This window comes from Emys orbicularis, chromosome 9 (assembly GCF_028017835.1).
Source record: "Emys orbicularis isolate rEmyOrb1 chromosome 9, rEmyOrb1.hap1, whole genome shotgun sequence".
NCBI classification, from domain to species: domain Eukaryota; kingdom Metazoa; phylum Chordata; order Testudines; family Emydidae; genus Emys; species Emys orbicularis.
This window is the reverse complement of record NC_088691.1, coordinates 89,224,099-89,296,187: the sequence shown is the minus strand read 5'-3', so window position 1 is coordinate 89,296,187 and position 72,089 is coordinate 89,224,099. Positions and strand designations below refer to the sequence as shown.

General features: G+C 41.1%; 1 protein-coding gene across 1 annotated transcript; it reads left to right on the top strand.

Moving 5' to 3' along the window:
* Positions 1-13,056: 13,056 nt before the first annotated feature.
* ZBBX (zinc finger B-box domain containing) lies at positions 13,057-56,747 on the top strand. The gene is made up of 19 exons (XM_065411286.1): positions 13,057-13,139; positions 14,396-14,512; positions 16,662-16,755; positions 18,039-18,087; positions 18,482-18,591; positions 18,872-18,967; positions 31,626-31,793; positions 32,570-32,744; positions 35,524-35,644; positions 36,231-36,370; positions 36,615-36,718; positions 37,122-37,201; positions 38,717-38,883; positions 40,384-40,700; positions 41,826-41,985; positions 42,668-42,832; positions 51,933-52,181; positions 54,344-54,482; positions 56,672-56,747. Exons 1-19 carry the CDS (start codon positions 13,072-13,074, stop codon positions 56,745-56,747), a joined length of 2,595 nt encoding a protein of 864 aa, XP_065267358.1. The 5' UTR covers positions 13,057-13,071.
* Positions 56,748-72,089: the final 15,342 nt, after the last annotated feature.

Genomic DNA, 72,089 nt, shown 5'->3' with positions numbered 1-72,089 from the left:
AAGCTAAATCCTGGAGCGGCTGAGGTTAAAGAACACTGAAAATTAAAGAAAAATATGAACCATTTCAGACCTCAGAAAAGCTCAACTCAGTTTAGGTGAAGTCTGCAGCAGTAAACTCAGGGTCCTAAAATGACTCAGATCCTTTCTTTCGGGCTGAATCCAGAAGATAGTTATAGGCAGTTGTGCTTCTGTCTCCAAAGCCCTCAGCTGAGAGTCCACCAGAACCAATCCTCTCCCCTATATTATTCAACATGGATATGAAGTCATTGGAAAAAGCTGATGAAAGAGCAAGGACAGAGATGCCACCAAGACATGGATGACATCCAGCTCTACATCTCCTTTATATCAATCATAGATAACAACATCTCCCAGCTTCCTCAATGTCTGAATAAAGACCAGCAAGTGAAAGCTGAACACAAGCAACACTGAGATGCTGATTGGAAGAAGAAGATGCCTTGAAGAAACTTGTCATAATTCTCAGTCTGGCACATGCTGTTGTAGACATCTGTCATGAGATTTAATTGGTCCATAGCATTTTTAGACTCCTCAGTGCCACAGGATGCTTAAATAGCTGTGTCAGGAAAAAAAAAAAAAGGGCTGGTGTGGTGGTGGAGGGAAGCACAACCATCCAACAAACAAACAAACAAACCATACCATATGCAACTGGCAAGAAGACTGTGTCCCATCTTACTGAATACAGTGCAGACCATGGTGAGCCCTATGTTTGTGACCCTCAGGCTTGACTATTGCATCTCATTGTATCTAAGAATTAATCCATACGCCCAGAAAAAAGCTCCAAATGGTACAAAACACAGCAGGCCCTCTGCTTAACAGTATAGGTCACCATGGGCACATCTTGCAGCTCTGCTCTTTGCACTGGTTTTCCACTCAAGAGAGTTCAATTCAAGGTGCCTCTCCTCATATTCAAAGACCTACCAAGATTTGGGACTGAGAGAGTGCCTTTCCTTCTGCGACCATGACTGTCAATGACAGCTACGTTCCACTAGAACCATAAACCTGTCAACCAGGAGGAGGAGACAGAACTTTCACAGGAGCTGGATCTTGACTATGGAAATCTCTCCAGCAAGAAATAAGAATGACTACGGGGTCTTATTGTGTGTTCAGCGTTCATCTCTTTGACTTGGCTTCCCCCCCACAGTTATTTTCCTACAGGCTGGAATGGAAAAAAGAGTGACATTGTTGTTTCTATTATTAAATACTTGGAGTCTACTACACAATAGTGATGAGGGCTTAGACAAATTGATGGATAGACAGGCAGAAGACAGCAGCTGCATTCTGTTTGGACATCACAATCAAGCAGCAATTAAGTGGTTAAAACAAATATTTCTTGAGTCGTTTTGTTATATTTATATCTTAATTTGTCTTTTTAAGAAATCTACTGTTGTTTTTAGTCTTCAGATCTTTTATTTTCTTAAGTCTTTGTCACTAAAGCTCTCTTAATCTTTGTAGATAAAGCTTCCGGTTTGTGGTATTTTTCCTTAAGGCTTCAGTTGTCTTCAGTCTTTTCATTTAATCATATTTAAATATTTCAGACAGTTTCAAGACATTCATAAATGGATATGATTAAGATTAGGTCCTAATAAGTGGTAGGGAAAAAAAAAATCTTGTCTTCCAACCAAGACAATGAAAGCCCATCACAAGCCTCAATGGATTAAGACAAGTTTTTTTTTCTTATCCTTACAAAATGAACACATTAAACACTATCCCAGCAGCTGTATTCACTAGAAGCACTAAAGATAATCCCTTCCATTTGTTATTGGAAAGTGCTTTCCTTTGTAAGTATCACTCTGCTTTACTGGCAGCCGTGTAGGCCATAGATTAGAAAGCTGAGCAACCCACTTGGTAATGAAATCTGAAACTCACCTGGTTTTACCACAAAGCCAAAGCTTGACTCAGATTTGTGATCCTTTGGTGTAAATGAGAGTAGTAGTAAAATTTTATCTTCTAAGCTATTTGCAATCAATAATTAATTACATAGTCCTCACAACATCCTTCTAAGACACGAGTTTGTCTCTATATTTTCCAGAGAAACTGAGTCACAGAAGTGAAGCACTCATTGCTGCATCAGGTGTCAAGGGATGTGCACACATGCTGAGCTGCATGCATATGTTTAGCAGGCAGGGCCGGCTCCAGGGTTTTGGCCGCCCCAAGCAGCCAAAAAAAAAAAAAAGCCGCGATCGCGATCTGCGGCGGCAATTCGGCGGGAGGTCCTTCGCTCCCAGCTGGAGTGAGGGACCGTCCGCCGAATTGCCGCCGAATAGCTGGACGTGCCGCCCCTCTCCGGAGCGGCCGCCCCAAGCACCTGCTTGCCAGGCTGGTGCCTGGAGCCGGCCCTGTTAGCAGGGAACAAGTCCTGCCCATGCCCCAAGGACTTCCAATGGGAGTTTCCCCAGAGTACAGGCTATTGAAACTAATGCATATCAGGATTTAGCTTTGAGATATGCAGGCAGCTACTGGATGGTGTTTTTACAGGACAGTTTTTACAATGCTGCTAAACCTGTAAATGGGGCATGGATGATGGGGAGGTGCCCTTCAGTGACAAATTTGTGTAGTATTTTAGTGCCTATGGTATGGAGTGTGAGCAGCTGCCTATTGACCACGATGGTAACTTCAGCCCCATAGGCAAGCACAATGGTTTATTACAACCCTGACTGGGGCTCTTTGCAAGTTCTCACCTCCTCCTAGCTAAGAAGATACCTCTGTCTAATGTTCCTCGGACTCCTTCATTAAACATAAAGCTTCAAGACAGTTTCCCTGTGACCTTGAACACTCCTCTCCTAACACATAAAGGAGGCTGGAACAAAATCAAATTGCACATTTAATTTTAGAGAGAGAACGTGGGTGAGGTAATATCTTCTCTCTCACCAACAGAAGTTGGTCCAATAAAAGATATTACTTCACCCACCTTGTCTCTTTAATATCCTGGGACCAACGTGGCTACAACAACACTGCATAATTTTAATTTTACTCTGTTTAGGGGTTTGCAAGGCCTCAGACTTTCTTGAACTGTAGTGGTGTGATTAAAAGCGCAATGTGCTCAGAATGTTGGTACCTGGTGGATTACAGGAGATTGATTGCAAAAATTCTCTGTGTCTCTGCTCAAACTGTGTTGATTAGTTGTGGGTACTCAGATAAGTAGAGTGGTATTGTTTCTATTCCCTGACTGGATAATTATACAAGGTTTTCCAGAGCAAATTTAAAGTTCATTTCCCATAAATTGTGTGGGAGATTTTGAAATTTCCTTTCTGTGAATAGTTATGCCAGTAGAATTCAATTGCATGAATGTTTTGCAGAAAGTAAACAAAAGAGGCATGAGAATGGCTGAAATAATATTTGCAGATTTATTTATTTACTCTGAGGTATTAACCCAGGTCTGAGACCTCGTACTTAGTATGGAAATGGTGTTGGTCTTGCTTTGAGCAGGGGATTGGACTAGATGACCTCCTGACAGGGCCGGCTCCAGGCACCAGCTTAACAAGCAGGTGCTTGGAGCGGCCAAGGGAGAGGGGCGGCACCTGCGGCAATTCGGGGGCGGCAGGTCCCTCACTCCCTCTAGGAGCGAAGGACCTGCCGCTGAACTGCCACCACCGATCGCGGCTTTTTTTTTTTTTTTTTCCCAATTGCCGCCGCCGATCACGATCGCGGCTTTTTTTTTTTTTTGCTTGGGGCGGCAGAAATGCTTGAGCCGGCCCTGCCTCCTGAGGTCTCTTCCAACCCTAATATTCTGTTTGATGAAATGTACATGAATCAGGAAAATGACTAAGAGGGCAAAACCATTCCATCACTGATCTTGGTGAAGGATGGTGCGTCACCTAACTGAACTGAGCAGACCTCCTCACTTCCCTGTGGGTCTCTTAATGCTTCCTGTGTGTACAATGGAGGGTCAAATCCTAAGTAATTTACCCAAAGGTACAAAAGGGGTCAATTTCAAAATTTGATTAGAACTTGGGAGTTCCTCACAGGCCAGTGGGATCTGCACCCACTTATTCCACAGGTGAATTTGGCCTTTTATGTAATTTGAAACTAAAATGCTAAGCAAAACTCAGTTATTCCAGAATAGAACTAGAACAAAAGTTGGCACAAACCCTTGCAAACCAATCCTGCTAAGGCTCAATGAGCTGTATGTGATAGATATGGCAAATTCCTGCAATATGCTTGCAAAATCTTATGGTATTAAATGCAAACTTTATGTATCATTATGGGCTGGGATTTTATGTAAGGGGGAGGCCTGGGAGTTCAAAGGATTATATTGAAATTGTGCCAAATGAGAATGGACTTTTGGGACAATAAGTGTGAAATGGATTTCCTGGGAAATATCTAGGGAAAGTTTAATACAAATTCCCTACCTACAGTTATACAAAAACTCGGCCTTTTGAAGCTATGTCCTGAGGACAGAGTGATTGCTGAATACCTGTTCCCAGAGGTTGGAGATCAAAGGCCCAAGCTGTAAAAAGAAACAGCTGATCCAGCCAGTCTGGGTTCTGGTTCTGAATCTGAGACCGTTATCAACTTATAACCATGGGGAAACAACAGTTGTGGGTTTTGAAGGACTGACATCTACTGGTGCCTGACATTTCTCTGTAATGCTTTCACCTAAAGAATAAATGTGCTTACTTACAAAGAGCTGTGCGGTAACATAAGTGTGGGTAATTACTGCTGTTCACGGCCTTTGAAGAGAAAGCAAAGTCCAGACGCTTGCCTGTTTTGGCAGTGTGTCTTGCTGGGAATATCATAGTGTAGGTAGGGAACTGTGCAACCTTAACAGCCTGGTCAAGAGGGAGAAGGATGCAGGTCTCTGTCCAAGAGAGGTGACAGCTGAGGCATGAGGAGCATAGAGTGCCTCATCGTGAGGGACCATGGAGGAGTAATACAAGTGCAGTTGCCCCAAACTGTAAAACTGTACTCCTGAGTCCTTTCTAACTACAGGTTACAGTTTTAAAAAGATTATTCCAAAATATTTTCAGTATAGATTGAATATAAAAAAGCATCAGGATAACAAACCTGGTTTTACCTATCACAAACAGATTAAAAACAAAGATAGATAATGGCATTTTAAGAGCCTAGAAAAACAAGGAGGGTTTATAACTTATAGCACAACTCCACCAGATGGATTTTAGCTGAATTTCAGTTTTGTCCTTCTGAACTTTGACTATATTTACTTTCAAGTAAAGTAAACCTGGAGGAAATAATGCATTTATCTATTTTATGTAATCTGCATTTTTGAAATGTGCCAAAAGTGAAAAATAACATTTGATCGTAAAAATCAGATTTAAACAAATAAAACAAAAATGAGAATTGAGCAGCAGAGGAAAGGCGTAAAATGTTGTGAATGGAACATAAATGATCTAAACATATTTATGGTGAAATTTGCTGAAGTTCAAAATACCAGCTCTAAATTCACTGCACTACTGACTGCCCCATGTATTCAGATCTAGTGGTCCGAATCCTCTACATAAAGGAGTGAGAGGCTCTGGATGATCTTCCAGCTTGGGGCCTGATCCAAATCCCATTGAAGTCAATGGGAATCTTTACAATTTATGGAGACTGATTTCAACTTTTATCCAGAAAGCAGTGTTGTGTGGATTCCTCTCTTAGAATACAATTTGAAAGAGAGGTTTCACAGCCTTCCCAGTTTTTGAAATAAAGGTATTCTTGAGCATTCTTTCAATCAGGGGCGGCTCTATGTATTTTGCTGCCCCAAGCACGGCAGTCAGGCGGCTTTCGGTGGCAGGCCTGCGGGAGGTCCGCTGGTAACACGGATTTGGCAGCATGCCTGCGGGAGGTCTGCCGGTCCCGCGCCTTCGGCGTACCCGCCGCCGAATTGCCGCCAAAACCGTGGGACCGGCAGACCTCCCGCAGGCATGCCGCCGAAGGCAGCCTGACTGCTGCCCTCACGGCAACCGTCACGCTGCCCCCCGTGGCTTGCCGCCCCAGGCACGCACTTGCTGTGCTGGTGCCTGGAGCCGCCCCTGCTTTCAATTATATTGAAATGTGAAGTATGTCTTTCACATGCATTAACAATAACAAACAGGTTAGCTATATATATGTCACTGAAAGTCAATATCACACAACACCTGAAAACGAGTTAACAATTGTATTTACCTAATTATTGGTAACATGGTTTCCATAATGTGTGTGGACAAAGACTTTTTTATTTATAACAGTGTTAGACAATTATGCCATGCCTGAGGTATGGTCTGGAATACAATTTGGCTAGCATAGTTTTCAGAATATACCCCTTGTCCAACTATAATGTAAACAGTGCTACAGGGGCTAGAAACAGAAGGATTAGGAGGCTATTGCTTTCCGCAGCTAATATTTCACTATGTATGTATTTACACTTTTTTTAAAGATGTTTGTTTTGGGCACAGCATCTCCAAAACAAATTTTTTTTTGATACCAGTGACACACATTGATCACCTTCTTATACAAGTAATAGAGCACTAATTTCTTAGGTGTAGTCAGTGTGTTTCTATTACCCTTGGAAACATTTTTTCAGTGTAAAAGAAGTTAAAAGTAATGATCTAGTGTGCCTTTTCACCCATACTTATTGTGAAACAGAAAACAATCCAATATGAGTTTGAGAGAAGAGAGTATTAATAGTTTTAGCTTCACACATATTATGCAGAACCGGGTCCCTGTTTAAGATTAAGTAATCACATGGGTTTCCACAGACTCTCATCACAAAATTGCCTGTTGGTGCAAAATTTTTAAAATTGTACTGTAACCAAGCTGATGAAGGAAAAATACTGCCAGACATATTATGAAGTCAAGAAAAACTGTGTAACTTATTTTGTGCCTCCCAGCTTGAATACATAAGGGACAAATGCAAATTTTCCAAATGAAGTACAGCTCACAGTGCATAAATCTCCAACAGACAGTAGTTTGCACTTATTAACGCTTGGCTTGGATCATAAATGAAGCACTTTTTCCTGAAATGCCAGCTTTTCTGTAAAGACTGGCTTTTCCCTAAAGGAACATCAATTATAAATAATGGTCTGCTAGCAAAATTGGCAGGGGTAGGCTTGAAGCAAATAAACTGGGAAATACGATTGATTTAAAAATGAGTGTGTTGCCATGCATTTTAGCCATCATTTGAGGAAATGGTTTGGGGGTCATTATTCATTGGCAGGCATATAAATTCTATTGCTGGAATTTTTAAAAGCTTGTGCTGGCACAAGTGGCTTGCTGCACAACCCAAATGGGGCTCACCACAGCAGGGGATTTCCAGAAAAGCTTGCTTATCATGATCAAGTTCCCTGAGCTCTGGGAGGGCTGAACACTCCAAAAGCATGGTGCTGCGAGCAGTCAAGGGGCTGACAGCTCATTTGAGACTTTGAAAAGCACTTTGATGCCTCTATGTCCTCAGCCAGGTAGGTTTGGAGTTAGGTGTCAGAAGGGGCATGCAGATGCAGATTAAGCCACTCAGCCATCAGCTATTTATCGGCTTCTCTAGCCACAGTGGACCCAGAGATGCTTCTTCTAAATAATAGGTTTCAGAGTAGCAGCCGTGTTAGTCTGTATCCGCAAAAAGAACAGGAGTACTTGTGACTAACAAATTTATATGCATCCGAAGAAGTGGGCTGTAGCCCACGAAAGCTTATGCTTAAATAAATTTGTTAGTCTCTAAGGTGCCACAAGTACTCCTGTTCTTTCTTCTAAATAGATTTTTTTTAAAAGACCTAAGAGGCATGGGTGAGAGAGAGACATAAATCTTTGCAATGAGCCCCGGTGTTAGGACTGGGTTCAAGGGGGATGAGAGAACAGATAAAGTAGACAGAGAACATGGATGGGGAGGAAGGGTAGTTGGAAGGAGGGTATTTCCAGTATTTTCCTATACAGATTGGGGGCTACAGCAGCTACTGGATGCATCATGTTGCCAGGCTCCTTAGGGAAGTGAGGGAAAGTAGGAGGTGGGCTAGGCTAATCTTGGCTCAGATGGAAGAAACACAATTATTCAATATAGGATTTGTCAGCCAAGGAGGATCTTCCTTGACCTAACTGAATCACACAAATGACACAAGCATATCCCAGAAGCCATCATGAACTGGAAAGAAAGACATACAGAATGCCTCTCAGTTCCCAGCTGGGTCAACACTCTAAACATAATTGTTAATAGGGCTGTCAGAGACACAACTGGAAACTGCCAAGCTACTGCCTGACCCTGGTGAACAGCACAGGTCAATACATACTCTTCTCCAGGGCCTAAATTAGGGTGACCAGACAGAAAGTGTGAAAAATCAGAACGGGGGTGGGAGGTAATAGGCGCCTATATAAGAAAAAGACCCCAAAATTGGGACTGTCCCTATAAAATCGGAACATCTGGTCAACCTAGCTAAATCCATTTCCTTGACTGTAGGAATTCACCCAGGTAAGTCCTGATATTTGGGGCTTTTTCTTGTATAGGTTCCTATTACCCCCCACCCCTTGTCCTGGTTTTTCACACTTGCTGTCTGGTCACCTTATTTGCAAGCCCTGCCTGAGAACTAACAACTCCTCTAGGTAAAGTCACCAGCAAGCCATGGCCTGGACCAATGGGCACCAACGGAGCCTCCCCTGCAGGGCCACGCAGAGAGCACGCCCCCTCCCTTCACCATGGTGTAACTTGGATTCGCTTCTACCTCCCCCCCCTGCTGCCCAGAATGGACTTTCCCCCAGCCAACTCCGCACTACCCTCCCTGTTTCCTCCCTCCCCGGCAGTCTCAGTGGTACATTCCGCGTCGCAGTTGTCTTGGGAACAGCGTACGCCGGTCGCTATGCGCACGGCAGTGCTGCAGCGCCAGCAGGTGTGGGTGAAGGGAGCCCGCGCGAGCCGCTCCTCCAGCCCGCAACCACTGCTGCCGGAGCGGGAGACGCCCCTTCCCCGCCACTCAGCTCGGGGACAGGGAGGCAGCGGCGGCAGGAGCCCAGGCCGTGGGGGAGCAGGTGCCTGGCTCCCGGGCGCGGGCAGGGCCCCTGGGAGGGGAATGGAGATGGGGAGTCAACGGACCCCAGCAGATCTCTGGGGCGGGGGAGCATTGGAGCAGATCGGGGATGGGGGGTGGGCGCATTGGCACAGGCCCCGGGAGGGGAACGGAGATGGGGTAGGCAATGGGCTCCAGCAGATGCCTGTGTGGGAGCATGGGAGCAGGTAGTGGGGGAGGGGGAATATGGATGGTTGGTTTCCAGCAGCCCGCCCCCCCCCCCCGGGGGGGGAATTGGTGCAAGGTCCTGGGAGGGGAATGGAGATGGGGTAGGCAATGGGCTCCAGCAGATCCCTGTGTGGGAGCATGGGAGCAGGTAGTGGGGGAGGGGAATATGGATGGTTGGTTTCCAGCAGCCCCCTGGGGAGCGGGGGGGGGGGGGGAATGGAGATGGGGTGGGCATTAGAGTCCCTAGGGATGTACCCTAGAGACAGTCCTACACGTATATATGGAAACACACCCTTTATGGAGGTACAGCTGCACACTATTTATAGTATTTTTCCTTGTTGCTGTGTAAATCACCTACAGTGCTGTATGCATTATGGATAGAGAAACATGAGACTTTTAATAAGTCTAACTCATGATTCAGGTTACGTTGCAGCTCTGTAAAAGTTCATTGAAATTCTCCCTCCTGTCTCTCTATAGCTAATCCGAGGAGCAATCAAACCGGTGAACCTTACTTAGCTGAGAGAAGAGTTAGTTTTAATGAAATTGCTAAAGGCAAGAGTTTAATTTGCTTGAGGTTTTGAATTTCTAAGAAATAGGCAGAGGAAGTTCAAGGGCCCTCTCTCGGGAAGTCTTTAGAGCAAGTGCAGGTGCCTGAAAGCGTCTTAATGTTAGAAATACAGTAGAACACCAGCGTTACAAACGAACCAGTCAACCACACACCTCATCTGGAACCGGAAGTATGCAGTCAGAGATTGGGGGGGAGAGTAGCAAATACTATACAATACAGTATTGTGTTAAGCATAAACTACTAAGAAAAAAGGAAAGTCTTAAAAGAGTAAGGAAACTGTTTTTGTGTTTGTTTAATTTAAATTAAGATGGTTAAAAGCAGCATTTGTGCATAGTAAAGTTTCAAAGCTGTATTAAGTCAATGTTCATTTGTAAACTTTTGAAAGAACAACCATAACATTTTGTTCAGAATTATGAAGAACCTCCATTCCTGTGGTGTTTGTAACTCTGAGGTTCTACTGTACGGGGAATCCTGCATCCTTGTTAGAGCCCATACTTTCCCTGATTTATACCCCAACTCCACTCAAGGTCAAAAGATCAAAACTTGACATCTAATCCAGGTCTCTGTATGGTATACTCAAGCATTAGTTCTGACTCATTTAGAATTGCCATCTGTTCTGGTTTTGATAGAACAGTCTTGTAGCAGACATGAAAAGAATAACAAAGTAAATAATTGTAAAGTGAAATCATATTTCCCCCCCAAAATAAGTTAAATGTTGTGTGTCTGATTATCTTTTTGAACAACCTGACAGCAACAGGTCATTCGTGTCTTGTTCTAAGGTCACTTGCTAAAGGTAAAGAGAATTGTTTTGAAAATTCTACTTTTACATAAAGTGCTTCAGATTATGTACTTTTGTAAACATTTACTTTGAATGGCTAAGAATTTGCTTTTTGCCTTCCATTGTTGTACTGTGATATAATGACCTATGTACAGACAGAAAGCATAATAATTTATTACAGGCTTTCATCAAAGAAAATGGTCAAAGCAGTATGACTCATGTATACCATCTTTCTCTCTTTCTAATGTATGAAAATGACTGATATGCTATGGCTTGACAAACAGTCTTATTAAGAGGAAACTTTGCTAATTGTAGTCAGTGACATGAAAATGGCTGATAAATAAAATTTATTGATTTAATTTGCACATAATGTAATTGTTATAAGTCTGAGACTGCTCCATATGGGTAACAGGAAAAAAATCTGAAAATTTCTTTGTTTATTTATGTGAAAAAACAAATGCTAGTGCTTGTAAAAGCTACTAATTTTGATTCAGAGTCACTGAACTGCACGTATAAGGCATTGCCTATTACACACAAAGTTGCACTGTTTTAACTAAAGGTGTGATTTTTAAACTGATTTAATTAAGTCAGTGCACCTTAGTGCATGGATACTCTTACATTGATTTATACCAGCCTTGTATTTAGCTTGCTCCTGTAAATGTACATTGGCAATGGGGCAAGTGAAACTGATCTAACCAATTCTAAACCAATATAAGTGTGTCCACACACAGGCAAGTTTGTGTTTAGACAAGCTTACAGTCGTCACAGTTCAGGGCAACTGCACCTGTATTCCTGCTCTGTGGTCCCTTGAAGGCACCCAGTGTAGGCTCCTGGCTCCTCAGCCATCATATTTCTTGAGTCAAGACCCTTGTCTCTCTCCCTGCTGAATGATTTTTTTCCAGGCTGCAAAGTTCCTTGCCTACACTGTAATATTCCCAGCAAGCCAGACTGCCTGCACTTTGCTTGCTCTCCAGAGGCTGTAAACAGTGTAATTGGCAACAGTTATAAGTTACTACACAACTTTTCCTAAACAAGCACATTTATTCTTAAGGTGAAAGCATTACACACAAAACATTAAACAAACAAACAAAAAATAAAAGAACCTTTGTGCATGCTAAAAAGCTTACCAGAAGTCACCCCAACTCCAACCTCTGGTAGGTATCAGCCTTCAAGATCCACAACTGGATTTTCTCAGCGGTTCCAAATTCATAACTGTCTGAGACTCAGAACTAGAATATCCATGAATAGGTTAGTTTTTCCTTTATACATCTTAGACCTTTGCTTTTGAGACTCTAGGAAGTAATCAGCAGATAAGTTTTTTTCAGGAATATTGTAGACAATTGCCATATCTGTCACAACAGCGTTACAGGCATTAAATCTAAACAATGGCTTAGAAATATAGTTTTAAAAAATACTACTTGAGGCCAATAACCTGGCCTCAGTCCTTTGTTGTATGGGTTTTTAATTTTTCATAAGTCTTCAGAGTCTGAATCAAAACTAGAATAGCTGTGCCAGCTTGTTTAACTGCCTCACTGCTGCTAGACCACATGTACTCTGACAGCAGATTCATTTTTTTATTATTGAACATCCATTGAGATGAATGGAGCATCAAGTCTTGCCAAGGGCATTCAGTCACATTAGATAAATGCACTTGGTGCATGTTTCTGACACTTCTTTCAGCATTAAAATGGTCACCATTTTCAGTCCTCCTGTGCTAGGACTTTTCACCAAGTTTTTAACCAGTTAGCAACATGATTGGCTCTAAAGATGGTTTGTGTTCACACCAGAAATGTTTAGTGTGCATTAAGAAACTGTGACTGCTAATCATCAGGGCCGGCTCTAGGCACCAGCAAAACAAGCTGGTGCTTGGGGCGGCACATTTTTAGGGGCGGCATGGCCGGCGCCAGAATGCTGCCCCTAAAAATGTGCCCCGGCCGCCCTAGCTCACCTCCGCTGCTGCTGCCGCTCGCGCGCCGCTACTCGCCCTCCCTCCCAGGCTCTCAAACCTGGGAGGGAGGGGGAGATCCCGAGCGGCTGCGGCGCGGGCGCCGCTTCTCCCCTTCCCTCCTAGGCTTGAGAGCCTGGGGGGAGGAGGCAGGGCTGGGGATTTGGGGAAGGGGCGGAGTTGAGGCGGGGCCGGGGGTGGGGTAATTAAAAAACGGGGGCGGCCAAAATTGTTTTTGCTTTGGGCGGCAAAAATCCTAGAGCCGGCCCTGCTAATCATGAGTCATCCTTGCCAGTCTGGCTCCTGGTTGTATTCCTGTGATCAGGCTGTAACAATGTCATTCTGCTATATAGCTGGAACTCTCTAAACCATGTATGCACAACATGATCTTCAGCCATTCCAGAAATCTGGGTAGTAGGCCATGCCACAGTGCATTGTCTCTCAGGCCATATTATATAATGAATTTCTGCTTTCCAACTCTTTTTCCTGTACATTAAAAATTGCAAAAACTATTACAATGCTCCAACATATTAATTTCAATCCAGTTGTTCCATTTGAACAGGTTACTAACCACAAAGAATTTCACAAATCATTCTGATTTTTTTAAGAAGAGTTCACATTGGGAATCATGAACATCAATGACTTTGTAATACTGCCAGGTTCAAAAACTGGAACTTCCGTAAAATTAAAAGTGAAGTAAGTGCATTTCCTCTGACTATGACAGAGATGTTGACTCTACGCTTTTAATAACTTTATATGCAACATTAAGTATGAGATTATGTTTGCACAAAAGTAAGAATCATAGATATGTCTCTCTACTGCTGTTTTTCCAGGCTTTTATTCTTCTCTGTCTCCTCTTCCATAGGTTTTTTTACTTACTGAATTCATTCATGGGAATTATTGCTATGCAGATAATCTAATATATACTGTCTTTATTAAGGCCTTGTCTACCCTAAAGAGGGCTTTCCAGCATAGTAACCAGTAAAACCTTCTGAGTATGGATGCAGTTATACCGCATAGGGTCTTATATCAGCATAGCTATGTCGGTAAAAAATAATCACACCTCTAACCCACATAACATTACCATTATAACTTTTCAAAATAGGCAAGTCCTAAATCTATCCTGTCCTCACTTTCTTGATGATGATAATTCATTTCCCCCCTGCCCCACTGATATCTTCCAAAGTTTATTCTGTTCAAAATAGAGTGGCTTATCCCCCTGACTGAACATGGAACATGTTGTTCCAAGCCTCAGAAATCTCCAGGGTCCATTTTTCTGTCCACTTCAGAATGTAGAGCAAAATCTACTTCCTGGTCTTCAAAATTCTTTGTGGATTAAGGGATTTATCTATGCTTAAAACTTTTACCAGAATAGCTATGTTGGGGTATGTTTTGTTTTGCTTGTTTTACTGACATGGCTATACCAGTATTAAGTGCTGGTATGGACACAGTTTAATTACTATACTGTGTCCATACTAGGAAGGCTTTGCTGGTTGGTTAGACTGATCCTAGGTTGGAGGAAGGGCATGCCTATTCCCCTTTATTTTCCCCTCCTACATGCCTGAATCCACTCAGGTCATGCGGGTGCTGAGGAGAGTGGAGTGGAGTAGATCTCCATCTCTCCTGGTCACTCATCCAGAAGTTCAGGGGAGCGATGGAGCTGACAAGTTCCAGCAAACTCCTCTTCTGTGGTTAAGCATTCCTGGGCACGCACAGCTGTTTTAGCCCTGAAAACAGCCCTGTCTGAAAAATGGTGTAGTTGTCAGAGCTGGAGTTTTAGGCTTGCTATGGGGGTTGTGGGTTACACACCTTCAATACTAAAAGTTATTAAAACAGCCTTGCTGCTTAAAATCTATTCAGATATCTGTTTTCATTCTCCTTCATGTTCTGATTAATGTCTTTATAATTTTCCTGCTAATACACATTTAAATGTTTCAATTTAATTTCTCCAGAAATATACGAGAGCTGAAGTTGGAGAAAGTACAGTTAGAACTAGAAAACAAGGAGCTGGAGAAGAAACTACAGCAACTACAATCTAATATGAGCAGAGAAAAAGAAGAGAGGAGGGAGTAGGTGAAATTTCTGTGGAATTTTTAACTGTAAAATCAAGGAATCCCAATGAGATGTGTGTTCTTTTGAAAAATCACTTGTGGATAACCCATCTAAAGACTAGAATTTTTGGTAGTGTTCTGCACTATTCCCTCTGAGCTCTTTCCTTTGCCTGCTTTTCTTCTTTGTTTACCCTATTCTGTCTTTTATCTCCTCTTTTCTTTTCCTTTCCTCTCCACAGCCTCCTGCTGTCCTGTGATAAGCATGTTTTTTGCTTGGTGTTTTTTTTTTTAAGTCTCTCCTGTGAGATTGGTTGATTTACCTCTGATGTCACAATCATTTCTCTTTCTCCTCCCCAGTGGACTATGATATCAGAACTGCCAGCCAGTTTCCTTTCCCCCCCCCCGACATTCTTTTTCTTTTTTCCCAGTGAGATTGTAACATTGGAGTTAAATCAGCCAATGAGTACCCTGTATCTCCTAGTGTATCTCACTTTGTCACTGTTTCAGTGAGTTAAATGCATGTACATAACATCACAGAAAGACTAGAACATTGTAATAGTTTTATATATGGTAGAAAGAACCCATTTAGGAAGTGAGCATTGTCTGGTGAAGTGAGCCGTAGACTAATCTTGGCTCTGCTAGTGACTCACTGTGTGACATTAGCAAATAACTGTAACTTCTGTGTCTGCTTCCCTATCTGTAAAATGTGGATAATACTTCTTTTCCTACCTCACAGTGGTGTTATAAGGATGAATTCATTAATGTTTGTACAGCACTTTAAAAGGTATATAATGCTATTTGAGCACTAAGTGCCATTAATTGCATTGGATCATAGTAATTAATTTCTAAATTCCTTTTTCTCAGAGCAATTAAAGCTGGGTTCTAGTTGCCTTTATGCTCTGACAAAATTTCAATAAGTAGCTAAAACCTTTAAAATATGATAGTTCTTTAGCTTCCAGTTTAGGTTTTCAGTGATTTTATGCCATCTCTTCTTTGCTAAAAATAATGTAGTGGTTTTGAAAGGTGCAAGACTAATGTTGAGACTGAGACCACCAGCTTGGCTGCACCTCAAAACTAATCAATTCAAGATAGGCTATCAGAGAGATGCTGCTACTGTTCTTAATTATTTAATTTGTGTAGCACTGATAATGTACTAAACACTTTTCAGACAAAAACAAAGACACAGTATCTTACATCAGAGGGGTAGCCGCATCTGAAGAAGTGAGGTTCTTACCCACGAAAGCTTATGCTCCCAATACTTCTGTTAGTCTTAAAGGTGCCACAGGACCCTCAGTATCTTACATTTATTCCTACTTAAAGAGAGAGCAGGTAGAGGACAGAAGGGATGGGGAGAAAGCAAGAGAAATAGACGATTGAGAATTGACATTAGGCACACATGTTAGTTCCACAATTTTTAAAATTCTAATCTCTCTTGCACTTTGTCTTACTCCATCTCTCTCTCTCTGAGTGGAGGGCTAGGATTTATGGATCTTGTGGAAGAAGCGTGTTTTGAGAGAAGAGAGTATAGAATCATAGCAGACTAGGTCCAGGAGGAAACTTCCAGGCTTAGGAGTTGCATGGAAGAAGGCAAGGAGATGGATAGTAAGGAAGCACTGAGTTGTGTGTCTTGGTTGAGGTGAAAGAGAGCTAAAAGACAAGGCAAAAAGTACTAAATTGTGCAGGACCTTGAAGGTAACAACAAGCATAAATCTGCTGTGGAAATTGGCGTGGGAGACAATGAAGGGATTAAAAAAGCTGATGGATATTGTCAGAGCAGCTGTCTGGGTAGATAGTTTTCACAGTGGAATGATATCTACTTCTGGGGGCATGTCATTAGAGCAAACTACTTGTAAACATCCAGGAAACTAATGTAATGTGCAGGTTTATATGTGACAGTAAAAAATACTTAGTTTGCTAAATTATCCAACAAGAGTTACTTTGTCAATATTTCAGGTTTGCAATCATGACATGAAAGCAATCAAAATTAAAGGGGAGTTATGTTTCAGGAATCAGTGCTACTACAGAGAAGATTTTTTCCCTAATTTTTCTGGTATCCTGTTTGTTGATATTAACTAAAAATCTGCATATTGGGAAAATGATTCATCCACCCCAATTTACAGGAGAAATATGCTTAGTAATTAAGTTTTGGGTGCTGTTTTTTTCCTAGACGATCAAGTGGATATCGTTGGCAATCTGGACAGGCAGGACCATTGGGAATTCAACCTCAAGTGTGGTCACAAAATAAAGAAAATGTTGTTAAGGTACAAACATTTCATTGTATTTGCAGATAGTCTCATAAAATACAAGATTTAGAAGAGATTTTTGTTGGTAATAGTCATTCACTATTTTGGTGTAATGTGACTGAATTAATAAGACAGTTTTAAATATTGTATTAAGATGAGAAATGGAGCATTTTATGAGTAACATTTCAAAGGTATTTGTTTTTCTGCACAAAGCATATATTATCCCACTGAGCTAGAGGAAGATTCAGTTCTGGAGTACAGTATTTGAAATAATTGTTTGGTGTTACGTTGTATTACATAAATTAGGTTAGTTAAGGGGTAAGGTTGTGCTACTTGTACAAGAACAGATTATTAAGAGCCTGATCCAGTGCCCACTGCAGGAATTTGGGAATCTTCTCATTAATTTCAGTGGGCATTAGATAAGGCCCAAGTACAAATCTATTTGAATGATCAAACTGCACTATGCTGTATTAGCTAAATTTATCATATTTACAGTCCAAAGTATTTTCGTGTGTGTGTAGAAAACTTTTACCAGGAAACATTTTCAGACTTTTCTTCTATAAAAAATTTGGAATCCTCAATTTTCTTTAGAAAGATACTAAAAATTTAGCTTAAGGGAAATTCAAGATAAACAGGTATATTCTGCAAAGTGAAATATACATACAAGTACATACAAAATAACCACATTAAAAGAATGGTATGGTTGCAAAGTCAAGCACTCAGAAGTTAAGGAACGCTAGAATTAAGGTTGCCTGTGAAATCTTAATTTAGTTGTCTTGTTTTCTTGAGCACCTGCATTATGATAGTCTTTTTAATTACAATAATCACCTATGCTTTTTACCACAGGATTCAAGCGTCATTCAGTGTCTTCTTCTCCCCTACCCCAGGCTGCTTTTTGGAATCTACTCCCTCTGCTACCTGCCCCCAACCTGGCTCTTGTTATGTCTATATTCAAATCAGTTTGCTTCCTCTTCCATGCTGCCTGGGTGCCAGCAAAGCGGGCATTATTGAGAGCACAGGAGAGACATTGTCTTTGTTCTCAGTTCTGGTGTCCAGTGCTGCAGCAATTGCAGGCAAAATCCTGCTCAGCCCCTGCTAAAAGCTCTGGCAAGTCTCTATAAAATGTGTGCAAATTCAGATTTTTCCAACATGGGCATTTTTTCCCTCAAGAACAGTAAAAGACATATCCCTGGTACTAAAAGCAATACCCATGCCAAATTTCAAGTCCATTCTCCAAAGTATGATTATTGATAATTCTTTTACTTTTCTCTGTATATACATGTTTAAATGTTTCAATATAGGTTTCTTCAGGAAAAGTGAAGTTGAAGATACTCAAAGAACAGATTCATGGTAAAGTGATGTTTGTATTCACCAAGTAAAATAAAATGTTATATGTTAATATTTTATGTGTTCCTTAGAGGTTGTTAATTAAACAGTTTGGAAGATGCTTTTCATAGTTTAAGAAAAAAAGAACCTCACTGTTGTTTATAGTTACCACTAAGAAGCGTAAAATTAAAATTAATAGCCTTACTGAATTTTATTTTCCTATGTGCTGCATGATGATATTTTTTTCTTAAGAACATTTAAATAGCTGTATTGAAGACATTAACATATTGAATTATAAAGGTGTTAAACAGAAGTATATGGAACCAAAATACCCACTCCCATTAGTCAGAATACATGCTTAATGTCTTATAAAATATTGATCTTTATATTTTTTTTGCCTTCCATTGTATTTTCCCAGAGCCAATGAAACAGCCATTTATACATAAAATGGCAAATGTTGCAATCCCTGAAAAACCTAAAATGAAGGGGAAGGCATGTGGACAGTGTGAGACCAAAAATGCTTTACTGGTGAGTAGATGACAGCAAAAGGTATTAATATTTGAGTATAGAAAGCTAGCCAATGGGCTTTGGATTGGATTAGTTTAAAATAATCCTCCTTTAAAATGTCTAATTATGACCAAATTGAGATGAGGTGTGTACATTAATTAGTGGAACACCCTAAAAAAAATCTAATTTTATTTCCTCAAGTTTTATTTGTAACATTTTGGAAAATATGAACAAGGGAAAAAATCCTCAACAGTAATTGTATATTATAACCCATTTTTGCTGTTATTACTTTTTGTTCAAGGTATGCTTAGAATGTGGGGAAGATTACTGTGGTAGTTGCTTTGCCAGAGTCCACCAGAAGGGGGCGCTGAAGCTCCATAGAATGATTCCTTTACAGGTACAGACTTTTTTGTAGTCCTGTATTTATAATAAAAATTGTCTCTGTAAATGGTTCCAAACTTAATTTTTTAAATAATTGCATTTCTTAAATGTTTTCATTCATCAGAAGCCTTTTTTGTCACAGAAGGACATATTTTCTGTGTTTATTTGTAGCAGATGTATTTATTATTACATCTTTACTATACTTTTCAACTTCATTCATCAGTAAGTTAGAGATTATTTTGTTTTATAATAAGGTCACCAACTTTGTTTTAATACATCACAATTGTTATTTATTCCAAACTGTTTTTCTGAGGCCCTGATCCTAGAAACACGGATGCACGTGATTAGTATTTATACTTCATAAGTAAGAAATAGGGCTAAATTATAAGATCAGTTGGGTTAAAAATAAGATGACTGTTGTACCATGCAGTAGTGTGTTTTTTTTTTTTTTACAATTTATAAAAAGTGAGATTTTTAAATTTTACCTAAGAAAAATAAAGACAGATTTTAATCAAAAGGAGCTTTAGTGTTTATACAGAAACTTCCTGTAAAACACAGCAATTGTGTATTATACTGATTCTAATGTTCTGTTGAAAAAAATGTACAGTTCTTACTTTATGCACTAATGGGTTTTACAGTCTTTTGATTCCTCATGGAAAAAAATATTACTTAGGCTGAAATAACTGTCATGCCACAAGGTTCTAAAAAGTAGCTGGCAGGTTGTTAAAGAGACTTTGCATACATAAACTTCCACATATTGGGGGAGGGGTGGTTTTATGCTATATGGCCTATAAATCTGTCATTCAAATTGTTTGGTGTCAAGCAGTTTTCATATCACATGTGCAGATATGTTTGAGTCAGGTCTAAAAGCAGCAAATTAATCTGGATGTCGTAAAAGTAGCCAAATACAATGGTAAATGCCTGCTAGGGTAATTAACATACTACTCTATTCTGTTTGCTGCTTTAATACGTTTTAATTGTAGAGAATTCTCACATACAATTAGCTCTTGTCTGACAAATGAACAGTCACATATTGGTGAAAATGATAGTGATATAATTGGAAAGGTTTTTTTTTTTTTCCAGAACAACAAATAATTTAACGATGGTGAAATCTGAAGAGTGTAATGTTCTTTGTAAAGTATTATAGTTCATTGCCAATTGGGCCTGAGTTAACAGAATTAAAAAATTCATCTTTAAAGTACAGTTTTATTTGTACAATATATTCTTTTGATGTAATGATAACATTTTAATGACCACTGTAATAAGGATTTCTGCGTAAAATTATAATAGCACACTTATTTAAAACTACTTTATTTCTCATCCATCACATTTTGCTATATTGCATAAATTGGTCATAGTAATAACTTTTGTCCAATTTTTATACCACTGTTTCTTCCATTTTACACATCAAACAGTATTTGATTTTTGTTAAATGAGGTGGTGTGTTTATGTAGTTCAATTTGTAGAAGTTATATATAATTATCCTATTTTTCATTTTGTTTCGTTGTTACATTAATTATGGTTGCACTGTTTTATGGGCTGGTTTAATGAACCAAAGAGAAAACATGTCAGGAGTTCTGTATGTAGAAGTGTTTAGACTTTCTTCCATGGAGAGAAACAAAATTACTTTAAGATAAATATGCAAATTATTATAAATATAGGGAATATGTTTAAAAGCATCTTGACTGAATCTTAGGAAACTTAAATATTTCCTTTCCATTTAATTTGTGTTTATTATCAAGTCAAACTGTACTTTTGGACAAGCCAATGTTTGAGTGTCAAGATGTGCCCTGTCACTATCTTATGGTACTTTCTCTCACTGAAATTTATTTGCAGATGTCAGACCTTCTTCCCCAAAACATGTAATCTTTTTAGTAATGCTTTAAATGATCAAAGTTGTTGCTCTGATTAATGTATTTTTGTCAGAGTGATGCACACTCATAGTGTATTACTTGAAAGATTACATTAAGAGGAAAACATTTAAGACAGTTACAGGATGACCCAGCACATTGAGGGATGGTAGTCAATAGTGTAGAAAAGCAGGTAGTAAATCATCTTCTTGGACCCCTATTACTAGCCCACCTTAAACAGCAAGATATATGTGTTCTGTCAGCTACCTTGGCTGGATTTAAAAGCATTTTCACCACATTGAACAGTCACGAACAGTGATTTATCAAATCTATGTGATCTATCAGTTCTCACAATTTGTACATTCAGAACATAAGGTTGGAGTATTAGTAAGTAATAATAAGTCTTAGTGCTTGCAGTGATTTCATTCATAGGTCTCAAAATGCTTTATAAAGGAGGACAAATTGTTTGTCATTTTTATTTATAAAGGGGGAAGTTGAGACACACAGAGATTAAGGGATTTATACCAGATCATACAGTGAATCAGGGGCAGATTGTCCTGGTCTTCAGGGGTGCAGTCCAGACCAGTTGAGGGGTTGTGACACCACTTGCCATGCAACCCTAGGTACCTTACGATGCTTTGTTGCTGTAGCTCCCAGCGTGGGATGTTCACAATCAACCTACATGCATGCCGGTCAAACCCTGAAGTGTTTGTGTGGTAGACAGCCCTGGTTCAGCAGCCTGTCTACCGCCCCACAGCCCCACTCTGGCTTCCACCAGCCTTCGTTACAACCAGCAAGGTGACCCCAACATACTCCCAGTCCTGAATTTCCCCAGACCTGTGTGCTCTGCAAGGTCCAGCCCTCTGCTGGGAAGTTCAGAAAAATGATGTTTGTTTGCCGATCCCTGCTTTAGAGAAACAACCTTTGGCACACGGCCAGCCAGGGTAAGCCCCCTGGCTGGCCGGGCCGGTTTGTTTACCTGCCGCATCTGCAGGGTCAGCCGATCGCGGCTCCCACTGGCCGCGCTTTGCTGCTCCAAGCCAATGGGGGCTGCGGGAAGCGGCGGCCAGCACATCCCTCGCCCCATACATCTAGAGCTACTGAACCTCCAGGAGAGTTGAGGGAGAAACAGGAGGTGGACCTCGACGAAGAGGTCACACTTCTGACCAACATTTTGTCCCCTTCACCAGATGAGGCAAGACTTAGCTAAGAGGGTGGCAGACGCTCTGCAATTACCTCTAGAGGAGGTGAAACTGATAGACATTTTACACTCCTCTTCTTCATCCAGAGTAGCCCTCCCCATCAATGAGGCTCACTTGGATCCAGCCAAACTTTTATGGCAGGCCCCTGCATCCGTTGTGCCAACCTGTAATTGAGCTGATAAGAAATACTACATCCCAGCCAAAGATACAGAATTTCTTTCTGCCTTTCGACCACCTAATTCGATTGCCATAGATGCTATCAATTCCAGAGGTCCTCAACATCAGGTGAAGTCCACCCCATATGATAGGGATTGGAAAACCTCTGTCTGTTTGGAAGAACGGCTTATTCATCAGCCACACTACAATTCCTCATCGCAAATTATCAAGCGCTGACAGCAAAATACGACTACTTCGATTATTCCAAATTCAATTTATTTATTGATCAGTTTCCAGAATCTTACAGAGATCAGTTCAGGGCCATTATCAATGAAATACAACTGGTGGCCAAGATGGCACTCTAATCAGTGCTCGACGTGACTGATACCGTGACAAGATCCATCTCCAGAGCAGTAGTGATGCAATGAGCCTCTTTGCTACATTTATCTGACTTCCCCAAGGAACTACAGACAACTGTGGAGGACCTTCCCTTTGAAGGCACCAAATTGTTCACAGAAAAGATGGACTAATCCCTCTACAAACTCAAAGATTCCAGGGCTATCCTTCAGTCATTGGGAATTTATGTACCTGGACAGAAGAGAAAATACAGTTCTTAACCCTCACTTAAATCGCATATCAATCTCAATGCTTTTATGAACCACAAAAGAAAGAGTCCAGATTCTCAAAGTGCAAATCATTGGACCCTCAACCTTTGTCTTTCCTACTATCAACTTCAAAACATCAATTTTGATGGATAAGTTGGGGCGCCGACAGATCACTCCTTTCAGAGCTACCTGACGCTGACCAACCCTTTGCATCCCTTTGGACGATGCCTAGTTCTGTTCCACTGCACCTGGGAATGGGATAACATTTGACAAATGAGTGCTAGAAATCATCTGCAATGGTTATCCCATTCATTTCACCACCCTCCCCCTCCCCCCCGCAACACTCTTCGCATCCCGCTTCAGGGACACTTCTCATGAGAGTTTATTGTGACAACAGATAGATCGCCTCCTCTGCGTAGAAGCCATAGAACCAGTACCTTAGCAAGTATGAAGGAAAGGTTTTTACTCTTGCTACTTCCGAATACCAAGAAAAGGGGGGTTGGAGACCCCAGTGGACATCAGAGCACTCAACAAGTTTGTCAAGGCTCAAAAATTCAAGATGGTCACTCTAGCAGTGATTATTCCAGCTTTGGAACAGGGAGAATGGTTTTCGGCCCTTGAGCTTCAGGTTGCTTATTTCCATATTTCCATATTGCCTTCTGTGACGGTCCACGCCCCTAAGGTTGCAAGCGGCGTGGACTATCCGCCACCGTCTGTCAAATAGCCCGTCGGTCCAGGGCAGTATGGCCTAGCGGCCGGAGTCTATGATGTCCCCTTTTCCTCAAGGAGACGCGGCCTAACGGCAGGAGTCTGTAACACAGCCCTCGGTTACAGGGCGGTAGGGCCTATTGGCCAGAGTCCCGGAAGCAACCCTCGGGTGGAGGGTAGCGTGGCCTAGCGGCCAGAGTCCCAAAAGCAACCCTCGGGTGAAGGGTAGCGTGGCCTAGCGGCCGGAGTCCCAAAAGCAACCCTTGGGTGGAGGGTACCGTGGCCTAGCGGCCGGAGTCACAAAAGCAACCCTTGGGTGGAGGGTAGCGTGGCCTAGCGGCCAGAGTCCATGTCATTGGGGTGCGACAGCCCCAGTAGGGGGGCCTTGACCCGGGGCCCTAACCGTAGCGTAGGGCTTTTTCACCAACTCAGCGGGGGGGGTTCCGACCGAAACACGCTGAGTTTCCCTGGGGGGGTGGGGGGGAGGTACCACTCTGTCACCCTCCTGGGGTCCCTTCCTACCAGAGTCTCCGTTGGGGTCTCCCAGGAGTCGACGGGTCCTTGGTACTCGGCGGGTTCGGTCGTCCCCTGGGTCTCCTCCAACCGCCGGGGCACTGGCAGGCCGTGGACGGCGTCTCTTCCCGGCGCAGCCAATGGCTGTGGCTGGTCCGCCGCAGGAGCTTCCCCGGCAGGTCCTTCACCTACGGGCTCCAGCCCAGAATGAGCTGGTCTCCCTCCCTTTATACTCCTATAGCACTTGGAGCATGCCCAGTCCACCCAGGGAGGCGGGACTTCCGCTGTCAGTCCCTGGGGCTTAACTCCTTCCGGGTTAAGGCGGGGTAGCCTGGCCCCGCCACCCAGTCCCTGGGGTTTAACTCCTTCCGGGCTAAGGCGGGGTAGCCTGGCCCCGCCACACCTTCCCACAGACAGTTCCTCAGATTTACCCTAGGACAGGATCACTACCAATACAGAGTACTCCCCTTCAGACTATCATTGGCACCCAGAGTATTCTCCAAGGTCCTCTCCATAATGGCATCTCACCTTCGTTCCCAGGGGATCATGATCTATCCCCATCTGGACGTCTGCCTCCTCAGGGCTCATTCCTTCAAAGCCCTACGGGTTACCCATGTGACTGTGGACTTATTCAGAAGCTTGGCCTACAAATCAATGTCCAAAAATGGATGTTAACCCCTAGAGTTCATAGGAGCTGGTCTCAACTCTCTTCGAGCGAGAGTGCTCCTCCCACAACATAGATTCCTCAATCTGTCCACAGAGACAGTGCAGACCAGCCCTCAAATATTAGCCAAACACTGCCTTCAACTTCTGGGGCACATGGCTGCGGGCACGTTTGTGATAGCTCAGGCCAGACTACACATGAAGTAGTCTCCAGTTGTGGTTCAGCTCTGTATACAGGACAGCCTAAAAAAATCCCTATTGTTACCCACCAAGGTCAAACAATCCTTGAACTGGTGGAAGTACCCACCAAATATCTGCATGGGGATCCCGTTTGCACAGCCCTCCCCGTCACTGCTCCTCACCACCGATGCATCCCTCTTAGGATGGGGAGCACATCTTAACAACCTCACGAGACAAGGCAAATGGTCACCCATGGAGGCGTGTCCATGTCGACTTCCTCGAATTCAGAGCAGTGAGGAACACTTGCTCACTTCCTTCCGCTGATCAGAGGTGTACACACAAAGAGCATTATAGATAACATAGCATTCATTTACTAGACAAATCGTCATGGGCGCGCCAGATAGCCTTTCCTTTGTACAGAAGCACTAAAGCTATGGAACTGGTGCGTTTCCCACAATGTGAAAATTTCGACAGCCTACCTACCAGAAGTGCAGAACACAACTGTGGACAGTTTTAGCTGCAAGTTCCCACGTGACCACGAGTGGGAGATGAACTCAGTAGTACTCCACAACATATTCAGACAGTGTGGGACACTGACAGTAGACTTGTTTGCCACTTACCTGGACAGGAAATGCCCACACTACTGCTCCTGGCAGACTTCGGACAGAACTCCTTAGGGGACGTTCTCCTCCTCTCATGGGACAATGGCCTTCTGTATGCTTTTTCCACATTTCCTCTATTGCTAAAAATCCTGTTAAAATAAAAAGAGAGAGAGAGAGAGAGAGAGAGCAAATGTTATACTGATTGTTCCCACCTGGCCAAGACAGACCTGGTACCCTTACCTGTCATAGTTGGTGAAGTGTCTGCCGATCCCTTTTCATCCCACTCCATGCCTCCTTTCACAGAACGAAGGATGCACTCTCCACCCTAACCCGCGGATACTCCGACTCAAAGCTTGGCTCCTTCATGGTTCCAATACACAAAAAGATCCTGCTCTGAGGAGGTACAGGAAGTGTTACTACAGAATAGAAAATTGGCTACTTGTCATACTTACCTGCAAAAGTGGACCAGGTTTCATGTTTGGTGTAATTCCAAGCAAAGTTACTCTGACTGTACCCGAAGCTCATCCTCAAGGTGACTTCGTCTGTTCACATAAACCAGCTGATTCACCTCCCGACCTTTTACCCTGTTATCACAGTGAGGCTATACTGCACACACTAGACATTAGGAGCGCTCTGGCCTTTTACCTGGACAGGATGAAGGTCTTTAGGAAATCTCCTAAGTTTTTCCTCTCCATTGCGAAAAGGTCTAAAGGTGCAGCAATATTGGCCCAGAAACTCTCCAAATGGGTCTCGAACTGTATCAAACACTGCTATCAGGTTCACAGCATAGTACCTCCATCTGGTATTTGCTTGCACTCCACGAGGTCGGTTTCCTCCTCTATCGCCTTCCTCAAGAACGTCCCTATCTTGGAAATCTTCAGGGCTGAAACCTGGGCGTCTGCGCATACCTTTGCAGAACATTATGCGATTACTGGGGACTCCACCTCTGATGCTATCTTTGGCTCTACGGTATTGTCATCCAAAGACTTGACTCCGAAGCTGCAGCCCTGCAGTGGGGATACTGCTCGGAGTTGCCTACAGTGGAGCACACAGAGGGATGCTACTCAAAGAAAAAGAGAAAGTTATTCACCTTTTGCAGTAACAATGGTTCTTCGAGATGTGTGTCCCTGTGGGTGCTCTGTATCCCACCCTCCTCCCCTCTACTTCAGAGTTCTTGTAAGGACTCTCTGGTAGAGAAGGAACTGAGGGGGGTTAGCCTCATGGCAGGGCATGATTAGGGGACAGCGTATGTGCAGGCCAAATGGACACTGCTATCAAAGTTCTCTGATCAGCAGCACAGTGATGCAAATGCACCTACAGTGGAGCACTCATAAGGACACATCTCGAAGAACCGTTGTTACTGCACAAGGTACGTAACTTCCTCTTTATAACTTTTTGTATACACCACATACGTACATCATGCAAGAATATTAATATCAGTGAGTTTTATTAGTTTTCCAATGATATCTTACATGACACTTTTTAGATACAAATTATAACCATAGTGAGTTGGGGTACACTGAATTGGTTAAGCCAGCTGAAACTGGGAAGCTCTTAAAGTCACATCTCCCCCCTTACAAAGCTGCAGGAGGGCTAGCTGCTGGCGACCTGGAGGCAGCAGGTCAGAGCCCTTTCCTGGACTGGGCATATGCCACCATATTTTCTTTTCCCTTTATATAGCAGAAACTAGGGCTGTCAAGCGATTAAAAAAATTAATCATGATTAATTGTGCTGTTAAACAATAATAGAATACTATTTATATAAATATTTTGGATGTTTTCCACATTTTTCAAATATATTTATTTCAATTACAACACAAAATACAAAGTGTACAGTGCTCACTTTATATTTATTTTTTATTATAAGTATTTACACTGTAAAAATAAAAGAAATAGTATTTTTCAATTCACTTATACAAGTACTGTAGTGCAATCTCTTTATTATGAATGTTAAACTTACAAATGTAGAATTAAGTACAAAAAATAGCCGCATTCCAAAAATAAAACAATGTAAAACTTTAGAGCCTACAAGTCCACTCAGTTCTACTTCTTGTTCAGCCAATCACTCAGACAAACAAGTTTGTTTACATTTGCAGGAGATAATACTGCCCGCTTCTTGTTTACAATGTCACCTGAAAGGGAGAACAGGTGTTAGCATGGCACTGATGTAGCTGGCGTTGCAAGATATTTGTGCCAGATATGCTAAAGATTCATATGCCCCTTGATGCTTTGGCCACTATTCCAGAGAACATGCTTCCATACTGATGGTGCTCGTTAAAAAAACATTGCGTTAATTAAATTTGTGACTGAATTCCTTGGGGGAGAATTGTATGGGGTCTGAACATTTAAAGGAAGAAACGCTTACATGGCCTCAACAGGGACTGCCCTTCTAGACTGCTCAGAGCTCCTGGTACTAGGACTCCAAATCCCCATGATGATTGATCTCTGGAAGCAAATACCTAAACAGTTATAGATAGTAATTTTGCCTTGTAGTATAGACTCTGGCAAACATCTAGCAAAGCATGCAAACAGATGTATTGCAAAAGAGCAAGGAAGAAAGAATCTTAGTGTCAGCAGTGTAGACAAAGGAAAAGTACAGTACATAATGGGAAATGCAAGGCAGTGACAAATTAAGCTAACTACATAAAATGATGTTCACTAAATTCTGGGAAAGTGTTAGCTGATCTACAAAGCCTAACACTGAATGTATTGATATGTGCTAGAGCAGGGGTCGGCAACGTTTGGCACGCGGCTCGCCAGGGTAAGCACCCTGGCAGGCCGGGCCAGTTTTATTTACCTGCTGACGCGGCAGGTTCGGCCGATCGCGGCCCCCACTGGCCGCGGTTCGCCGTCCCGGGCCAATGGGGGCGGCGGGACGTGGCGCGGGCGAGCGATGTGCTGGCCGCGGCTTCCCGCCGCCCCCATTGGCCCGGGACGGCGAACCGCGGCCAGTGGGGGCCGCGATCGGCCGAACCTGCCGCGTCAGCAGGTAAATAAAACTGGCCCGGCCCGCCAGGGTGCTTACCCTGGCGAGCCGCGTGCCAAACGTTGCCGACCCCTGTGCTAGAGCATCTATTTAGTGTGCCTCTAAGGCTTCGGAAAACAAGTAAGTAGCTGTACATCCAGTCTCAACTGTTCAGCATGTATGAGATGGCAGGAATACGTTTTTGTTTTTTTAATGTGATAAAGGAGAAAATTGAAAATCCAACTGTGGCCTTAGTTGCTGCTTTTACAGTCCTAGGCCTTAATGGGGTTCAGGAAAGTCCTTGGCAATCAAGATACATTACATTTGAGGAATGGAAGTAGGTTGGATTTGCTGCTGTCATCTTTATGACATTATGTTATCTGGAATGCTTTCACATTAAAATAACTTTCTGACATTTGTGCCAAAATAATTGAGTTTCTGTTAGTCCAAAAGATTGACAGCCTGCCATCATTCTAAATACTTAAGTGCTATTGATCTTCATGTTTTAAAAATACATTTAGAAAGCCCAGTGAATGGTCTTTGTGAGGGGGTGGGAAGGAAATATTCATATAGACACATTCTGAATAATACTTTTGAAAGGAAGGGACAGATCCTCATCTGCTATAAATTGTCAGAGCTCCACTGAAGTAATTAATTTATACCACCTGCGTGTCTGCCCTGAAGTTTGTATAAAAACAAGTATCATAATAAAAATACTCATTATTAATTGTTCTGTTTTCATGATTTTTTTTTAACCTTTTTGTAAATTATAGAATCTTGATGCTTGGAAAGCAAAATTAGGTTCATTTTTGGATTAATTGAGCCATCATAGTGGATGACAGGTAATTGTAGAAATTGGGGGGCGGGGAGGGAAAGGGGAAAGAACTAGCATTTCTTTTTAAAGAAAACAATAGATGATTGGAGGTGGGTTTTTTTAGCTTCTTAGTTTGACAGTTTGCAGTAGATTCTATAGGTTGAGATTGTGACAGTAAAACCTGTGAATAAGACCCGTTTTCATTATTTTCCAGATCATTTTATGCATTTAAGATACAATTCTTATTAATTCAAAATTCAACAAATTGGTGTGGAAACAGCCAGTTACATATCATACCAAGTTTAGAAAGGATCATGGATGGAATTTTTGAAAGCACAAGTTTCACTGAAAGTTGATGGGACTTGTACTCTGAAATCACTTAAGTATTTTTCAAAATCCTACCCCCTAATTGGAATGTTTCACCATCATCTTATCTTGTTTAGTTAGCAAGACAGAAGAAACTCAGAGAGCATCTAAATTCACTTGCTAGGAACTATAATAATATAGGAAGCAATCCAGTACGTTTATCCGAGTATTCTCTTTGAAATCAGTTTAATAGAATTTCAAAACTGTTCTGAAACAAATGAGCAAAATGCCAAATCGAGAGTAATGCTGTGTAAAATGTATAGATAGAACTCTAGGTGGCAGTTTAACAAATATCTGTGATAGACGTATATAAATGTGTTATCGTACCATTTAGATCCACAAACAATGCAGTGAGTTGTTTCACTTGCTTCCACATGCTACTATCTCTTGAGCAGGGAATATTAGTCTTGTTGAGTTTCACCTGAATGCTGTGGTCAAAAGTCAAATGTAAAGTGACTAGAGAGCACGAAACTCATTTTCTTTGGCCTTATACTTCACCTCTGGAGGGAAGCAAATGAGCATAAAATGCCTTAAGGAACCCTGCCAAGAGGAAATGCAATTATGTAGAGAAGATCTTCTGCTTCTCTCTAAATATGTGCTTCTGGTCTCCAAGTATTTTAGTGATCTTTTGCCCATGTGGAAAAGAGATTGTTGCCAGCAGTTGTGGGGAATCAGAACTAGGGGACACAACAAAGTGGTATTTCCGCTGGGAAAATGTACCCCGCACCATATCGTGGTGAGAGTTATGGGATAAGAATCTGAATAGAATATATGCAGTCAAAATGGCAAACAGTGAATGTAGCTTGAAGCAACATTACCTTTTCTTGCATACTCATTGGAAGGTCATAGAATATGGTATGAGAGGTGCAAGCCAATGACAGCAAGGATACTAGATCAACTGTATTGTCATAGGTAGATGGGGCTAGAGGGAGAGCCCTGGAGTGGATGTAGTCACAGAGCCAAAGTGATTGGGCCTAGGTTTATGATGGATCCTTGGGCTCTTCAGCTTTTTCTGGCCACACTTCCTGTGTGCATTCTTGTTCGTCCTGAGACCCAAGGAGTATTCTTATTAGCTTTTTCTTCTATGCCTATTTTTACATAGGAGGGAAACACAGGGACCTTTGTGGCAACATACATATTTTTTACTTAGCATTCTAGGTTCACTGTATTATCTAGATCCCAAATGTGGCTCTGAAACAAAATATTTCCACAGGACAAATGGAGAGAGGAGATTTGCATTCTTTTTTCTATTCTCTTTGGTTTTATCTTTTCTCAGTTAGGTAATTGTTCAAGTATGGGCCTCATAAGATGAAATTTATGGAGCAGTTTGCTTTATACTAATGTAAGTTGCAGAGGAATAAAGGAAACTGGCAATGGAATTAAAGAGACTAGGTGGGTGAGGTAATATCTTTTATTGGACCAGCTTCTGTTGGAGAAAGCTTGAGTCTTTCATCAACAGAAGTTGATTCAATAAAAAATATCATCTCACCCACTTGGTCTCTCTAATATTCTGGGACCAACACAGCTACAACAACATTGTGATTAAAATTATTGTTGTCATCTAAGAACTACTTCCAGCCTTTGACCTAGGTTAATTTGTCTAGATCTTTAAACTAGTTCATACGCTTGGTCCGTCACACAGTAGATTTGATACGTGGATTGGTATTTCTTTGAGATATTTAAATCAGTTTCACCTCTTAAGGGTCTCTCCAGCTGCAGTTCTAAAGAAGACAGAATATAACCAATATCTGATTGACCTTCATTAGTTACAAATTTTATAGCACATTGATTATAAAGTTCTTTTAACATATGACATGCGCTGCGTAGATTATCTCCCATATTCATTAAATAATCTGGTAGTCTCTTACATTCCTGTCTGATCTGAATATTTGGTTTCATTCAGATTGTTGAAGATAGGATATGTTCGGTCCACCATCATTCTGTGGTCTGCTCTGTTTCTTTTTTGCTTCTGCCTCTGTAATTTGAGCATTGTTTAGTGGAAAGTGTGTGTGTTTATTTTGAATTAATCTGGTGGTCTATGTTGTTTGTAGGCAAAAACCCATGTATCAGTTGGAAAATTAGAAGCTACCCATCAGTTCATGAAAGACTTCAATCCTGATGAATCCAAAAAGAATCATGAGCAGAAGATAGCAAATAGCAAGAATCAGCTCATGTCAGACATTTCTTCATCTCTGCTAACATCAACAGGCAGTGCTGAGGTAGGCTGAAGAATTTCTGTGAGCTGTGTATTCCTGTAAAACAGAAAATTCCATTTTTACACTCATAATTCCTTTAAGTGTATTGGCCCTGTGATTTCTGGTGCCACAAATTGACTAGTCAGATCAGGCTATCCATTTGGTCCACCCCTCTGATCCATGTTTGTGCATGTGGCCTGCATGAGACGCAGGACCTCAGATTGCTACTGCTGTGCTTGTAATTAAACAAGCCCTGATTCTATTAGACTTTTGGCAGATTAATTCTATAGCATTAGAATTAACTATTTTCTTTTAATAATAAACTATTTTATACTTATCACTATATCACTATAATAAACTATTTTATACTTAATAGTAGTGATAACTTCATTTAGAAATTGCATTCATTCCTAGTTGAATTTAGTGTGCGTGTGGCCTGTGATATACATTAAATCAGACTGGATAATCTGGTGGTCCCTTCTGGCCTTAAACTCTGTGGCTATAAATCTGCATTCCTTTATGCGTTTGTTTAGCAGTCTGGCTTTGAGCTCGGTTGATGGGGCATCTCAATTCAATCTGGCCAAAAGGAGCGATTTCCAAAAATAGCCTTGAATTATCTTGATCACAGTTTAACCCAAAGGTAGCGCATAAGAAAGGGTACCACATCCAAGAACCGAATCCCTTCAGCAGTTAAGATGCGAAACCATTAATCCTTTGTCATCCGGTATTTGTATGTGTGGTGGGGAAGACTGTTGCCATTAGGACATATTTGATTGATTACTTTTCTAAAATTGATTCAGGAAGTTTCCACAGTACCAACAGGGGTAGTTTTTGAGAATCAGAATGGTGGATTATTACTGTATGGTACTTTTGATGAGGAAGAATCTGCAGAGTCCTTTCAAGAAGCTTTAACTCAATGGAGAAATGGAAATCATGAACACAAAAAGGAACAGAACTCTGATGAGGCTCAACCAGGTATGAATTAGTTTCTGCTAAATACATTTTTAAAAAGAAAACTGAACCCATTTTGGTCAATAGTGTATATTCTCAAAGCTTATGTACTGATGAGCCTATATCAGCCTTTACAGTATCAACTTGTAATGTATGAATTTATAATTTTTTATTAAAATGACCATTTCTAAGTCTCCAGCTGATTACCATGCTACTGGAAGGTGACATAGTTCATGACACAAACTGTACGCCTCTTTCTTAGATAGTAAATCATTTCCTATCCACCCATTGCACTGATTTAACAATACATCAAATAGATTAATAAAATGTGTGTCAGAGGGTGGAAGTGTGACTGATTCTTTGATGCCCAATTGGCTGAAAGAGGAGGCCTCTGGCTGATTAACTGCTGCTGATTGATTGAAGTGGAAGGTACCTAGGCTTTATGAGACTGGGAAGAGTGGACAAAAGGAAGGGAGGAACTGTTTGAGCTGGGGCTGAGCTGCTGAAAGGGTTGCTGAGGGAAGTAATTGGAGAAGCCTTCTGGAGGCGTGACCCAGAATCCAGGGAGCACAGGTTTAAGAAAAGAAGCCAGAGCACTCTGACAGGAGAGAGAATAAGAAGTAGCTGTGTTAGACAAGTCTCACAAAGGAGTGGCGGTGCCAAGTGAAAGACCTCAGAAACAGACTTTATTTGAAGCTGCAATAGGAGGAAGAAAGGAAAGGAGGAGCTGTACCTTGTGAGAGTCTTGGATGAAAGAGACTGTATTTGAGCAAATTGTACATTGATAAACTAGTCCCTAAGAAGGAGCATTGGTATGTGACAAAGGACTTGGAGGACTTACTGAGGAGCTCTGGTGCGAAGGGAAACTGATGCTGGGCTCCCTAGAACCAAATAAAGACCAGAATGGAGCGCTGCACAGAACAGGCATGCTCATTTATGTACTGCTAGCAAGTCTGTACTTTCTGGAATATTTTTCAAATGTTACTGTTTGTTTTTTTCATATTGTTATTGTGATGGTTATATGGTTCCTCAAGTATACACTATGTAAGACACACCAAATGAATATTAGTGCTTTTGTTTGTATATTGAAGCACCCTGAATGCTGGTTAATCTGTTTCTATAACTTCAGTTTGCTCAAGTAGGCCACATTATGTTATTGGAATATTATAGCCTTTTTATGTACTTTGCAAACAGGGACTTAAGTATTTGGAATTGTTTCTAAGACACTGTTGGTGGAGATAATATTCTCTAGGAATAGTGAATATATTTTCCTTAAAGTGAAGTATTCTCATTATTATTTAGAATAGTGGAATAGTATACAGACAGTGTTGTCTACTGATGGTGCAGGGGACCAGAGTTCTATTTCTGATTTCTGTGACCCTGGGCAAGTCAACCGTTGTTCTTCAGTGAAATCTGTAAAACTAATTTAATAAGATTTAGCTGCCACAGATTTTTCAGATATTCAGCTCAAAGGTACTTGCTAAGAGTTCAAAGAACTTCTGTCATATACCTCTCCAATCTTGTCTCTCTTGCTTTCACCTGAGACCTCTATACTAGTAAATTCAAAGCCTAATTACAGCCTGTTTATTGAGGTGAGCAATGCACATGCCTCAGGATTATGTACGTTACATCTTAGTGCATTTTCTTTTTCTCTGATAGCTGAGTATCCGCATCAATCTCTGGTATCAGGTTGAATCCTTCCCTGTGAAGAGATGTGATCAGTTAATCATGAACCACGAAACAAAATCATGTTTACTTGGATTTGTGCAGGATATTCTGTGTCTCCACTAGTATATATGCATCCGAAGAAGTGGGTTGTAGCCCACGAAAGCTTATGCTCTAATAAATTTGTTAGTCTCTAAGGTGCCACAAGTACTCCTGTTCTTTTTGCGGATACAGACTAACACGGCTGCTACTCTGAAACCTGTCACTAGTATATAGATAACAGTTTGCTGTGCTCTCTCTTTCTGAAGTATACTATGCTACTTGATACATTTAGAATAATCTTGTACTTCTACTAATACCTTTTCTGGTGATTTGGGGTTTTTATTTGGAAATCCATGGGCTTAGCTTTATGCATGTGAGCAGCCCAGTTGCTTTCAATGCATAAAGGTAAGACAAAAATGTGTGCAAGTTTGAGGTCTTACATATCAATCTGGACACTCAGTTATCCCATGTAAATCTGTTTTTGAGGTCTCATACCTCCAAGTACATGACTGTCAGAATTAATTAGCAAGCTTACATAGTACAGATAATGCACATATCTTGAAGGATATGTCATTGTTTTAAACAGCTAGTTCCTTGTCTTTCATTAGGCATGAGAAAAACTTAACTGTACAGTTCTCCTTTACTGCTTGTCAGTGGAATCTTTACATATATCCTTTTAACTTCCAATTTATTTGCTACCAATTGAGGAGCAGAAGAAGTCAGCTGACGTCAGCTACCCAACCCTGAATAAATCTTCAGTTTAAAGCTTGTTTTCGCACAGGGTATGATGATTTAGCCCTAAAAAATAGAGAGAGAGAGAGAGAGAGAGAGAGAGTGTGTGATTTTTTTTCCCCAGTCAAATCCAATCAATCCAAATTAGATTGTAAACTCACTTTTCATATGGGCCACAATTTGCAGATAACTCTCTCAACAGAATATGAATAATATGAGATTAACCTTTTAAATTTCATGAATAAGCAGACATCTAAATCAAGCATAGACTATTAATTAAAATGACTTTTATAGTTTAATAAAAGGAAAGCATATTATTAACATATTTGAATGATACATATTACAGTTTTCCTTATACTTATAGAATCCATGGGCGTTTGTGAGGTACAGACCCATCTCACAATTTTGAGAAAACCTGTTAAAATTGAATTCAAAGAAGAAAGCCTGAACTATATGGAGAAACTGTGGCTTAAGAAGCATAGAAGGTAGTCACTGAATCACACACTGCTAAGAAAAGAATCCAGAAATAGCTGCATTTGTTAATATGAGCAATCTAAAGCAATTTTATCTGGATATTTGAGAACATATTAAACAAATATTGGGAAATTTAGATGAGGTGATTATGTTATTTTTTCCCCATGTAAAATAAATTACTAATTATGTCCATATTTTGATGAATCATTATTTTGGAATTATTTTAGAGAGGTTTTCTTTAATATCAATACATAAATAACAATATCTTGTAGAACTTGATGGTATTATTAACAAAAATTAGGAGTTTCAGTTCACTCTCAAGGAGCTTACTACTGTAAGAATACATTATCTGAAGCATAGAGGGTGCTTGATAATTTTGTTATCCCCTGTTTCTGGGAGGTACTAAGTACCATCAATGCCTATAGAAGTCAATGGAAGTCAAGGGTGCTCAGCCTTTCTCACAAGCAGCTCTGCATGATGAGGCCCAAACTTTAGTGTCTGTATGAAGTGCCAGTGTTCACTATAATAGTATGAGAGTGATAGTAATAATACTGTAACTTTTAATGACTTGAGTCCTCTTTTTCTTCTTCTTTTAAGAATGCCAGTTGATCAAATATCTGGTATTCAAGCAGATGAATTCAGACCTAAGCATGAATTGATGAATGAACCTGATGATGCTCTGAGTGGAGGAGAAGGAGGAGGAGATGATGATGATGATGATGATGATTATTTAATAGGTTTGTTGGACTTCTATTAGTTCCTTACAATTCTTTCTCATGTCCATATTCACTGAACAACTGCAGGTAGATTGTTCTTTCCTGAAGATCTATGTGGGTAGTCAGGAAACAAGGGAAACTTATGGTGGTTAAAATAACAAAACAGCCTCCCTCCACCCCCCAAAAACCCCCAACCCAGTAACTTAATACATACAAATGTTTAAAAAAAAAAAAGTGAATGCACTACTCTAATTGTATTTCCCAGTTGAAGATATGAAAAAGTATTGGACAGCTCTCTTTAGAGCAGAAGAGTCTGACACAGTTCCTGGGAACCTTGAGTCTGCTTTGAAAATTGAGGTACTCAGTGATGTAAGTATATGTTTCTTAACAGTAAACTGCAAATGGTTCAGTTTAATTATCCTATACCCTTTAAACAAATTGAGCAATTAAATTTTCAAATTAGTAAGAGCCAAACAGAAAAGTTGAGTTGGCTAGACATCAAACTTAAATGGGATACTGTAGATCACCAGAAATATAGTTAAAGTACTTGTTTTGGTATATTGTTAATGCTGTCAGTCCATCCATAGAAAGTTCAGTTTTCCAAAATAAATAAATGTTCCTAGTATTTCTCCCTTGATGGCACCAACTGTACAGAGGTCACACAAAAGTAATCTGTCCAGTTTTTCACTCACTGTGGTGATGTATTCTTTGAATTGTTTAGCTAATTTGTCTCTCTCTCTCTCTCTGTCTGTATGTATTTTTTTAAAATTAGTCTTGTGAAGAGGATCTAGATGAATCATGTAACTCTGTAGTGATGGAAGTTGGATCCACTAAACTGAGTAATGAACAAAGGTAAATGGAACAATATGATAGGGTAGTTTGTGATTTCATTACTGTCCAGGAACTGAACCAGTGATCTGTTATGACTGACATATCATAGTTGAGCAAATATTTTGCCATAACAATACAGTACAATACTATGAACCTCATTATTAAAGTGTTTGTTGCATATTTTTTTTGAGTTAAAGAAAATATTTCGCTATAAAAACACAGTCCAGGCCATAAGAGCCTGAATATGAATTTGAATATTTGTTATGCGAAACAAATTTTAAAAGGCAGTGCTCTCCATTGAGACTGCAGCTTCAGTTCTCCAACCACTCTTAGGAGTGGGCAGGGCCGGCGCTTCCACTAGGCAACCCTAGGCGGTCGCCAAGGGCGGCAGGATTTGGGGGGCGGCATTTTGCCGCCCTCGGCGGAAATTCGGCGGCGGGGGGTCCTTCCACTCTGGGTCTTCGGCGGAAATTCGGTGGCAGGTCCTTCACTCGCTCCGGGACCCACCGCCGAAGTGCCCCGAAGGCGCGGAGCGGAAGGACCCCCGCCGCCGAATGCTCAGAGGAGGAGCGCTGCCCCCTAGGGCGGCAGAAACCCTGGTGCCGCTCCTGGGAGTGGGTGAATCAATGCCATGAATCCCAGACCATCTAGAAGGCAACAAGCATAAAGACAGCCTATACTGTGGATCCGTTCGTATGATGATATATATGGATATGCAGCCCCAAAGACAGTTGCAAGGTCGCAGAAAAAGCAGAGATCCTTGTGGTAGAGGAAGGGGAACAGTCTTGTCTTGGATCTGAAGCGGCTGAATTTTTTCATGATAAGTTTCAATGAAGACGCAGCTTATTCAAAGCAGCAGTGGAATCTGGTGGACTTGTTGGCATTAATTGATTTAAAGACGCCCATGATGTGCATTTTTTCATCCTACTCATAAAAATATATTCAGTTTGTGTTAGGTGACTAGTGTCTTTAATACATGACACTGTCATTTGACTTCCCCATCCCTCTGGGTCTTTTCAAAGATCCTGACTATTCCATTATTCGTCACTGCTGGAAGGTTTTCATCTCACCTTACATAGATGACTTGTTAGTGAAGAGGTTAGAGGTTGCAAGGTGCTTTAAAAAAAAAAACACTTTAAATGTGCAACACACACTTTTGAATGAGTGAAAATCTTTCCTTGGATGCACAATGACCTCTGTGTACTTTCATATCAGGATTTGGGTGCCAAGAAATCCAAGGCACTATATTATTGAAAGCTGGCTCTATGATTACATTATGTTCTTAAAGAAATACCCTCGCGTTAATTTAGTATGTCCAGGCAAAACTAGGAATCACTGTAATCAAGCCCTTTTATCTTTTTAATACTGTTTTATTTCACTTTTGTTTCCTAAAAATTAAAATCAATATAGAGTACTGCCATGGACACTTGTGCAACTTCCATGACCTCCCGAAAACTATCTAATATTTGGATGTGATTGTCTGTTAGGAGCCTTTGTGTGTGAAATTTCTTTTTCTTTTTTTTTTTAAATCCAAAGTGATGCAGTACCAGAAAATCAGAAGGATACAATATCAGACTTTTTACCAGAACCAGCTGCTGATGTAACTAGCAAGACATCTCTTAATTCTGCTTCTACATCTGACAAAAAAGACCTTTTCATTCCTCATGGTAGAAGCACAGTTCCCATTAAAGAAATTTCTAAAGGTAAATTTTGGTAAGATTATTTTTTGCTATCACTTTCCTTACTTGGGGAGAGAGAAAAGAACTTTTGTTCTAGGAGGCAGTACAGTATTTTATATGATGATCTTTCTGTGTTTGTAGCAGACAAAATTTTAACCAATTAAATACAATAGTTTTTTTGTGCTAAAAGTAAAAACATTTGTTCTTTAAAGATACTTTGAATATTCATTTTAGGTCATGTGGCATTATTGTATGGCATGCAGAAAAACAAGTTTATAGCTTGATTATTAGGGAGAGATAATGTTTGCAATATGTGGGTATATGGCATGCATAATTATGATTCAATTACACTAGGTGAGGATTTGGTCCAAAGTCTCTAGGTTTATTTAGAGAATGTGAGTTAAATGGACTGTACGCTTATACAACCGCTCAGAATGGCCCCTTAACTCAAAGTTTTAATGGACCACATTGATATATTCACAAATTGTGTGCATCAATTTTCATGTACACATAGGCTTTTATGTTTGCAGACTGGGTGCCTGGTTAGCTGTCTGTCTGTTTTGCTTGCACAAAGGCAGTATTTTAATACTTATATAGATGTACCTGCAAAATTTTGTGGATGTAGTAGTGAAAGAGGTCTGAAAATTTGGCAGCTTTGTATTGTGAAATCATTATTAAGCACTAGTCAGAAAACCATTTATTTCTTATTCCAGAATCAGAAAACTGGGTTATTTTACTATGCCATTTTTCTTTAATAATTAGTGTTTAAATTATTAGTATGCCAGGTTAAGATTTTACATTTAATTGTTCCTTGCAAGCTGTCAAAAACTAGTCCTTGTATGTGCTCAGCCAGTCTCTTTTTTTGCATTTGGTTCAAGCTCAGGCCCAAATGGTGAAAGAGAAACTGACAGTCGGACAGTGAGGTGTGCTATGTGTGGCCTTGGGGGCAGAGAAGGAAAGGCAAATAGCTATGTCTTAAGATAAAAAGAAAAAAAAACCCTTAATCATTACTCTTGTGCTGCATGCAAAAGATACATGTCCCAAGAGTATGTATCCATAGCTGCTACTGCTTTCAAAGAAATGTACTTCCATGTAGCCATCTCGCTTTTTTGTAGTAAAAATATAATGCTGCTATTGCAGTTGTTCAACTGTTTCCAATCAGATCTCACACCTTTTTTAAAAGGAAAAGTTACAATTTCATAAAGCATTTTCTTGGAGATAGCTGCCCCTCTAGGAATGTCAGATACAAAATGACAATACATTCATGGATAATGAGTTATTACAGGTCTGATTTTTAGAGAAGCTGAGCACCTGTGGTTGCCATAGATTTCAATGAGAGCTCTGGCTGCCCAGTGTCTCTGAAAATTAAGCTGTAAGTTTACATGAAAGTCAATTGCTCTCCTTATGAATTGCTTATTTGACATCTTAGGGCTATCTAACAGTAAAATGCTGTCAGACTGCACATTTTTGTTTTGAATTCCCTGAGACTATCTGTAGACATCCAGTTTGTCCTTTTTTGTTTAGTTTCATCTGCAAGAACATCTACAGTGAATCATGAAAGAATGTATACTGATTGCATCCATTCTAACACAGAAGAAACAGTTCTCAGCAGTCCTCATGAAAGTGCTGTAACCGAAAAAGAAAGCATTAAAACACAGACTTCTAGAAGATCTCTTAGTGCTTGTATGTTACCTGAGAAGACTTTTGACCTTCCTAAATTAGGCAGCAATGAACCTTCCCTCACGACAAGATCATTGAAAAACAATAAAGATTCACTGGAATGTAACAGTTTCCACACAAGCAAGAGTTTGATTTTACCTGTAACTACAGAGGCTTCAGTGGTAAAATGTTTTATGCCTATTCTCTAAATATTGCATAATTGCCCTGTCTCCTTTTTCAACATTTTATCTTGGCACAATGCAGTAGAGTGGTACTGGTAGTTAACTATATACAGTAGTTACCATGAAATACTGCACATTAATGTGTAGTAACAAAGTAACTCCATTAAAAATAGTGGTAATCATGAATGTAATTTTAGTGGGGCAGGCGGAGGGCTGGCTGTCACTGGCCCAGCCTTTCAACTGGGGAAGATAAAAGTGCTTTCACCCCCCCACTTTCAGTCTTCTATGGGGATAGTTCAGAAGGAGCAAGAAAAAACAGGCAGCTAGTCACAATCTCAGAAGGGCTGCTCTGTGAGGCCTGCTGCTCACCCTCCCTTCCCCCTTAACTTTGCTGTCTCAGGTTGTGCATGCCTTCCTATGAAACCTGCAGTATTCAAACATCTCTCACTGAATATAGGTCCGAGGGGCAGGTTTGCTTGCTTGCTTCCATTTATGAATTCAGTCTTTGTGTGTTCATCAAGGCAAGTAATCTTGACTCTCTTTTCATGGTTGCAGATCACAGAGTATGCCTACTCTGGGATAAAAGACCCGCAGCATGGTTGTGGCTAGCTTGGTCTTGCGGGGCTCAGGCTGCGGGGCTAAAAATCACTATGTAGACATTCAGGCTTCGGCTAGAGCCTGAGCTCTGGGACCCTCAACTGCCAAGGTCCCAGAGCTCAGGCTCCAGCCTAAGCCCAAACATCTTCACAGTGATTTTTCAGCCCTGGCGAATGAGTCCGAGTCAGCTGAGCTGGCCCAGCTGTGGGGTGGTTGTTTTTTTGTTTGTTTGTTTTTGGATCCCTGTGTAGTCATACCCTCAATGGCTTAACAGAAGTGTGAAGATCAGTGGAGGTAATACTCTGATTACGTTGGTGACTACTAAGTAAGATAGGTTTTTAGGATTTATTTTTTTAGAAATATCCCATGTCTAAAACTGTAAACCTTTCACAAAAATACTTTTATATTAATTAGAATGATTTCAGGTTTTATGATGTGAACATTGTATTAAAATTGACTTGGCATGGTCTAATATAAGTAGACAATATAAGCCTTTAGTTGTCTTTAATATTTTGTCTTTTATCCTAGTTGTTACAGGAAGTAGCCCTAAGAGAAAAACCTACTTTGACACAATATCAAGGACTTGAGGGATTCTTTATTTTGCATGCAAATTCTAAGCAAGTAACACTTGATTCAGTTCCTTCACCTTTCTCAGATTGCAGCTCTACAAACAGTACTTCAGTTTCAGGTAACAATCTGGAAATAAAATCCTCCACAACTGAACTTTACATATTGAGTACATATGTTGCAGTGCATCATAACCTTTATCTGTGCATAGATGTATTTCTACCTGTATATAAGCATGTGCTAGGTCCTGTGGTATAATTTTTAGGTCAATATGATAAATTGTCTGATATTGGTATGATATTTTGCTCTGCCAAGAAGATCAACTAACGGAATGTAAGAAAGCATAGGATAATCCTGCCCCCTATTTTAAGTTGTAAATTACACCAACATATTTGATTTCTCTTTCTCTCTCTATTCACCTGAGAATTTGGACTCCGGTCAGTATTCACACCTTTCTGCTGGTGGTAAATTTCGATGTGATGGTCTGCTTAAAATTATGCCTATTCTGTTACTTCTAATGGCTTCCATTAGAGCATCTGAAATGATTAATGAAAAGTTACTAAATCCTTCTTGTTGAAGTATAGAATCTGTAAAATAAAAAACGTATAACAAATTATCTACATGTCACTTTAAAATATATTGTATATTTTGTGTGTGAAATTTTTAATTATAGCACAGTTGACCCTTCTCTTTAAAAATATTAAATAATACAGCAGCTACAGTCTCACAGGCTAAATAAATATTAGCATGAAAAAAGTGTTAATATTTCCCTGGTGCTATTTATGTTGCATTTTTTATTTCAGGAAAGGGACATTGGTTCCGAGACACTAGTTTAAGTGAATATGCTGATGATTCTGTAGTACAGGATGTCTTGCAAAGTGAACTGAGCAGATCTTCAAGTAGTTTGGAACTACAAAACTTATGTGCTGGAGTTTCGCCATGGACATTAATGCACAAGTCACCCACTGGTAAGAATATTGACAAGATAACAATTTTCGGAGGCCTTGATTTAGCAGGTTAGGTAAACCAGGCTAACTTTAACATATCAGTAGTCCCGTTGACTTAAAGCTAAGCACATGCTTCAGTGATTTGTTGGATCGGGGACTTAGATCTGTCGGATACAATTTGTATTTAATTATTTTTTGAATGCTAGTTTACTATTCTTTTCTAAAATAGGCAGTTTTAGAGTCTACTCAGTTTAACTTTAGATTTAGATATTGGAAAAATGAAAAATCTGAAGTGTAGTCAGTTGTCCCTCAAGTAATCTGGGGAACACTGGAAAAAAAATTAGACCAGGATCCCCAATTTTGCCTCAATCGCATCCCCAAAAATGAAAGTCATGCAAACTCAATTTGAAAGATGGATAAATCCAATAACAAACTCAGAAGTCAGACTGTGATTCTCAAATTGCAGTCCCAAAGGTCTTCCTGATGCCAGCATTTAGGGTTGGGCTGAGGGTGAGCTCAACAACAGACAGACAGCAGCAACTCACTAAAGGTGCAAGGAGCTACATGACAGTTTGCTTTCCCTACAATCAGTGTTTGAGATATAACAGTAGGTGGCCCTGGCAACAGGCAGACAGCAACACCAACATATGGTAGCCTCCAGACATATTAAGTGCTGGCTTCTGTGCTGCACAACCTTACCTTAGACTGAGGCCTGGTCTACACTAGGCGTTTATGTCGAATTTAGCGCCGTTACATCGAATTAACCCTGCACCCGTCCACACCACGAAGCTATTTAGTTCGACATCGAGGTCTCTTAAATTCGACTTCTGTACTCCTCCCCAACGAGGGGAGTAGCGCTAAATTCGACATGGCCATGTCGAATTAGGCTAGGTGTGGATGGAAATCGACGCTAATAGCTCCGGGAGCTATCCCACAGTGCACCACTCTGTTGACGCTCTGGATAGCAGTCCGAGCTCGGATGCTCTGACCAGCCACACAGGAAAAGCCCCGGGAAAATTTGAATTGCTTTTCCTGTCTGGGCAGTTTGAATCTCATTTCCTGTTTGGACATCGTGGCGAGCTCAGCAGCACTGGCAACGATGCAGAGCTCTCCAGCAGAGATGGCCGTGCAATCTCAGAATAGAAAGAGGGCCCCAGCATGGACTGATCGGGAAGTCTTGGATCTGATCGCTGTGTGGGGCGATGAGTCCGTGCTTTCCGAGCTGCGCTCCAAAAGACGGAATGCAAAGATCTACGAGAAGATCTCTAAAGCCATGGCAGAGAGAGGATACAGCCGGGATGCAACGCAGTGCTGCGTGAAAATCAAGGAGCTGAGACAAGGCTACCAGAAGACCAAAGTGGCAAATGGACGCTCCGGATCCCAGCCACAGACATCCCGTTTCTACGAGGCACTGCATTCCATCCTAGGTGCGGCCGCCACCACTACCCCACCACTGACCGTGGAGTCTGAGGATGGGATATTGTCAACGGCCGGTTCCTCGGACATGTTAGCGGACCGGGAAGATGAGGAAGGAGATGAGGACGAGGCAGTCGACAGCGCTTACAACGCTGATTTCCCCGACAGCCAGGATCTCTTCATCACCCTTACAGAGATCCCCTACCAACCGTCCCCAGCCGTTAACCCGGACACAGAATCAGGGGAAGGATCATCCAGTAAGTGTTTTAAACATCTAAACATTTATTTTTAACAGAACAGGAATATTAACAATAACAACAATGGGTTTCTCATGATTAGTGTGCCCTAGGCGCTTAACGTTTCAGTCCCGGGCAGTGCAATTATTGAAAAAAAATCTAACAATGTCCGGTTTTGCATGATTGTTCTGCCCAAGCCGCTCTACTGTTTAGTCCCTGCCAGTGCAGCTACAGTAAAATGCGGTCTATATGTCCGGGGATAGAGCTGAAATCCTCAATGGACATCTCCACGAAGCTCTCCTGGAGGTAATTGGAAAGCCTTTGCATCAGGTTCCTGGGGAGAGCGGCCTTATTGGGTCCTCCGTAATAGCAGACATTTCTGCACCAGGAGACAAGCAAGTACTCCGGGATCATTGCCCTGCAGAGCATGGCGGCATACGGCCCTGGTCTTTGCAGGCTTTCCCGAAGCATTCTTTGTTTTTCCGTGTCTGAGATCCTCATCAGGGTGATGTCGCTCATGGTGACCTGCTTTGAATTAGGTAGGGGAATGTTAGTATTGGGACTGCTTGCCCGTTCCTTTACAGAACTGTAACCGGCGGTTTACAGCCACGCGGGAGGCGGGAGAGGGGCAGCATACAGGGATCTTTCCCTGGGACAGCCGCGAGGGGGTGGGACGGGCAGAGCTCATGCTTGCCGGATTGCTGGCAGCAGGGACTGGCATTGCTTTCAATGTAAAAGGAGGCCAGTGCAACTATTAAAGTTTTAAGCAGCCACAAGTCTACGGCTTACCATGTCGGCCTGCTACACAAATTCCGGTGTCCTGCCCCGCTTCTCTGATCTGCACTGCAAGACCCCAGGCACTGAATGCGAAGGCCGAAAATTCGACCTTGTCCTGAGTGCGCATGTGATAGGTGCTGTGCATGGTCTTCTTTACAGAGAAAGACTATGTTCTTTGTTCACAACTAAATTTATCTTTCTGAGGAATTCACTCCCTTTTTCCCATTCCCACAGCTGCGACTGTCTCCCAACCCAGCCTGACATCACACTCCCAGAGGCTAGCGCAGATTAGGCGTAGGAAGAAGAGGACACGGGAGGACATGTTCTCGGAACTTATGGGCTGCTCCCGAGCCCAGGCAGCCCAGCAGACCCAGTGGAGGGAGAACTTGTCCCAAATGCACTGTTCACACATGGAACGGGAGGAGAGGTGGCGGCAGGAAGACCAGCAGGCGACTCAAACGCTGCTTGGACTAATGAGGGAGCAAACGGACACGCTCCGGCGCCTTGTGGATGTTCTGCAGGACCGGAGGCAGGAGGACAGAGCCCCGCTGCAGTCTATCTGTAACCGCCCTCCCCCGCCACCAAGTCCCATATCCCCCTCACCCAAAGTCCAAAGAAGGAGGGGCGGCAGAGTCCGTGAAAACTCTCACTCCACCCCTGCAGACTGCTCTACTACTAGAAGGCTCTCATTCCCCAAAATTTGACAAGTCTTTTCCTTCCCGCCTCACCCAAGCCCCCGTCCAAGTTTCACCCCCCAGTTTCATGTGTAGTTGCTAATAAAAAAGACGTTTCTGTTAATTACTGTTTCCATCATGTTCTTTAGAGGAGAGTCTGTCTGAAGGGGGGGAAGGGGGTTGGTAATTGGACAGGACAGTCACCTTTAGCAGGGTACAGAGGCGGGGGCAGGTTCAGCAGCAGGGCACACACACATTGCAGTCACTAGTTACCCTGGTCATTCTGGGAGGTGGTTTTAGTGTTCTGTGGGGGGTGGGGAGTGCTCTGTGACTTTGTGGCGGGGGAGGGCAGTTACAGATCTTATGCAGCGGTCCTTATCCTGGATCACAGAGCCACGCAGCAGGGGATCTGTAACCGTCCTCCCCCTGCCACAAAGTCACATAGCCCCCCCCACACAAAGAGTCCCGAACAGGAGGGGTGGCAGGGTCCGTTGAAACCACCAGTCCACCACTGCGGAGCCTGTCATTCCTGGAGTTTGGAAGCGTCATTTGCATCACTACACTACACCCGCTCCCCACCACAGTCTGCGTCCCAGTTTCAACACTTTCCCGCAAAAACAGTAATAAAGAAAACGGTGTTCATTAACAAAATTCAAGTGATTTTATTTTTAAACATGGGTTGTAAGGGGGGGAACGGGGTATGTAACTGGAGAGGATACTGAACATTTAGTGGGTAAAGAAACGGGAGCAGGTTCAGCTTCTCTGTACACAAACTGAAAAGTCACTGGTTACCCTGCTCACTCAGGAACCTAGCTTTCAAAGCCTCCCGGATGCACAGCGCGTCCCGCTGGGCTCTTCTAATCGCCCGGCTGTCTGGATGGGCGTAATCAGAAGCCAGGCTACTTGCCTCAACCTCCCACCCCGCTATAAAGGTCTCCCCCTTGCTCTCACAGAGATTGTGGAGCTCACAGCAAGCTGCAATAACAATGGAGATATTGGTTTCGCTGAGATCACAGCGAGTCAGTAAGGTTCTCCATCTCCCCTTGAGACGGCCAAAAGCACACTCCACCACCATTCTGCACTTGCTCAGCCGGTAGTAGAAGAGTTCTTTTTCAGTGTCCAGGGCGCCAGTATAGGGCTTCATGAGCCAGGGCATTAGCGGGTAGGCTGGGTCCCCGAGGATGACTATAGGCATCTCCACATCCCCAAGAGTTATTTTGTGGTCCGGGAAGTAAATACCTTCCTGCAGCCGTCTAAACAGACCAGAGTTCCTGAAAACACGAGCGTCATGAACCTTGCCCGGCCATCCGACATTGATGTTTGTAAAACGTCCCCTATGGTCCACCAGTGCTTGCAGCACCATTGAAAAGTAGCCCTTTCGGTTGATGTACTGGCTGGCCTGGTGCTCCGGTCCCAGGATAGGGATGTGAGTTCCATCTATAGCCCCACCGCAGTTTGGGAATCCCATCGCGGCGGAGCCATCTATGATGGCCTGCGCGTTTCCCAGGGTCACTACCTTTGAGAGCAGTACCTCAACGATTGCGTTGGCTACTTGCATCACAACAACCCCCACGGTAGATTTGCCCACGCCAAAGTGGTTCGCGACTGACCGGTAGCTGTCTGGCGTTGCAAGCTTCCAGAGGGCTATGGCCACTCGCTTCTGGACAGTCAGGGCTGCTCGCATCCGGGTGTCATTGCGCTTCAGGGCAGGGGACAGCAACTCACAAAGTTCAAGGAAAGTCCCCTTCCGCATGCGAAAGTTTCGCAGCCACTGGGATTCATCCCAGACCTGCAGCACTATGCGGTCCCACCAGTCCGTGCTTGTTTCCCGGGCCCAGAATCGCCGTTCCACAACATCCACATGACCCATTGCCACCGTGATGTCCTCGGCGCTGGGTCCCGTGCTTTCTGACAGGTCTGTGCTACTCTCAGACTTCAGGCCCTCACCGCGGTGCCGTAGCCTCCTCGCCTGATTTATCTGCATCTGCCTCTGGGAAAGGTGGATGATAAGCTGCGAGGCGTTGACAACGGCCACAACTGCAGCGATGGTCGCAGCGGGCTCCATGCTCGCAGTGCTGTGGCGTCCGCGCTGTCACTGACCAGAAAAGTGCGCGAACTGATTTCCCGCCGGCGCTTTCAGGGAGGGAGGGCGGGAGTGACGGTTGGATGACGACAGTTACCCAAAACCACCCTCGACACATTTTTTTCCCCAGAAGGCATTGGGGGCTCGACCCAGAATTCCAATGGGCAGCGGGGACTGCGGGAACTGTGGGATAGCTGCCCACAGTGCACCGCTTCCAATGTCGACGCTTGCCCCGTTAGTGTGAACTCACAAAGTCGAATTACTGTCCTTAGTGTGGACACACACGTTCGACTTTGCAATATCAATTCCACATATTCGATTTAAGTAAAATCGAACTACTCTCGTAGTGTAGACATACTCTGAGTCCACTAATTTTAACCATCTTTTCTTTGACTTTTCCCTTACAGCTTATAATAGCATATCCTATCAATGTCTAGTGAAGTCAGTGAAGGCTTTGCTATGGACTCTTCCATGAGAGTTGAATCTGGCTCTGAAGTAGTTGGAAAGATGTGGTTAGTACAGGTGATAGTGTGAATGAATAAATTTTCAAGTGCATCACTGCCACAATTTGCCAGGTCTCCCAAAATCCAGAGAACACATCATAAAATTGATCTAAAATCTAAAAAGAGCCTGTGAGAGAATAATAAAAGGTATATAAAAAGAGAAAATAGGTAGTAACTATTTTCTCTCTGGAGCTTACTGTGTTCAAAGATACACAATGACTGCATGATTAAATTTCATGGTGGTTCACATTTTTAACTCACTGTCATCACCAGGGAACTTGTAGATTTGAAGGTGTATGACAACTCCTTAAAGTTCCAAGATAGTTTTAGTTGTATGAAGAGAGTAATTGACATCATTAAGAATGTTCACTTGATGGTAGTTTAGGAATGTGCTGTACCTGTACTATAGTTGAATGCAAAACAGTCACATAAATATAACCAGTTTACCTTGGTCCTGTATCACTGGTCTTTATGAAACAGGCAGGCAGGCTTGAGAGCTATCTGATTTGTTGGTTCTTTCACTACACAAGTTGGAACTATTTGTCTCCACTGCCTTTCCCTTTTTCAGGCAGAAGTAATTATATTTTCTTAACTACAATTTTTAAAAATTGTAGTTTTTATTTTAACTCCATGTAAATACACCTTAGGAACGTTTATAATCTTAAAAAGCTTGTAACAGCTTATAGTGTATATTGGCCATAGAACTTTAGTTGCACATGCTTTACCAGCTAATTGCTTGAAATTGCCTTTGCTTAAAGAAGAATCTTTACAGGAACTCTTGCATATTAGAAAGCTATTTCTTTTTATCGGAGCCAAATTTTATTATTTGATTCTAATATTAAAAACAGCCTCGTATCTGAAATACCTAATTTTCACAAACTAATTTCCACTAATCTGCACGTAAGAAATCAAAATACACGGTATGGAGTAATCTGCTACAAATCAATAGGATATTAGTCCTTAACCTGGATTTATCTCCCCTTCTGTGTGCACAGTAGAGGGTGGGTAGTGGATGATGATGATATGAGATTTCAGGGATTTGTATTGGGGGAAGCAGCAGCTCTGCAATATTTTAAATCAAGAATTATATCAAAATTATTATTAAAGAAATGATACGTCATACAATGACAGTTATAGATAATTGTGTAATCATTTTCAGAAGTACCATTTCCTGCTGTCTATTACTCCAGAAATACTGTAAATGATGGCACTTCAATTTGGAGCCACCATATTTAAGATATGTGTATAACAGACACATATCCCAAGGTTGTCTTGGCTATTTCAGTTCACTTAATCACTAGAAAAACAAAACAGAATGTATTACAGTACTTATTTGCAAATAACTGTTCTAGGGCCAAACACGGCTCACTTTACTCAAAAGACTCCAATTTAGTCCACAGGGTGTTTCTGAGAAAAGTGAACAGGATTTAGGTCTATTTGTATTTTTTAAATAAGTTTATAGTATAGCTATTTCTGCTTCATAGAAATGTTACCATTGTAGCATTCTCAACATTTGGGGTCATATTTAGTAAGAGAGTCTGTCTCATTTTCACACTGTGCATATTACAAGAAGCCTCAAAGAAACACAGCTGTAACACTGTTGTAATAATAAGAATTTGCTGCTGTTGTTTTTTCAGTGGAAGTTGGATGCATAACTCCCAGACGAGCCTTTGAAAATCCCAGCCTAAAATGTGAAATTGAAACTGGCAGCCATGGATAAGATCCTGCAGTCAGTTTTTAACCATTTTAAAGCTTTCTTTCTTAAAATTTCCATTTCAGTATTACGTGTTCCTAAAATATGTACCAAGCACGTCTTAAACATTTAACAAGCAGCAGTAGCAAATGCTTGTGGCCACACTGTTGAATATAATATATTCATGTCTTCACCAACAATAAAAATTAAGCAACATGTTGAATGGTATATAGTCAAACCATCTTTCTCACAAATTCCGTACAAACAACTTTGTTTACTTTAAATTAAAACTTAGATTTCATATCCTTCAGTAAGCCACTTCTCTGTGCCTCAGTTTCCACTCTCTCCCTTTGTCTGTCTTGTCAATTTAAATTATAAACTCTCTAGGGCAGGGATTTTCTATTACTATGTGTTTGTACAGTGCTTAGCACAATGTGGTCCTGATCTTAGTCAGAGCCTTTAAGTGCTATTGTATTACAAATGCTAAATAATAACAAACAAAAAGGAATTAGCAGTTAAGTGATTCTTCTCTCATCTCATCAGTTATCCTTCTCATCCTCAATTATTTCCCTCCCAAAAGGCACAGCTCACATATTTCTTCACTCATCCTGAGCAACAAAGTTGACATTTTCATTGTTTAGAAAGTATTACTTGACAGATTTAAAATTAATTTTGAATTCAGTGCAAAAAATCTGAAATTTTATTTTACTTTATTTGTTTATACACTCATATTTTATTTTTATACACTCATAAATAAAAATGCAGAACCAATAGTTTTAAACGTGGCAGAAAAAAATTCTATGCCACACAGAACAAGCCCTGGTCTACACTGGGGGGGGGGGGGATTGACCTAAGATACGCAACTTCAGCAACGAGAATAGCGTAGCTGAAATCAATGTATCTTAGTTCGACTTACCTCGCATCCTAACGGTGCGGGATCGACTGCCGCCGCTCCGCCGTCGACTCCGCTTCTGCCTCTCGCCTTGGTGGAGTTCCAGAGTCGACGGCAGAGTGATTGGGGATCGATTTATCCACGTCTACACTAGACGCAATAAATTGATCCCCAATAGATCGATCGGCGGGTAGTGAAGACGTACTCAAGTGTGCTAACTTGCAATCTAGAATACTTTTTTCCAGAAAGTTATATGGCACTATAAAAGGAGTATCAGAGATTCCACTTCCCATTATAATTTGCATTGTGTTATGTCCATGTTCAGTAATAACAGTTAGGCTTGGAAGGATTAGATTTTTATCGGTAAACGTTGTTGTCACCGCACACATACAAACAGGTGAAAAATATTTCTGTCAATGATGATCAAAATGTATAGGTAGGCAAAGAAAGAAAAACATTACTTGAGAACTTTAAATTGGAGTTTGATTTAAGAATATTTACTTTTATCAACATCAAGTGTTGAAATATACAATTCATGTTAAAATGGTTCTAAAGCTTTAACTTTTTTGAATCTGTGTCTACTGTACTTAATATTTGCCTGACCCCTTCATTGCTTGCCCCCCAATAATTTTGTACAACTGTGAAAACTGAAATTGATAAAAATGCTAAAAAACTAATCATCAATATTATCTGTCAAAATTATTTAAAAATCAGATTCTGCCAAGACTAATAATAATTCATTACTTTAATTACAGAAAATGACATTAGTGAGATCAAATTCTGTTATACATCTAAAATCTTGATTCACAATTAGAAGGAAATAATGATTTTTTTGTTTTTCTTTCAGATAATAGTTTACAAAGACCTTTGTCAGCAAATATACCATCCTCTAAATCTATGAAGTCTGATCGTATCTGCTGTACACTCTCTCAGACAAGACCAAGAAATTTAACTACTCAGCCCTTATCTAGAGCTGCTACTGAAATTTCAAAAATTGAATGCATTGATGTAACTGAACAAAATGACCCTCTCTTAGAATATACTGCTGATCAACAAGCCTTAGCTGGCTTGGAAAATGAACTAAAAAGTCATACAGGTAATTATTTACAGTGAGAACATCAGAGTCATTTAACAGTGTTTATGCTTGCAAAAATGTAAAGCAAACTACATGATTGTTGTCTTCATGATCATTATTTGAGCTCTGATTTGTGGAAAATTAAAGACCTGATCCAGCACAACGTACTCACATCCTTCTGGGCTATGCAAAACTCTAGTTTTCTGGCTTAATAGAATGGTCTTCCTACTTTCAACCATCATATAATCTTCAGCTCAGCTACATGGGAACAAATTGCAGAGAGCTCATACTTATGGATCTCTCACCTCCTGCATGTCTATCAAAGAAATCTGACAGGATGTGTCACGTACCTCCTCTGGGTCTGAGTTTTTTAACAGCCACCTGCTTCCTTGATCTTTGATAATGAACACGGCAAATGAACCCTGCTACCAGGATTAAATCAAACAGGAAAAAAAGAAGCCAAAAAGGAAATCTTATTAATGCGTCATCTTCAAGATGACACATGCCAGTTATCAGGCAGTGTTGGCAAAGAAACACTTCCCTCCTGGGATTGTGGTTTTTTGTTTTTGTTTTTTTTAAGGCCACCTTTATGAAGACCATTTGTTTAAGGGACAATTTATGGTGAATAGAGATGGTTGGATAAGGTTATGCTTAACCTTAATTGAAAACTAAAATTTTTAATTTAGAAATCATAGAATATTAGGGTTGGAAGAGACCTAAGGAAGTCCTCAAGTCCAGTCCCCTGCTCAAAGCAGAACCAACACCAACTAAATCATCCTAGCCAAGGCTTTGTCAAGCTGGGCCTTAAAAACCTCTAAGGATGGAGATTCCACCACCTCCCTAGATAACCCATTCCAGTGCTTCACCACCCTCCTAGTGAAATAGTGTTTCCTAATATCCAACCTAGACCTTTCCCACTGCAATTTGAGACCATTGCTCCTTGTTCTGTCATCTGCCACCACTGAGACCAGCCTAGCTCCATCCTCGTTGGAACCCCCTTCAGGTAGTTGAAGGCTGCTATCAAATCCCCCCTCACTCTTCTCTTCTGCAGACTAAATAACCCCAGTTCCCTTAGTCTCTCCTCATAAATCATGTGCCCCAACCCCCAAATCATTTTCATTGCCCTCTGCTAGACTCCCTCCAATTTGTCCACATCCCTTCTGTAGTGGGGGGGACCAAAACTGGACGCAATACTCCAGGTGTGGCGCAGTCCCTCATAGAAGTTGTAGTTTGGGTGCTTCATGACTCAGATTTCCTCTATGGGCTGGGCTTCATTTTCCATAATGTATCATGGTCTCCTCTTGATGAGCCACCATGGTGCCTCCTGGGAGTCCCTGGCCGTGATGGATCATGATACATGGAAGGTATAGTCCAGATTAAAAGATTCTTCCATCATTGGGACATATAATGCAACATTACTTTAGTCTTGGTTTTGAGTTATGATGCACATTTCAGGCTTGCAGCTGTTATTTAACTAGTTCTCATCCAACCCACATCCTTGTAGATTTCTGTTGCTGCTAATCTCCCAGGGGTTAGGATGCACACTGACAATACTCAAAGGAGAAAGAGAAATAAAATACCAGTAACTTTTGAGAAGACTGTCAGATGGTCACACTCTTAATTTCTGCTTCTGACACCACTTCTTCTTGCTACAGGCTTCTGAAAAAGTGGAAGTAATTGAGGGATAGTTAGGGTATATTATCTTGTGTATCTTCAGTGTCATAAAGAAGTGGTGCAGCCTCTAGCTATCATAGTGACCATATAACTTTTGGTGCATACATATCACCAGGAGTGGGGATCCATGTTGTTTAGTCTTCTTGAAGTATTGTGAACTAGCAAATCATCTCTCTCTACCCTATCTATCTATGACCATAGGAATGTATGCAACTATAGTAGCAGCTGCTGATGGACCCTGTGTTTCAAGCTTTAAGTCATCGTATTTTGTCCTTATTATGAACTCTTGAAAATAATAGAAACACTGATGCAGCCATATAATACAAAGTTATAATTAATTTGTGTTTCCAGTAACATCCTAAACCAGAGTATTTTATCACTATTATCTTAATGATGTCATGTTTTTGCTGATATGACTTTACTGTTCTGAGAAAGTTTTTAGAGACCATATATTGTAGATACTGCACTTTTGTTACATAGGCTACTGAAAATGACATAAAATATTTCAGATCCTCAGGAAAAACTTTACAGCTTTACCTCTGAAGACTTATCGGCTTTCAGCAGACATTCAAAGAAGATAAGTGAAAATATTACAGATTTCCATAATAACCTAGAAATAAAATACCACAGTAGAGTTGATATTTTTAGGTAAGTTAAACCTGCTGATTATTATTTTTTTAGCTGTATAGTAAAATGCTTCACTGGCAAACTACTTGTAGATATTATATTTTTTAAAAGGGCCAATTATTAGTATATATGTTTCATCTGAATGACTTACAACAATCCCATCAATATAGTAAAAAAATTAAAAAATGCCCTAACATGTTTAAATTACACTGCATAATGTTTTGTTAAATCACAGAGTTAATACACTTTTCATCTTTACATGTATAAGGGAATACAATCCATTAAAAATGAGAAAAAATAGTCCCCAGCCACCAAGATTATAGTAATATATTGGGCTAGAAGTAATATAAATCTAAAAATATGCTGCTTGTGTAAATTAGCTAAGTAATTTCTAGCTAATTCATGACATCTCTGATTGGAGAGAGAGTTATTCTTTGTTAGAAATAAAATTGTAAGGACCCCTTTATTAAATGTGAACTTTCATGACCACATAAAGTAACTTGCATAGCTAGTCTAATTTATTTTTCTTGTGCAATCTTAAGAAAATAATGAAATTATGTTTTTTATTGGAAAACATTAGTTCTCATACACTGTTCAGAGCTGAACTTCATTTTTAAGCCTTTTCTGGACCATTGCAGTGCGGATGTTTCCATTTTCTCAGTCACTGTTTGATGTCTGATAAAAATTGTACAATTCCATCATTTAACCATGTCCTCTGCATCTGCCCTCTGACGTGTTTCTTGGAATTCCATATCTGGCAGTTACAGTGGTATGATTGCTGTTGCCAGGAAAGTAGAACAACACTGCTAGTGGACAGGTCTAGGTGATAGGAAATTTGTTGCAACTCTCATGGGGGAGGGAAAGCTATCAGAAATCATAAAAATGGTGTAATTTGCTGGTAAATGCCTATAGATTATTAATGTTGGGTTTTGGTTTTAAATACCTTACCCTGTTGCCAAGACACATAAAAATTGCACCTGTTAATGAAAGTCCTCAACAGTTTGCTGTGGAAACTCTTTTCCAACTAACCAAAAGGCATAGGTTAATTAGAAACATTGATTCCATAACTGTTCTGTCATCAGTCATGGTGCAGCACAGTCCAGTGGACTGAGCATGTGACTGGAAACCAGAAAATCCTTTGACACAAATTCTGTGCATGACCTTAGGAAAAGTCATTTAACTTCTCTGCCTCTCAGTTAACTCATCTATAAAATGGAAATAATAATGATTCTACCTAAAAAGGATTAGTTAAACTTTGTACAATGTTTTGGAAATGAAACGTGTTTGAGAATTTCTATGTTAATAATGAAGCAGATGCATGTCAATAGGGAATTAAACAAAATCTGCAAATTAAATAAAAAAAAGTAGCAGAAGAATTGTTACGCTCAAGATTCTAGAAAGCTATTTCAAACAAATTTTATTATTATTATTTTTTTTTGCTTGATTGCTATTTAATACAATGATGATGGTACAAATGAAAACCCCTTACTTAGCTTATTCATTCTTGGGCTTGGGATTTTCAGTTGAGACAGAATAATGAAGGTACTTTTGACTCACCACTTAGCTAAGAGTGGGGTTGGAAGGATTAGATTTTCATTAAACGTTGATTTCACCATGCACACACAAACTAATGGAAATATTTTTTTGTCAGTAATGATCAAAATTTACACATGAGGAAAGTAAGAAAAACTGCTTGATTACATATTCAAATTTGATTTTAAGGATATTTACTTTATCAGCATCACACATCAAAATATTCCATTTGTGTTTAATGGTGTTAAAGCTTTAACTTTTTAAATCTCAACATCTACTGTAATTAAATACTTGTCTGACCCGCCCATAATTTTGCACAACTGTTAACAATTAAATTGATGAAAATTATAAAGCTTCAAAATAAACATTGATATTATACAGTGAAATTATTTAAAAAAAATCAAATTCTGCCAAGCCTAGTTGAGAGAGTTGAGAAACAACTTGACAGAAGTTGAGAAAAATAAATGGACACGGTAGTTTTGGCTAAAAGTATACTTTAAGCTACAATTTACCGATTGCACAGCATACCTTTTTTTAATATGATAAATCAAGCTAACATTACATGAGTATGAGAAACAGGACCAAAAAATACTACCAGGATTTGTTTCCTTGAGGAACTTGAACACAAGCTGTTGATAATCATTGTATTGTGTGTGTGTGTGTTTTTTTTTTAAAAGAGACTGTGATGAAAGCCATACAGATGATGAGGAAGAGATTCTGAGGGACAAGCAGGAAGTTATGGCACTACGTTGACCAACCAAAAAAAAAACAAAACAAAACTTGCTAGTAATTCTTTTTCTTTGCATCGCATAAAACAAGCAGCCTGTTAGAAGGCAGTTCTCAGGTGCTGAAGATGTTAACTGCTGAAGAATGTTGTTGCAAGTCTATCCTACCAATAAAACTTGTTTAAAATTAAAAATCATTTATGGGTTTGGGCTTTTTTTTTTTTTTTTTTAGCACAAACAGTATATTACTATTGCATCTTTTAAGACCATTTTACTAAAACCTTAGAAAGTAGAGAAACAAGATGCTTGATCCTGCAAGTTGTCTGTTGCTACAAAATGTTGAGGAAGCTCAAGACCTGGCAGAGGTATATGGCTGGAAAGAGACAATTGACTCTCCCCGTGATGTTGAGCACAGTGAGCCAAAACTATAGGAGACCCTTCCTGTGAATCTTTGCAAGACATTCCCTTTGGAAAAAACTGTATTTCTTTAAAGGTACTAGCTGCACAGATTCTTAGGTTTGATGCTTCCATTCAAAATTCTCCTAGCTGAAAACTATTTACCCTCAGGATGAATGGATGCTAATTGGAATTTCAGCCCCCCAAACTAGGCTATGATTACATGGTATTATTAATATGTTAACCTTCATCAGTAAAAAAGGTCACTTTTCTGATATCCTATGATCTGGCACAATAGTTGAATAGAAGATGGGATTGGGGGATTTCCGCCCTCTTTTTAAATACAGCTAAAACATCCTTGGCCAGGGATAACCCATTCAAACTCTTCTTCAGAACAAATGTTCATCTTTGGAATGGCCCAGAAGGTGCCCAATGGAATATAGGTAAAAACAATTTTCTCAGGTGACTATATGGTCAGGTCCTCCTTAATGGCTGTCCACCTGGTTTACAGGTGGGAGACTTGATTGGATCTGCAAGTTCCTGGAGAGGTTTAGAATTAAAGGGGGAGTATAGGCAAGGTTAGACCCCTCATCCCCCTGGGCACTCCAGTGCCCATTGGCCAGTCTGAGAGCCACAGAAGCCTACTGGCTCCTTGCTCCCCACAATCGTTATTTAAACCCTTGCTCTGAGTTTCTCAAGCCCATAACCCCATTTTAGCTGAATCCACCCTCCTTGCCTTGTATTTTGTGTGTTTTTAGGATGCTGTGGATCTGATTGATCATCTGTTTTAGGGGGAGGGGATCAGGAACTAATTTTTCCCATTAGGACAAATTTGGCTGAGGCCTGGTAAGGTGTTTCCCCCCCCCCCTCCTCACAGCATCATGGAGACCCAGCTAGGAATAGGAGTCAGAAATTTAATAATAGGAATTGTATGGATGTTTAGTTCAGCCAAAAGGGTGCCCAGAAATGAGAGACTTAGGATTTTGCAGTCAGACCTTGGGCCTATGGGAAAAGGGGAGACTGGAAATATGTAGAGACCAGGGTCCCTCTTTGGTACCTTCTGTCCCTTTCGTAGGGGAGAAGATTCAGAAGAATAAGCTGAATTGTAGGGATAGGCAGTGGAGAGTTTATCCTGTGTTATAGGTTAGATGGGATTGGATTGGATCTGCTTAAATGCCTGGTATGGGGAAATGGGGCATTCTGGGGTTAGGCTGTAACTTTATTAAACTTATCACTTAAAATCCATCTCAGTCTATCCACATTCACTTGCAATTCGAGATCAAAGGGTTTTAGTTTCTCCTCTTCAAAGTACTGTATTCAAAAACTGGGTGAGCGTCGATATCTTTTAGTTTAATACTAGATTTACCTAGTGCTTTCCAGATATTTCTGCAAGTACATATTTGTTTCCATTTTTTGACTAAGCCCAGAGAACCCTAAATCATTGTGATAAGGTTTGTTTGTTTGTTTGTTGAAGACAGTGCTTTGAGAGAAAGTCATGTTTTTGTTCAAGGAGATTGTTTTGTGATATGGAACAGATGAAGATCCTTCTGAATACTTCTGGGAAATCTTTAATATGGGATTGGATTGAAAAGCTTTATCTGATAACAACTGTTGTACCCATCCATAGACAGATAGCTTCTTGCCTGACATAAGCAGTAAAAGATTTCCTAATTCGGAGATGCATTTGTCCAGAAATAGAAAATGTACAGCATGAAATCTTTCTGTTGTTTACACATGATTGCTCTACATTTAAAAGGAATATCCCCAAGAAACCTTTTTTTTTGCTTTTGCTATTGTAATCATGATACATATGCCTGTCAAACATAATTAGAGCATGGTTATTGTGATGATTTGTGACTGCAAAAAGCCTGCTCTTTCACTAAAATGCATTAGATGGCACCTTGAATATGCATTAGAGCAATGGTATTCTGCAATTATTAACAAACCTTATGGTTTTCATGATGCAATTTAGTGCTGGTCTGTGCTGTTTAAATGGTAAAATATTCATTTTTGCTAAAAATATAACCACTTCTATTTGAAAAGTACTTTGAAAAATATATATCTCACTGATTGTTTTTTATTTTTTTACCATACACTTGGAATAGCAGATGACTTGAAACTCTCTGTAGTAGGCTTTTCAAGACCTTCAACTTTACAGTTTATGTTCCGTCAAAGAACTAGAGGTCAGGTGGGAATAAAGTCCTATAGACTCTACAAAGTACTCAACATTTATTGCTTAAGCATACTATTGTATCTGAATTTGGAAAATGATGTCAAACAGCAGCTCTTTTGGCCAGATCAAGTTTTTCATTGAGAGATGGAGGAGGAGTGACCATCTGAAGAACATACATGTAATTTGAAGTCTCTGATGCTCATTTATGACTGTAGCACCTACTTTATTGGCTCATATGGAATATTAGCTAAATCAGACATTTACTGAGGAACTGATATTGGGATAATGTATGCTGATTACCACTCAGTGAAACTTGCTAATACTTAGCTTCCCACCTACAACTTTTCACACCTTTAGGGCATTTTTTTTTTATTTAACATGCAGATTAAATTGGTAAAGTTAAAGCATTTGAAGCACCAACCACTTTAGTTTCACTTGTTAAGATTTTAAAAAAAATTCAAAGAAACAAGAAGCCAATACAAGAGAATTGTTCTTACTGGCGCACAAGTGTAAACTTTTGTACAATGTAGATGGGAAGTAAAAGATGATGTAGATAGAAGATGCATCACATCTGTTGTTTTAGAAGGCCAAATAGCTAGTATTTCTGAATCAATGTTTAAGCATAAGCTTAAACAGATCTAACTGTACTCTTGCGGGAAAAATGTTGAAGGGACTGACAGCTGGCAATGTGATTAAAAATGGAGACCTAGCCTAGCTGTTAAAAGGGAACAGGGAAACAAGATGCATCTCGGAGAGTAATGCCACATTTGCTTACATGTCAGCTTCTGTTTTTGTACTGAGTAATGAAATGTCTATTTGTCTGTTGTGGTGGACAAGTGTGAGCTTCTCATTTTGATCTACTGAACACAGCGCTAACCTAATCGTTTCAAAAAGGTTTTGATAAAAAATAGCAACCACATACCAGGATTGGTTGGTTGTCCGTTCAAATTGTTGTTTTTAATTGTATGGCATTTTTAATGAAGCCACAAGCTCGAATTTTCAAAAATAGCCACTGATTTTAGGTGCTCAACTTGAGACCCCTTGGGCCTTCTTTTCAGAGTTGCTGAGCAATGCCTACCAGCATATCAGTGGGAAGTCTGTAATGCATTCTCATTAGGATCTTTGCTACCCTAAAAATGCTTGCCTGTTTAAACATTGGGTTTAAATAGTGGCTGAAGCTGTCATATAGTAGGCTAGGCCTTAGCTGCACTGTTTAATTTCATAGGAGCAGTTATAGAAAACTTGCTCCCAACCTCCTGGAGTGCAGATCCACCACAACCAAGGCAGTCTAACTCAGGAAGTTTTATACCTTCTGTATTAAAGTAACAGGGCTCTGAAAGAAGCACCTTCAGCCTCCTTATTTTTTTCCCTTCCTGGCTATTTGCTAGCTGAAAAGAATGAAATAGTAGCCAAACCAGCTTCTTTCTCAGAAATAGAGTATTCTGTTAAATGACCTTAATTCATAGTAGTTAGAGACATTCGATTTTCTAGATCATAGATACCATTTTCTGATCATGCCTTGTCCCCAAATGCAGGACATATTCATTCACCTCCACCCTCCTTAGAGAATTTACCATATATCTAATTGTTGCTATACTTGTTCTTTACCAAAATGCCAAGAACAAATGTTACAGAGAAGAAAACAGCTTTCCCTCTAGGATAGAATGACAGTAGTAACATAACTGAGCTGTTAGAAAGAAGGTAACTTCTCCTTCCCCTATTTACTTACCTTTCACGTCTCACCAAAACCCTCTGTTGTCATGATGCTTCATTTAGAGAGTGTCAATAGTGCTCTAAGAGTTGGTCAGACTGTTTTATTTTGACATGAAACACTCCCATTAAACTCTCCTCTTCAGGTTAAACTGGTGGCTTCCACACCACTCCCAGTCCCTGTTGGACAGAGAAGCAATGAACCGTGTGCTGCTGTAAACTCTGATCTGGACAATCAGGTTAGCCTATCATTGTTTCTTTAGGACACTTTGTGTTTGTACTTGACAAGGAGACAGCTATAAAGATTGGGTGCTTCTGAGATGTACTATTCAAAGTGATTGTTGGGGCTACTGTCTGGGACATACTGGCCATGACACAGTTCATTGTTTGGTACACATTGTTCTGGACAGGAAATGATGAGGAATACACAACATTTTCAATTGAAAATCATTCTGTTAAAGATCCCTCTATAGTGCTGTGACACACTTAAATCTCTCTCAGCATTTCTATTAAAAATGTCTATTTTCAGGTGCTTAAAATATGGCCAATAAGATTTTCTTGGTGTTGAGAACTGAAAGAAAAGATACCAGTCTAGTGGGGTGGTATTGGTGAGTTTAATACAGTACTACATTTCTCAAAATGGTGTGGGTGGTTTTCAATTAGTAATCATATTTGTATCAGATACTAGTTTCAGATGCTTCCCCTGCCCCCCCCCCTCCCCATTTATAGTTCTAGTAGTTTAGGGATTTTATGGGCCATTATTCCATATTATGGCTTAGGCCCACTTTCCCCATTCAAAACAGCTAAGAGATTAAATTTTGAAAGTGTCTACTAATGCAAAATAATTACTTTTCAGAGGGGTTTTAATTATACCTGGCGTCTATGCATTCATAAAGAGTATGTGAATTTTGTCCAGGGGGAAAGTACATTTAGGGTGCCTGTCCCAATGTATACCTTAGACCCAGGAAACCTGAGTCTTCTCAGACACATCAAGGTAACTAGAAACCAGGTTCAACAATCCTTCATCTTAAGTAGGCAGCTGTTTGGAACATGTGGCCTCTTGCATTCTGAAATCTCGGTATAGGTGCTAACTCCCTGTCATGAACTGCTCCCCAGGAGAATGGATCAGGCCTAACCTACTTTACTGCTAATATTTCTTTCCAGATATATAACCTAATATACACACACTCTTCCTTTCTCTTTTCCCCACAGTGCTCTTAGGCATGTCTTATTTAAAAATATGGCTGGCTGCTACAATTTAACCCAAGTGTCAAGGGATTCACGGAGAGAAATAGTCCTCTTTTCTTCCTAATCACAGAGAGAGAAAGTGGAAGTAAGATACAAGGAAAAGAGCAGCTCATTCTTTGACTGGCTAGGAATCAAAATATCTGAAAGTACTTAATCAGCTTTTCACTTTTAGTTCTGTAGCACTTACCTGGGCCTGCTCAACCTTTAAGGTATTTTAATTGATTGCCAGTTGGCTGACTTCCTGCTAATGTTTAACTTTACTTTTTTCATATGGAGGAAGGACATGTCTAAATCATATGCATACAAATCAGAGGCTGGGATGAAGATTTGCCCCTAAATATTTCAACCCTCACTTACAATGAATTTGAGTTATATCCATTTATGCTAGTACTTGCACAGACCTCTTGCATGCAGAATCTTATTGTTTGGTATCCAAGCACAACAGAGTAGATCTTTGCTTTTCTGGGCTTGAGTCTGACCCTTAATATTACTTTAATATACTGTAATTCCCTGCAGTTCATTTATGCAAGTTAAGTGTCACTCTCTCTTGCATTAGAAAGATAAGGTGGGTGAGGTAATATCTTTTATTGGACCAACTTCTGTTGTGTGAGAGACAAGGTCCAAAGAGCTCTGTGTAGTCCAACAGAATTTGGTCCAATAAAAGATATTACCTCACCCACCTTGTCTCTCTAATATCCTGAGACCTTCAACAACACTGCATCCTCTCTCTTCCATTGTAATCAGGCTTCTGTGTGCCTCATTCAATCAGTAACACACAAAACCAGTCAGTTTTAATTTATCCAGCCCCTTTAGATTGGGGAAAAATACATTTGTCTTTTCATTGATCATTGAATTTGACTAATTGTAAACAATCAACACAAGGGCATTTATAAATTAGGTAATGAGAAGTTGTCCATGTCTTTCCAACTGTTTAACGAGGATTATATAAGGATTATAGGATTTAACTAGGATTATCTGAAAATGCTCATGCTCTTTGTAAGGTAGGGGGTGGCATGATAATGAAAAAGTAACTGATATTAAACTTGTAGATAAGTTAACAGACCCAAGAAATGGAGCCCTCCAAAAAACCAAACCATCCTGCAGTCTCTATTCACTCATGGCGCATGCAAACTCCTACTGAGTAATAACTGCAGAATTTGCCCAACATGTACATGTAGTGCTTTCACCACTTCTCTAGGGAGATCATTTTATACTCCTGTACAATGGTCCTCAAGATTTCCATACCATGACTCCATGTTACAAAGAAAAGAGAGCCAGGACCCCTCCCATCTAGCCATTAAGAAAGTGAAGGTGGTTACTTTGACAGTTTAGTGAATATTCCTATCTCCACTTATGAATTCCATTTGGTTTTATGAATGTGATTTGTAATTTTAACCTTTACTGTGAATTAGACCATCCATTTTATAGCAGGAACTTGATGTGTAATGGGAAGACCATGGGCAAGTCTACATTACAAAATTAAGTCGACCTAAGTTGCGTCAACGTACAGCCTCGGCAGCAATTAAATTGCTTTTGCATGTCCACACTACGCTCCTTCTGTCAGCGGTGCATGTCCTCACCAGGAGCGCTTGCAATGATTTAACTGTCAATGTGGGGCATTGTGGGACAGCTTCTGAAAGGCAGCAACAGTCTATGTAAGCAATGCAGCATCTACACTGACACTGCATCGACCTAACTACATAAACCTAAGCGCTACACCTTTTGCAGAGGTGGAGTTAAGTCAGTGTAGTGGCCGAATTACACTGGTGGGAGCTATGTTTTAGAGTAGACGCTTACAGAGTTAGGTCAACATAAGCTGCTTGCGTTGACCTAACTCTGTAGTGTATGTGACAGGTTCCCCTGGGAGTGCCACCTGGAACTGGGTACCACTGAGCCTTCTGACCCACCAGCCTGGGTTCCCTCTCACACTGTGCTGCCGTGACAAGCTGCAGACATGCTTCCAGTCTTACACTTCCACCAGCATTCACACAAGTAGGGACACACCCAGCTGCAGTTACATGCAGGCTCTCTGACCAGCCACTGCTGGTCAGCTTTCCAGCCTAGGATCCCAGAGCGGTACCATCCTGCCCTGGTCCAAACCCCAACCAGTAAGAATTTATTATCCAGTTCGCCTCCCCCCAATGTGGAGAGGAAATGCAACAGCCCCTCTGAGCTAAGATTCCCACGCCCTTCACTCCAAACTCACTGGCTAAGATTAAAACATAAAATAAATTTATTAACTACAAAAGACAGATTTTAAGTGATTCTAAGTGATTTCAATGGGAATTAGGTGCCCAAATACCTCTGAGGGTCTAGGTCTTTGTTGTTTGTTACTGTTTGGACTCCTATTTCAGCCAACTGTGGACCAAATACACACTCCAGGTTTGGGATTGGGTTTTGTTTTTTTATTCATTGTACCTGTGGTCTGAGATGGTGCAGGTGTGGCTGGTTTATAAGATGCATTGTATTAACAGTGAGGGATATGTGATGCTCCTAATTGTAGTACCCCAATCCATATTTCAAACAATCCGTGAGTAACTAGTAAAACATTCATAACTGCTTGTTTAGCTATTTTTCCCTCTCAGTTCCTGGTGTCCCACATGGTTTCAGGGGAAAGGAAGAGGGTCCTAGGAAATTGGTATGAGATCCTCCCTGAATGGAAGCACACTACAATCTTGGCTTGTATTAATAACTCAATAGGACAATATTCTGGAGAGCCCTCCCATTCATGTATTAATAACAAACATGTTAGAAGAAACTTACAAGGCTCTGGCTCCGGTGGTTCCTCTGCTGCCAGTCCCGCTGTGGGCTGCTCCCCAGGGCTGTCCCCAAACAGCTCCTCTGGATACTGACACTGAATGTGCTGCAGCTTCTCTGGCAGCATAGTCTCCTTGGCAACAGGCCGGAGCACCAGTGTCACTTCTTGTCCTTTGCCTGGCAACTGCTGGCTCTCCTCCGGAAATGCCTGTGATTGGGGGGTTATTAGGGTGCCATCTCTGCTCAGCAGATTGTCATGGTCTACCATGGGGGTTCAATGCTTGCTGAAGTTCTCTGAACCTGGTGGAATTACTTGTAAAGGAGGTAGGAAGAAGAAGACTTCCCAGAGGTGCCATTAGCATCTTTGGCTTTGCAGTAGTCAGTCTTGAGCCACTTGATTTGTTCTCTGTATTGATTGCCAGTCACATCAATCCCCAAGGCTGCAAGCCACTCAGGTATAGCTGTGTGGACATGATCACTTCTTATGCTCTTGCTGAAGTGAAATGTCTTGCTCACCTTGCACCGGAATCTGTGTTCCTCTGACAGCTAGCAGTGTGCTTGATTTCTTGTTAGTGTCAGCCATTAGCTAAAACACTTGAGGGTTAACTATGTTTTCAGCTGAGGAGTCGGCATGGAAGTGAAGGGTTAAATGCCAAGCAGCTGTATTGGAACTAGGAGGTTGCTTCTGGTTCCTGTGAATCGAGTGGGAAGTTTTGGAAGGGAAGGGTTAGGAAACAAAATTAAAGCATGGTTTTTGATGTGTTTTGATGAAAACTGTGCTTCTTAGCTGGGCTCCTTTTATTCAGTAGTTGTTAGTGCTGCTCATTTTTGTGTCTTTTTGTCTGTAGCTAGCAGCTTTGCCAGTGGCCTAAAATGACACCACCATTCCCCTGTTGAGTTAAGTTGTTCCCATTTTACTGATGAGGAAACTGAGGTAAGAAGAGGTTAGTTTCTTGCCAAAGGCCATACAGAGAAGTCAGTGGCAGAACATGGAATGCAACCCACATATCTCGATTCCCAGGACTCTGCTTTTTCTTAAAATGTGGAGTGTGCCGTCCTGTGGAGAGAGCATGAAGGGCTCGCCAAAAATAGAGGGGATGTGGAAGATGTATAAATTAAGAAGGGTAAGTCGTTAACAGCGGGGGTCAGAGAATGGGGTGTGATTGTTTTTATTTCCCTGAAAAGGGGCTTAGATTTCAAAAATTCAGAAAATGGTGAAGAGATAGTGGCTCCTTCCTTGTAGTAATACTGAATTATTTGCTGCCATCATTTTAAATGATGCAAACTCCTGGAATTACTTCACCCTTACCCCCATATTCCAACAAGGTATTATTAGATAGGCTTCACAGCACTGCCCATATCTGATTAGTCTGTGTGACATTACTGCTGACAGTTCTAGGTGATGTTTCCAGGATCTAAAACATACCAGTCTGGTAATGGTGGAAGTACTTGCTTTCACATGGCATATAAGTGCCACCCAGTCAGTTGGACTCGTGTACCTGGCCCTGACACAGCTGCATATTTTATTGATGTAACATTGACACATCAGTGCTAACTAACCCCCAGAGACTGACAAAAGGTAATTAAATGTGATTCTGCATGAACACTGTAAAAACTTGTAATGTTATGGGACTATTAATAAAGTGATCCATGCAAAACTTAATGCAGTTTCATAATTTCCTTATGTTGTTTGCCATCATAGTTTGCTATATGCTTAAATATATTTTATTATAGTTCATTTTTTTCTGTTGGAATTTGCTAGATTCATTTAGATTTACTGTTAAAATATTAATTAAAGCTGTCACATATTGCCTGACATACAGTTGCTGTTCTCAGTATTGCTTGCGTTCATTTGACTTAACTGCTATAAAATGTAACTTTTATTATCACAGTTAAAACCATAGCTACATATTAGCAAGACCAAAGGAGCACTTTTTATGAAATAGGCAAAACAGTTACAGTAATTATCTGTTCTCTTTAATTCCAGCCATTAACCTTTCCTGGATTATTTCTCTATTGGCTGAGCTGAATGTCCTTTTTCTTTTATTGTTGTTTATATTACAGTAATGCTCAAAAGTCCCAATCAGGGTTGAGCCCTATTGTGATAGGCAATACAATATATAGGGAGAATAGCCCCTGACCCCACATGGCTTACACTCCAGTTAAAGACCAGATGCAACTGATTGTACTTAGGGCCGGTGCAACCCATTAGGAGACCTAGGCGGTCGCCTAGGGCGCTACAATTTGGCGGGCGGCGACCGCGGTGGTATTTCAGCGGCGGGACCTTCCGCTGCCTCTGTGGGGGGTGGCATTTTGGGGCTGGACCTTCCGCCGCCTAGGGCGGCAGCAAAGCTGGCAGCGCTCCTGATTGCACTGATTGGTTGGCTGTGGAAAGAGGGGAAGGGAATCAGTCACTGGCCCTGACCTCCCTCCCCTCAGTATTCACCTAAAAAGCCAGAGACCTGAGAAGTGGGACCAGAAAGTCCAAGTTTAGGAAAGTCTCTGCAAAGATGGCTCCAGCCAATATCCAAAGTTCACTGTGTCTAAAAGGTTTTGTAACTGCTCTCTGAAATCCAGGCATCACTGATGTCATTGGGGCCATGATTTCACCCTCCATTTTTTTTAGCATTGGTCTCTGGCTGTGTTACCAGAAATGTGACTCTCTCTCTCTCTGTGTTGTCATTGAGTAATAAAGAGCCTTCAACAGTGCGACCTACATTGTGGTAAAGAAAACAAAGGTGGGGACACCACATGGTAGCCTAGAAAACTGATATTTGCTACTATTGCTGGCTTGCAGTAGCCAGTGAAGACATTCCACATTTTTTCTCATCCAGTTAAAAATGTCTCTTATCTGATGAGCTATCAACAGACTTGTAAATGGGAAAGGTACGTGGTATGTAATCTCATTTTCTGAACAAGCCAAAAAAGAGACAAAGAACACCAAAATAAGAACTAGAGAGTGTCTGTGTATTTCTAGCTCTTAAAGACAAGACATTCAAATATCACTTTGATTGACAACTTGATAGAGAAGGCAAAAGTATTTTGGTGAGGAATTCATATTGAGCCAACTTTCAATTACTCTGTGGGCTGGCTGCAGTATTATGAAAGCAGCAGTGCCATTCCTAGGAACGAGATAAGCTGAGAGGGTGAGGGGATTGGCCTTCGGCTCAGGATCCAACTTAAAGACAGAAGAAATGATGAAGGATTAGGTTTTCATGGTAACAACAGCTACAGTTATGCGTGGAACTCAATTCATTATTATCCCTTGTTTTCACTCAGTCCTAACTTTTTTTTAAAAAAAATCTTTCTTTGAGCAGAAACTTTTCCAAACTTGGTTTCAGGCTAAAGATGCTTTTTGTTGGGGTGGATTTTGAGCAAAGTCTGATCACCTGCTTCTGAGTGAGTTGAGCAGCAAACACATCCAGGACTTCTTTTTAGTACTGTAGACTGGTGGATCTGATCACCAACCTGGGATAAACAATTGGTCACTCCCAGTTCCCTCTGTAGCCCTTTCTTCAGAGCTTTGTTTATTCTTTAACATAAAAAGAAAATAAACTGAAACAATAATAAAAGCACCAGTCTCATAGACTCAGAGACTTTAAGGCCAGAAGGGACCATCATGTACGTTGCAATTGGGAAAAAAAGAAAAAAAAAAAAAAGCCGCGATCGGCGGCGGCAGTTCAGCAGCAGGTCCTTCGCTCCTAGAGGGAGTGAGGGACCTGCCGCCCCCGAATTGCCGCAGGTGCCGCCCCTCTCCCTTGGCCGCCCCAACGACCTGCTTGTTAAGCTGGTGCCTGGAGCCGGCCCTGCTGAAATTAGACCCATAATTCCTCAAATCATGATTTAAAGACTTCTATTTACAGATAATCCACCATTTACTCTAGTTCATAATAGCAAGTGACCCATGCTGCAGAGGAAGGCAACCCCCCACCCCCACCCAGGTCTCTGCCAATCTGACCTGGGAGAAAATTCCTTCCCAACCACAAATATGGCCTCAGTAAGGCTAAGATTTTGTCATGGATATTTTTAGTAAAAATCACGGACAGGTCATGGGCAATAAAGAAAAATTCACTGACGCCCATGACCTGTCCCTGACTTTTACTAAAAACATCCATGATAAAATGGGAAGGGACTGGGCAGCTGTGGAGTGGCTGGGAGTTCCAGGGTCCCCACCACCCGTGGGGGCTCAGAGTTCCAGGGTCTCCCTCCACCAATGGCTTGGAGCCGCAGGGTCCTCCTGCCCCCCATGGTGGCAGTGAACTAGTGGGGTCTCCCTGCCACCCATGGTGGCGGTGAGCTGCTGGGGTCCCCCTGCTGCTGTGGCAGCCAGGGACTGCAGGCGACCTCCTGCCCCCCACAGGGATGGGGAGCTGCAGGGGTACCCCTGTTATCTGCAGCATCGGGAAGCTGCAGGGTACCCCCGCTGCCCGTGGCAGCTCAGAGCTTGGTGGCCCCACTGCCTTAGGCGGCGGGGGTACCTCACAGCTCCCTGACACTGCAGGAGGTGATAGGACCCTGAAGCTCCCAGCCGCCAGGGCTGAAGTCACAGAGATTTTTGGAAGTCACAGATTCCATGACTTCCACGACCTCTGTGACAAAATTGTAGCTTTAGCGATCAGTTAAACCCTGAACATGTGGGCAAGATCCACCAGCCAGATACCTGGGAAAATAATTCACTGTAGGAACTCAGAGCCCTCCCTATCTAGTGTCCCATCTCTGGCCATTAGAGATATTTGCTACTAGTAGTTGCAGATTGACAATATACCATTGTAGGCAGCCTCATCATACCATCCCCTTCATACACTGAGCAAGCCTTAAAAGCAGTTCAGTTTCTTGCTCCCACTGCTTCAATTAAAATTGTGGGTTCCTCAGGCCTCCAAAAACTTAGTGCTCTGGACCTTCCCCCCAGGTTAGGGGCTCCATAGGGCTTTCTGGTCCCCTCATAGCCTTCTGCTACAAGAAAGTACTTTTCTAGTCCTCCTTTGCTCTCATAGAGCTGGTACTCGCCTTTCTATCACCTGGCTGGGAATGATCAGCCCCAATCACTAAATGCTGTTCAGATGGGGCAAAATGATCCCCAGCATCTGCCTACTGAGTGCCCTTCCAGACTGCTGTTCCTGCTCTCCCTCCCTCCCCCCGCACATAAACCTTTAAAGGGTCCACCCTGTTACAGGCACAAGTTACACAAACAGCTTAACTTTAAGGGTGAGATTTTCAAAAGCACACAGGGTTAGCCTAATTTTGCTCTCACTGACACCAGTGGAAGTTCTCCTCGCTAATAATCCCTTGTTAGGTTTGGAATTTTGGTTTTAATAACCAAGTTTCATGTATTGTCTACTGTAAAAAAAAACCCAAGCAAAGCCACATAAGTGTAGGTTTTTTAGTCATATCATTGCCTCTAGTTTGTTAAATGCTTTGCAATTCATTTGCATCAAAGGCACTATAATAAATGTAATATACTTTGCATTACTTTTAATGGACAACAGTAACCACAGCAGCTGTGCTAGTCCTTGCATCTTGGCCTATGTATACATTTACTTTTATGCAGAAAATCCATTCATCTGGATAGGGTTGAACACACCTTGCAGCTCAGTGGCAAAGATTTTTGGTGCTCTAACAGCTCCCCTTATTTACTCCTCCTTATTACTGTGTTGCAGCTCAAGTAGATGACTTCCAATGTTTAGAACTCTTAAACAAATATAAACTCTGGCTCATGGATCCAAATATAAATCCAGACTCATGGATTTCCAGCCAGATTTACAAATAAGGCAATTGTCCAAAATATGATCCAGCTTAGAGTAACTATTTTGTGCCAGCCATAATCAGCTGGTGTCTACCTTACTGTAAGAATATATAACAGAAATGCAATCTTAAACCATTCAGAAACCACCGGTGGAAAGCTGGCAACCCCACCACGTTGACTAGGTATGATATTTCACTACTTGTTCTAAAGTAATTCAATAAGGAATGAGATATTTCATCATCAGTTAGGGTTGTTTTTGCCCACTTGGGCTATTGCCTGTCTTGGCATCAAACTCCTAAGTCAGAGCACATAACAGTGCCAGGAAGTCACTGAAGTCAGAGTAGCTAAGTGACTCACCAGGCAAGAGGGGCTGGAATGTGGGGGAAGGAGAGCCTTTGTAGTCCTCCTGTGATGTAATGGAAGAAGAATTTCTCTCACCTAGTACTCTAGACTAAACAGCATGCACAAGGAATAAAATGCTTACCCTAGGTGTGGGCAGGTGGATACTACACCTTGTATGGTGTACTTATTGCCAAAAATATGGCAGAATTAACAAGAGATGTCTAGTACAGGGGTAGGCAACCTATGGACGTGTGCTGAAGGCGGCACATGAGCTGATTTTCAGTGGCACTCACACTGCCCGGGTCCTGGCCACCAGTCCGGGGGGCTCTGCATTTTAATTTAATTTTAAATGAAGCTTCTTAAACATTTTAAAAACCTTATTTACTTTAAATGCAACAATAGTTTAGTTATATATTATAAACTTCTAGAAAGAAACCTTCTAAAAAGGTTAAAATGTATTACTGGCACGCAAAACCTTAAATTAGAGTGAATAAATGAAGACTCGGCACACCACTTCTGAAAGGTTGCCGACCCCTGGTCTAGTATAAATTCGTCTCTCAGCCCTGCCTCCCATTCCTGTTGTATTGCCAAGAGTGGGGAAACTAACTGGGTGGACACAATTCTAAGTAATGGCCAGTTTGCGCCAATTCAGTTTTTCAAGGCACTTTCTGTTGAATGTTTTGGAAATTGCAGAACTTGCACCTTTTTGCCAGAAAACCCAATTTCCATCCTGACGGGATGTGAAAACTTCTATTTTGATGTAGAGATTAAGTAAGCTAATTAGTGGACTTCTCCTTACGTTGCCTTCTCGCTACGCGATTGTTTTCTCACCCCATACCAAATATGTAGGCACATTGTTAACTTATAAATATACTTAAAGTGCAAATAAAATTAGGAATTGCTCTATTTATGGGGAAAGCAATACAGCTATAGGCAGTGACATCTGCAGCTGTGGTATGGTGTGTTTTTATAGTATGGCCTTTAACAACCATAATTACAAA

Excerpts from the sequence above, each read along its gene's own strand:
- ZBBX (XM_065411286.1), top strand. The coding sequence starts at position 13,072 with ATGAACATCAATGACTTTGTAATACTGCCAGGTTCAAAAACTGGAACT. Across the intron at positions 36,719-37,121 it reads AAATTGAGGTACTCAGTGAT|TCTTGTGAAGAGGATCTAGA; the intron begins GTAAGTATATGT and ends TTTTAAAATTAG. Across the intron at positions 52,182-54,343 it reads TGAACTAAAAAGTCATACAG|ATCCTCAGGAAAAACTTTAC; the intron begins GTAATTATTTAC and ends AAAATATTTCAG.